Below are 72089 nucleotides of genomic sequence, written 5' to 3' on the forward strand. Positions count from 1 at the left end.
CTCTACACTGTTGTCCTTAAATGCCAGAAAGCTTTCTAGTCTAATGCTTTCTTCCCTCGGACAGCTAGACTTTGGAATTCCCTTCCTGCTGCCTGCTTCAGAAGTTTAAATGTAACAAATAACTCGTTAATCTTCCATAGACATGACACTAAATCGTAGCCCCTTACGTCCAAGTGGCGATATGCTTTGTAAGGGGTGAACATGAGTAAAAAAAATAAATAGGAACTTCATGTGATAAATTGAATACATTTTACCCTTATTCTACACAGCTGCATGAAAACACTCACGAATTAAGACAGACCTATTACTGTTCCAAGTAGAAACAAGGTGTATTTTGGTGGCAGATATTTTTTTTTAATACACACAATAAGAAAACTAATACAGAAGCGTACACTGTTCATTACACACATCTTATATTTGTCCTGAAGCAAATATAAGATCAACTAACTCTTTTTCACACATAGAATTGCCTTGGGCTCCTGTGTTAGTAACAAGACACATATCAGCTTTGTCTTTTATTGCCATGTTGTGTATTAAAGAAAGAAGATGGTGTTGCCAGGGTGTCATAAGAGTTATAATACGGTGATATATCTGATAAGTGGTATACGTCAGTGTAGAGTTCAATGTAATAAGCAAATAAGCAAGCGCTCACGTGTGTGTGCATTATGTGGTTATACGACTTACCTTCAAATGGAATCTGAGAGAGAGAGAGAGAGAGAGAGAGAGAGAGAGAGAGAGAGAAAGAAAGAAAGAAATTAAAGATGACAGCCATGAATTTATAAGGTGTAGTCTCGTAGAATCACACGAGATCTCATCGTCCACTGCACACATATGCAAATAGAATGGAGTCAATTTTCTAATAAAATGCCTGTTGGCAGAGGTGGTGGGAGAACGCGTGCTGCAAGTTGAGAGAGAAAGTTGAAAGTGGCTTTTGAAAGTGAACTTTTGCTTATTTTATTTATTTATTTATTTATTTTTGTGTTTACCAGCTAATTTAACTGCAGTCAGATAATCCAAAGTACTCAATATCCTGAATAAGGAAGGTATAGTTAAAGAAGTATCGTGATCAGGTTGCTAATATTTTCGCCCTTTTTTAACTACTAAAAAAACGATAACACAAACGCTCCACATATCTATTTTATGAATATACCATTAAATTATCTCACTCTCAAGCTTTATTAAGATTTTTAGTTTCAGACCAGTAAACACGAAGCAGAAAATTATGAGAATTATTTTATAATGATCTGGTTGAATGAACTCTTAAATAAAATTCCACCTGATATAAAGAGTAATTAAACCCTATTCTATTAGATCTGTGGATTTTGTTCGAATAAAAACTTTAAAAGACCATGAATTACGGGTTTAATTAGGATTGATATCTACTGCTGTGATTTTGGCTGGTATTTTCGCAATGTTCAAAATAGACTTCGTAGTCTAGTGGTGGATGCCCTTTCATCTTCTATGCAACCTCTTTCTCATTGCGAACATGCCTCTGCTTTATTGATATTTTCATGACAAGTGCTCATCTGAGCTTCAATCTATGCTCCCCCATCGTCAAACATTCACGAGAAACACTTATAATATCAATAATTTCTCCCACGATTTATCTGTGCCTAAACCTTAACGTAGACTTCATGAACAAAGCTTCTTTCTAAGAACTGCACATATGTGGAACTCTGTTCCGTTTTCCTGCTTTCCAGATGACTACAATATGGTCGTCTTCAAGTCCAATGTAAACAAGTTCTTGATGAGCTGTTCCTCTTACGTTATCCAATTTACCAAATTTACACTTCTAACGATTTCTATATTGTCCCATTGACTACTGTACACTGTTTAACCGTTATCCTCTAAATGGCTCTGGGCCTTGATAAGCGGAGACTTCTTTGTAAAAAATATGTCTATGTAATTGTAAGTAACGACCATCTTTGCGTTTACGTTTTGAACTTAGAAATCTTTATGTTGCACTCGGAAATTAGAGAGAATTTTTAAATGCATCCTGTATTATATCCACAGGTGTATATTATTCTTATCACATCAACCCTTACCTCTTAGAATTGTTCTTTATTTTCTTAGTGATTATCAGGATTTGATAACAACCTCAAGATGACTAAAACCTAAAACTGAACGTACTCAACACCTTCACTTCATGCACAATACGTAAATGTGTTGAATAACAATCAATTCGATGTCTTCAGAAGTTTAAAAATTGTAATCATCTCTTATAATAACTAAGAAAATATTTGTTTTCACAATAATATTATATTTAAAAGAAAGATTAAAAAAGAAATGCATTCCGGTGGATGTTTAAAAATCTTTCATTTTTGCTTTTTAATACATATTCTATTGTAAAAAATATTACATCTGAAATTATGTATAGTTGATATAACATTTTCTGTCTTATGTAAAATTATGAGCCGGTGTTCAAGGATGCTGTGTTATTTTATAAGGATTGAATGTGATTGCTACCCTCTATTTGGAATACGACTTTTTAATAAATGCAATACTATTCATAATAAATGAAAATATTTTCCTGAAACATGTATTAGAAATTAGTGTCGGTGTACAGCGAAAAAGATGTGCTTAGGAAGAGTATTTTTATTATTGTTGAATATAGAAAAAGAAAGTGCGATATTATTTTATTATATTGATGAAGAAAATCGCCAGAAAACGTTATCTAATAAGCAATAAACATATATGTTACGAGTTGTTGTTCAAAATACAAGGATAGATAAACACATGTATGGTTTCTGGTCTGCTGTAGATCTAACAGACCAGAAACCATATGCTTGTACATGGCTATGCCGGGTATGTACAAAAAGCATAATTTTAAAGGTTAAATTATTCTTTTAATATTCAATCGTGTAACATAGTTAAACGAGTCCTGCTAGATTACAGATTAATGTAAAATAAACTGTGGTACTTTTATATTTTCCCATGATATTGCATGTCATCTGATTAAGTGTTTTTTTGTCGAACTCGGGAATCTGTGCCGAAATTAATCTGAATGCTTTCTTTAATCACATGGATTAGCTGTCACTAATTCCGTCAGCCATGACTGAGTAGTAATCTTAAGTAATTAATAAAACTATATTTTGTATTGTCCACACTGAGGATTGAAAATGCAAGCTTCACAAATATGCCCTGGACAACTGAATTTTTCATTTACTCGTTTTCTTGGTAACCCTTTAAAAGGTTCATAAAAATTATTAACTAGTTCATGTATATGAATATATACCTGTATATATATATATATATATATATATATATATATATATATATATATGATGAAAATAATGGAAATAGTATTCCGACAAAATAGAGAAAATAAAAAAGGAACAAACCGTATTATGTGTTCACCAACGTTTCGTCTTTATTTCGAGACTTCCTCTGGGTGAATGAGATTAAGAAACCAAAAAATATACCAGTACAAAAACTTTTTCAAATATTTTTTGTACTGGTATATTTTTTGGTTTCTTAATCTCATTCACCCAGAGGAAGTCTCGAAATAAAGACGAAACGTTGGTGAACACATAATACGGTTTGTTCCTTTTTTATTTTCTATATATATATATATATATATATATATATATATATATATATATATATATATATATATAGTCATCCACAGACGGTACCGTTTCGCAGCTCATCAGTGCGGCAAGACAGGAAACTACCTCAAGCCAGGATTTAAACCCGACCGTCAAGGCTCCTAACCATTACGCTATTGGCGGCTGCTGAACGAGTAGTGAATTTAACGATGTTTTGACATCGCCCGAAATACCCCCGCTCGATTTGTTTATACAAAGAACGTCACTTATATGCTAATGGTAATTCGTGTATCACTTCTCAATATACTCAACTCAAGGTGAGGAAAATCATTTCCACAGTCAACCAACGTCGTAGCTTACAAGGCCCCTTGAAGCGATCAAACCAGTTTGTTGGTTGTCGTGGCTGTTATGAACTTCGCCGTTGAAATAATTATATAATCCCTCACATTCGTAAAAAATATATATCTATACTGCTATAAATTTGATTTTTTTGTGCATTGATATTCATGTTAAACACACTTTTGTCTGTTTAATTAAAACAGGAATACCACTTTGTTATATACTAGCATTTCAGTCCAGCATTACCCGGGTGTTTGGTGTATGTTAAGCAAAAAACAACAACAAAAACCAAAACGGTAAATTTTTTTAAAATTTGACCACTATTATGACTAATTAACATTTATTGTTTTAGGCTCATATCATATTATTAAGTTAGATTCAGGTCCAAGGAACCTATATCTAAAATGTCAAGTGCCTAGACCCAAAATTGTCGGAGAATTTTGGTAGATTTATCAAAGGTCAAATCGTTGAATTTTGACCTCTTAACAACCAAATATCACTCTGAAAATGGATTGCAAAGATTTTCCCAAATCTCAGTATCCTGTATATCAAATTTCGAGTCTGTAGACTGAAAATTGACAGAGTTATTGCGTTGGAACATGTACACACACAGACACACAGACACACACACAAAGACACGTTTACTTTTATAGATATATAGATGAGCCGTGGAATTGCATTCATCTGCAAAAGATCTAGCTTATTTGCATATCTATTTAATTAATCCTCTATTAGTTTTTCCGTTTTCTCATGAGATGATCGTTTTACTATTACGTACAATTATATTGATGCATATATTCTACACGATCTATACTTGCATAATATTTGCGGTTATAGTAAACGCAAAACTATTTCTATATGTATATATATATGCGTATATATATATATATATATATATATATATAGTTATATGTATGCTTAAAAATGTTACCTACCAAACTTTTCTATCGGTTTTTAGTGTACAGACATGAAACATAATATGTAGGGCATTCTAACCCATGCGAAACTTTATATTTGGGTGTTGGGCGAGGAAACTCGGTGCAAAGGTGTTAAGGTTGAGCGTCGGCATTACGAATATGCATGCGTAACGTAATAGCTAATGGTTCATGTTTTAATTTTTAGCTTTGCAGCAAACATGTCTTCATATATAAGGCATTAACCACAAAGGAAAAAGTAAATCATAAGCTAAGTCTTTTGGTTTCGATTCTCGGCGGTGGCGCACGAGTCATTTTTTTTTATATCTATGCAAATATGTAAATCCTATCCTAAACTTCTTATTCCTACATTCAATTTACATACATTTTAATTATGTTAAAATTATTTCGGTATGTTTGATCGGTGATAAATGTTCTCCTTCAGATGTCATATTTTAAGCAAGATTTCAATGCTAGAATCCCTCACTAAACATTGCATTTTACAATATTATTCCAGTTATATCCAAGCTAATACTGATTTTAATAATAAAACAACATAATTCACCGATAAAGGATCAATCATACTTGAAAACCCCAGAATCAGCAACGGCAATTATGTGTTCTCATTTTTCTCTCGTAACCATCTACTGTAAACTTTAGGCTTGACTTTTTTTTCTTTCACTAAACAATTTCTTATTATCACTACTGTTTATCCATAGTATTATTTTAAAAAGATTTCTTTTTTTTTCTTATCTTTTATTTTTCCTTTTTTTCGCGAATAAATTCAATTTCCCCACACAACGCATGTTTTTGAAAACATTTTGTTTAGTCTGTTTTGTTTGCTCACTTTTCCTGTTTGTTTCAGAAAATGTCAGATATTCACAATTATTGAAAAATGCATTTAACGTAACCGGCCAACTCCTCGTTTAATTTTTGCCTATTCATGTGTTTAATTATATTTCTTTTAGCATTTCTCACATATACAAACTCAATACATATATACATACAAACGCATACACAAACACACGCCCACACAAATATATATGTATGTGTGTATATGCATACTAACCTTTACTTATATTGAGAGTTAATAAAAAAAACGAAGCGCAAGTGATGTAAGCATACACTACTATTAAAAAACGAATATCTATTCATGTGAGAATAAATATAAATATTAGTTTATAATGGATCAACAAAAACGTTATGCTTTAAACATACGAAATTATTTTCTTTTATTATTTTTTTCGTTCTGTGTTTCATTGTTTCTCTATTGCAGTCGTCATGACAAATCATATCGCCGGATCAATCGATGACACATTTGTAATTACCCTGCCAGGGTTTTTCCATATACTACAACTAAAATAATCATTTGAGCCGGAAGTTAAATGTCTATAAAAGAATGCTTATTCCCTTTCAGTTCTTGATTAATTCTTGAAGCAGACATACCAACTTACCTTTCTCGAAATGAAAGTCTTCATGAAAATTGTTTTAGTATTATGCGTCATGTTTGCTGTGGGCCATGCATTTGGGAATTATAAACCAAGTAAGTAAATTTTCGATTTTATTCATAATTTCTGTGACATGTTTTCTCATTTTAATTGACTTATTCTTTTTATATCTGATGTTTAGAATAGATCCATTTCAGTTAGTTGATAGATAGATTCAATTATTTTTTATCATATATGTATCATTAAATTCATGTTATTAGCTTTATTTTTCAGAATATACGCTTTCTGGAACGAACGATCCGTTCTACCGTTTATTCACAAACAATAACTTTGTAGATTAACTCCAAAGCTGATTAAACCATTCTTAATATCATTTCTATTATACTTTTATATTACTATGGACAACGACAAGAAACAAGTCTTGCTGATTTTAATATACTATTTAAAAGTCCTTACACTCGTACACCAGCGAACTGTATGTTATTAACAATATATGTCTTATTTGTTATTCGTAATAGGTTTTAGCATTATTTTGACTATGACAAAAATATGGAAGCACTGTTCTTTACTCCGTGTTTTACGCCCAAAACATTACTATTATAGGTTGTTTTCGAAAAGAATTTTAATGAAAAGCACAGAAAAATACTTTTATTTTGAAAATCTGTCGTCTATTCTTAATATTATTGTTGCATGTTACACATTTTGGGCACACATTTCTCCAATGACGTTACTTCACTCTACAAGGTTACTCATTCTTGAAATGTTACACTCGGAAGCTCAGTGCCCTCATATACAACACACATGCATACATGAACAAAATTTGTTGCCTGAATTATTACTTACATTATCACATTGAATGTGTTGACTTACTTATGTTTAAGCAATCAATTTAAAAATTCGCCCACCAAAATAAACTAATAGGCACTTGAATTCGATTAAACGGTTTACAAAATAGAAAGCCAGGATGTAAGACTATAATACGAATTGAAAATAGCAAATGTAAGGAACACTTTAATATCATTTCTATATCCATGTGTGGAGATCCATTTAATTTATTTGATAGATCGATTCAATTACAGTTAAACTCCTTTAATTTGAACTTCCTCTAAAGTTGGACTTCTTCTCATTTGGACTTCCTCTCATTTGAACTTCTTCTAAACCTGGACTGTTTAAATGGTTTAGTCAGATATTGCGCTGAAATATTGGTACTATGTAATTAATGTAGATTAGCTATTGATAATACATTTACACTAACTGTATTTTTTTAGATTGCTATATTTAAAATAGTGTAAAACAAACAATCACAATGGCTTGCAACTCTAAAATCACAAAATACATCTGGTCTAGAAAAAATTCTTGAAACCACACGGTTACCGACCAACCACGCTGTTCTTAAATCACTTAATGCAAATGATGTTGAAATGTGGATGCAACAAGATGAGGCAACTACTGATCAATATCCTGATAAATTTAATAATAATAATAATAATAATAATAATAATAATAATAAAAATAATAATAATAATAATAATAATAATAATTATTATTATTATTATTATTATATTTATTATAAAATTATTATTTTTATTATTCAATTTATTATATTATTATTATTATTATTATTATTATTATTATTATTATTCAATTTATTATAAAATTATTGGTTTAATTAAAAAAAAATGAAAAATAACTGACAGCTTTCGCATGCTTTTTTTAAGAACGTTTCGTATTTTTCGGGCAAACCACTTCTACCTGTATCCTCACCTTCCATCTTTTTATAATGCCCTTTTCAGAGTTGTTAATTCATAAGTATGCAAATTAATGCATCTCAAACTACATGCCTTTTAAAATCGTGTCGCATACACGCATGCTCAGAACGTCCAGGCACAGTTAGACTACACGACACAGCTAGACACAGTTCGCTCACACTATATGCCTAGATACAGCTAACCCACCATACACAGCAAGAGATAGCTAGCACTTCCTACTCGGCTAGACATAGAGAGCACTAACTATTCGGTTGGACACAAATCATACAAACTGCTCGGCTAGACACGGATAGGACTAACTACTCGACAATGCACAGACAACATTAACTAATTCGAGTATACTACCACCGATAATACTAACAACTCAACTAGACACAGATAACACTAAATACTCGGCAAGATACAAATAGCATTTACTACTCAGTAAGGCACAGATAGTACTAACTACTCGGCTAGAAAGCTAGAACTGACCACGCGGCTAGGCAAAGATAACATTAACTATACGTCTAGACACAGATAGCACTAACTACTCAGCTGGAAAGTTAGCACTTACTACGCGTCTAGAAAGCTAGCACTGACTACTTGGCTAGAGACAGATAACTTAAACTATTTCACTAGACACAGATAGCACTAACTTCTCAGCTAGAACCTAATGGCACTAACTTCTCGGCGAGACACCAAAAACACTAAATATTCCGCTAGACACAGATAGCACTAACTATTCTCCGAATAACTTCTGGATGTCCTTTTGCCTTCGCTTTTTAAAAATGTCATTTAAGGGTTTCTAATTCATTAATATGCAAATTAATACATATCAAACTGCATTATAATGACATGATTCGCTTCCAAAGGACTTCCTATGACTATAACTGTTATGTTGAAGCATTTGTCAAAATGTTATTCTTATTCTAAGTGCTGTTGCTATAAGTGGTTGTTGGTTAATAGGATTTTATCCTAATTAATTAAGAGCCCGCTTTTTTAAAAATGTTACTTTTGTTAGTTTGAATAGATCAAGAGGCTCCTTATAGTTGGGACCCTAACAGGTACTGCCACTCCGGCTCAGAGTGGATCTGGGAGCAATGGCAATTAAAGGGTGGTTCCACAGTCCCCAAAAGCCCGCAAGCTGTGGCCTCACCATTGGATATAGTTTAAGGTCATATCCAGGACCTCTTGTAGTCGTCTAGAAACAGTCTTGTCTTGACACATTAACACATTAGGTACTATTCATAACTCTTTTAATTTCTGTGCAAGACTTAAAACGGCCCTTTAATGTCATACGCTGAATTATTCGATCTTCTCTTGACGAAGCTTTGCGGAGTCTACCGGTTTTAAAAGTACTATTTTCCAAGTATCATTGTAGGATTTAACAACCCTGCCTACAACGCTCTTGGAACGTTTCACTTTCTCTGAAATCTCTTTAATTTTTATTTTTATTTTACTTTTGTGAGTTTGAAAAGATCAAGGGGTTCCTTCCCGGGGCTAACACTTGATTCTATTATAGTTTAAATTTATATCCGAGGGCTCTTTTAAGAATAGACACTGTTCCCTTTATGGCTGCTATCTGTATTTCCTTACAGCTTGGTTTTCCGGGGATTGCTTTTAAATATTTTTGAAGCTTCTGTTTTATTAAACCAGTTGCTCCCGTCACAACCGATATAATGTTTATTTCTTTCAAAGACCATTTCGTTTTTAGATCATTTTGTAGGTCCTGATATTTTGTTATCTTTTCCCGTTCAGCTCTATTAAGGCCAAAGTCGTTTGGAACTGTGACGTCGATAATGAGTACAGTTCTTTCGGGCTTGTTCTATATTACAATATCTGATTTGATGACCTTGTCTTTTATGTATATGCCCGCCTGTATGCCGTCGTGGTAGAACACTGTCACTTTTCTGTTTGATGTTATTAGTGGTGGTTCATGTTCCCAGATGTTCGACGACCTGTCCAATTGCATCTCTCCACAGATCTTCCAATGTAAGTATCTACATACTTTGTTGTGGCGGGCAGTGTAATGACCATCGGCTAGAACGATCTTGCATCCAGACATTAGGTGGCTTGGGCTTTCAACAGCTGAGTGACAGAATCTGCATCGCTTGGTTTCTTTTAGACCAGCCATTTTCTTAAATCCATTTGTGAGTAAGTGCATAGATACTGTTTTCTACGTATATTTCACTTCATATGAATTTTGTAGTTACTAGATATTTTGTAATGTTCTTATCTAACGAAAAGAGTGCAGCATCTTTCAGCGTGTATTTTGCGATATATTTATCTTCGGAAGTATCTGTACGGCTGTTTATTTTTGTTCTACATTAACGTCTTAGTATAAAGATACACAGATATTTGAGGTTGAATTTGAATTCATGACACTGTTTCCAGTCGAAGTATTCGATAATCGGTGTACATTTTTATATTCTAGTGTTTCCCCATCACATATTAATGCTTGCATATTTGCTATTTATATTACATTCTGAACTGATCTAAACATTTTCTCTTCCTTTACTACCGTCGAATCTTTTTTTTTATTTCACGGAAACTGCTATTGTATTACTATATATATCCGTTTTTTTTTATTTGCAGAAGAATGTAAAGATTATACTCCCGAACGTTGCTGCATAAACGGTGTAAGACAAAGCCACAGCTGCTGTCAGCGTTATCTATGCCGCCGTATGTATATATTTGTGACTTGAACATAGACAAATAAGAACATAAGGCGATTAGTATGTTTTCTCACACGTGTAATGCGACGTAAAAGTTTTATAGACGTCATGTCTGATAAAACATTTTACGTAAAATTTGCACATTTTAATTAAAAAAAAAAACTCACTGACAACACGAAAATCAATCAAAACGTAATTTTAACAATTACGATTTTTCATAATTACATTTTTTAAAAGTATTTTTCATTTTGGTGATACCATTCATAAGAAGAAAATAACTTAAGATTTATAAATATATATATATTTTTAAATGTGGATACATTCATAACAGAGTAGTAAAAAAAAATCTTAAAAGATTTTTAAATTAAGATTTTGTGTCCTATATTGTAGTTTTATTCCAATTTTCACAATATGTAATACCTCTTGTCGCTTACCAGGTGCTTTTGATAAGTTTGCAGACTCTTTCGTACACGCATTTAAAATTGCCGTGAACTCTTGAAAATTCAGTATGTTATTGCTACATATGCTAGGAGGTACTTGACTATTTTTCTATGAACGCAGGTTCAAATGAACAGCTACAGCAGGAATTGGAAAACTTCCCACTGAAGTTTATTTCTCACAGCTGGTGAATTGCAAAAATAAAATCCAGACTTGAGGACACCTTAGAAGAAAGATATACAAGAAAATGATATTTCAAACTTGAGAAAATATCAGAGAAACCCATGGAATGCTTCATCTTACTTTTGGATCATCTTGCATAAAGCGAGCATCAGTTTATCAGGGCCATACGAGATTCAAGGAAAACAGGAAGCATGTGGCGGAAGTTGAGAGGTGTTAGAGGAGTAAGAAAGTCAGAACATCAGAGTTGATTGGCCATATAAAGAATTTCATGGATAAGGTGCATCGTGTGTCTATAGAGACAATAAGGGCATAGTTTGATGTCAGTGTGGAAACTGTACACACAATTATTCGCAAGGGACGAAAGATGCGGAAGATTTACGCGAAGTTTGTCCGAAAGGTGTTAAAAAATCAGATAGATATAGACGGTTTTATAACAGCAAAAAGATGGTCGAGCTGATCAATTAAGGTCCTGTAGTTCTTAATGCTCCGGTGACCTCCGATGAATGCATGGTCTACTGCTATGATCGAGAGACCAAGAGGTACCAACTGCACATTTGATATTAGTGTAGGAACTGTACACAAAATTATTCACGAGAAACTGAAAGATGCAGAATATGTTGACAAATTTCCAACAATGCAATTCTTGAAGTCTCTATCTTTGTCAGAGATTATTTAACCAAGCTAGGCATCAAGAGAGTTTCTCAGCTTTCTATTAGCCGAAAGATTGCAACCTGTTACTTTTTGTTATCTCCTTAGCTCAAGGAAAACAGACTGTCTTTATGAGACAATTGAGGGGATGACAGAAGCTGTGACGAGGCTAATTGATACGCTGACAAACGGAGGCTTCCATGGGACCTCCCAGAAGTTGTTGGAACGGTACAACAATAGCATTGCAGCCAAAGGAGATTACTTCGAAAAGTACTTCCATCTGTGTACTGTCAATAAAAGTGTCCATGCGAAAAAGTCTGAAAGATTATTGATTTTGAAAGATTATTGATTTTGAACCAGATGTATCTAGCGTCCGCACGTATCCTCTCTTTGCAACAAAAAACAACTACTTCTGAAATTGTTTGATAAAATAATAGCATTGTTAATCTCCATGCTTCCCATGCATAATCTACTTTTATTTTATTTATTTATTTGTTTTTCTTCTCAATATTTATCAGAAACTCGTCTGCTTGTTGCCATGCATTTTGATTGACTGATCCATATCTTATGTCAAATCACAGATAAACTAGAACGGATGACCATGTTCCGGGCAAATCCGAATGGATGATGAGATGGTTCCGGTTACAAATCTGCCCAAGTATTGATTTTCTAAAACGTTAAAATGTTTATTTTTCAATATGTTTTTTTTAGGGGGGGGAGGTGCAGGCAGTTAACACGATTTCTTGCAGTTTTAATGTAATTGGTGTAATATTTTGCTACTTCCATTTATCCGTTTTATTATTGTTTTAGATTGTATGTTGTCGGTAAGTCATTTTAGTTTTTAGTTTATGAATCCAAGGGTTTTAATAAAAAAAATACAGCTATTTTCTGTATAGTGTCAGGATTCATTTTGGTACTATTTTCAAAAAATCTATCTTCCAAGATTTGCAGTCTTTTGTTTATACTCCTAAAATCCTGAGTATTAATTTTACTTTTTTCATGGCTAATATTCCTTTTCTTTTTCCTAGCAAATTATGCACATGGTTTTTCCATTTCAATCTCTTTTGCCTATGGTCTTCGTGGATGGCAAAAACGACGATTTGATATTTTCTTTCCTTATTGTTAATTATCACGAATTCCAGTATTTGGCTTGAATAAGTTCACCTGTTTGTACTTTCATGTCCCAAAAGCTATTGTGGTTTATATACTAGTATTTACTCTGTGTTATCAATGGTAAGTTGTCTACATGATTGAAGTGCAGTTGTTAAAAGAGTTTGCAGGATATTACCTTTCTCCTGTGATCTGGTATCGTTTTAACTAGTATATAGCTTACTCTTATGTTATTTCCCTTTTTTTAAAACTTGATACATAGAGTATATATTGATCGTTTTCTACATTTTGTATCTATTTTATACTTATTGTAGTTAGGTTTCATCGCGATGTTCTGTGCTGGTGTAACGATAAAACTCTGTTCTTTTCTTAACGATGTTTATTCGTTCTTTTGATTCTCTTCTGGTCTCATTCTAATGAATCATCCATGTATATGCTTCTCTATTCAGTTTTCTTGTCTTCTTTTTTTTACATGGTCACTCGGGGATAAGGGTTATTGTGTGTACAGTAATCAATGGGATAGTGTAGCAATAGTATTGGAGAATTGATAAGGTGTCATTACTTAGGGGGGTGGTTCATTAGGAATTTGTTTGTGTTGGACTTGAAGACATCCAGGTTGAAGTCGGGAGGGAAACAGGCAAGCGGAACAGAGTTCCACAGGCGTGCAGTTCTAAGAAAGAAGCTTTGTTCATGGAATCTACGTTTTGATTTAGGCACAGATAAGGAGTGGGGAAAATTATTTACGGTGGTTTACGCTAGTTGGGTGTTTTTTTTTAAAGATTGGCGAGGGGGGCCAGAGAATGGAGCTCAGAACAGCATTTGCCATGGAAATAACGATAGAACCAAGACAGGCTCGCTAGGTCTCTTCTGTGGGAAAGAGGTTGCAGGTTAGAGAAAAGGGCATCCCCCACCAAACCACGAAGTCTATTTTGTACTCTGTAAAGGCAGGATAGGCTGTTTTAGCATCTCCCGCCCAGATGTGGCAGCAGTGCTCCATCTTTGGACGTACTTGGCTCTTATATAGATAGAGAATTGCATCATTAGTGAGATATCTTTTGGAGCAGTAGAAGGATCCCACCAATTTTCCCAGGGACCTTGGCCACAGACTTGAGTCTTCGTTCATTTGTTTCCTGTATTATTCATATTGACGTAATTTTTTTCTGCGTTAATCAAACTATTTGTTCACTTAAGTGTATATTTGTCTATTGTTTGTGTGTTTTCTACACAGTCCTTTCCTTGCCTTTAAATATAATCGGTCAGTATTACATAATGAATGTAGTGTATCGAGATGATCATCAGGTTTGTTTGTTTGTTTTTACAAAGGAGTCACCATTTATCAAGGTCCAGAGGCCATTCTAGGATAAAGGTTAATGAGTGTACGGTAGTCAATGGGACAATGTCGTAGTGATTGTTAGTAGTGGAAATTTGGTAAATTGAAATAATTAAGGGGAACAGCTCATCAAGAACTTGTTTATGTTGGACTTGAAGACGGCCATATTATAGTCAGCCGGAAAGCAGGCAAATGAAAAAGAATTTTACAGGTGTGCAGTTCTAAGAAAGAAGCTCTGATCATGGAATCTACGTTTAGGTTTAGACACAGATAAAGAGTGTAGAGAATTACTGATCGTGTTTTCTCGAGAAAGTTTGGCGGAGAAGGGACCATAGATTTGAGCTTAGAGGAGGACTTGCCATGAAAAAACGATAAAACAGCGACAGGCTCGCAACGCCTCTACTTTCATAAAAAATGTTGCAGTCTTCTGAATATGGTGCTTTCTTTTTCTCTCTGGTCCCACAAGTTTAAGGTCCAGAAAGTCATATCAGTGATATTGTCTAACTTGATTTTTCCTGCGTTGTTTTTCTCAGAGTTTCCCCGTTGTTTTTAAATATTCTTTTTCCAAATTCCTTTTTCGGTTCGATAATTTTGATCGTGTCTAATTCCAGGTATAAGTTGTCATGTTGATCGAGAACCTTCATAATTTTGATGGTGTCCAATTCCAGGTATCAGTAACAGTAGCAGGTGTCATGTTGACCGAGAATCTTCATGTCTTATTAATTCAGACGCTTTCATTTTTATCATAAACATTGGACACTCAAATCCGAATTCCATATGAATTCTATTGACTTCATATGTTAGTAGTTTTTATGAGTGTTTCGGTTCTTTTTTGCCGATAGCTTCATGATGTTTATAGAGGTTACGTTGTTTATTATTTTCCTAAATAGTAATTGAGTGATGCTAGTACTACGAAAAATAGCAGTGAAGACACGGGTTTCTTTGAAAATGCCTCTCATATTTCAATCCAATGTTTTTCTATGTTTACATTATTTCTTAATAATGTTAATAATATTGTCGAATAATGTGTACATTATTAGACATTCAATTATTCATGCTTTATGTAATGTATACTTTATTGTAATCAATCTATTCCATGGATATATGTTTTGACTGCTTTTTGCTGCTTCAGGATACTTTGATATATGTACAGCAAGGTCATATTTTTACTATGCCGACATCTTTATTGTTCCTGAAGCAGTAGTCGACAATTCTTAAACGAGTGGTAGATATGTGTTCTTATTTGTTCAGTTTAATGTTTTGCATAGTTAATAAACAGATCGCTGTTTCCTTTTTTGATTGAATAATTTACATTTTGAAGTCTGTCTGCATTAAAGTTCATTCATTCGGATATATCCGCTTTTCTTACGCTAAGAACGAACTGGTTATTTTTCTTTACGATTATCGTTAAAATTTCCTTACTTTTGTGTTCATGCTAAAATGTATGTTTAACAGTAGCATTTAATTGAAGACTCTTCACTTAAAGTATGTTCTACTGTATCAAGATTCAGGTTTTGCATGCTTACAGCCGCGTCTATACCCAGTTTGGTCTTGCAATCAGCCCAACAACCGAACATCGACGACAAACCTCTGGATAACGTGGACCTTACCTATTATACCTTGGAATCAACTAGTCATTCTACGCAGAGATCAAGGACGAAATCTAATATGGCCTAAAATGCGCCGAAGCCGCCTATAATTGTCTTGAACCGCACAGGTTCGAAGACAGTGACATTCGAAGAGACACCAAAATGGCTGCATGCAAAGCTGTCGACCCCCCCGATTCTTTTCTCTGCCTATGAGACCTAGACGACGCATTCGTGGATACCTCAATGCGCTGAAGAAATTTCACAAACGCATTCTGAACTGGGAAGACTATCGCATTAACCTCAGTGTTATCCAAGAGACCAACACATCCTGCATCGAAGCCATAACCATTAGAAACCAGTTGAAGTTGGTCGAGCAACGTTGTCAGGATGTCGCATTCCAGGCTGTCGAAACAACTCTTCTATATGGAACTAAAATAAGGAAAGCGCACACAAGGGGACCAAGAAAAAAAAAACGATGTAAGAATTATCTGAAAGCAAATGTGTAGAAGTGTGTCATCAATGCATACACATGGGAGACCCAGGCCAACGGAACCGAAATCTGGAACTCACGGGCGGGCATCGGGAAAGAGAAGAACGCAGAGAGAAACATGCTATTGAGCCCAATATTCAAATAGAAATTGAGCTGTCTGCCCTCAATGTGAAAGGTAGTGCAAGGCAAGGATCGGCCTTGTAAACTACCTCTGCACACTCTAAAAGCAAGAACACGACGACCATCCTCGCTGCTGATGGGTTGCTGAGAGAGTTAGGTAGAGAGAGAGAGAGAGAGAGAGAGAGGAGAAAGAGAAAGATGTTCCATATAAAACCATTAATTTTCATGTCATGTTTTTTTCAATATTAAAACTATGCTACCGTTTATATTTAATGCTAAACATGTTCTGTATTATGTTATATGAAAGGGCTGTCCCCTTCTGATGTAAGTAAGAAGACATACTGGATAAGTGAAAATGATATTAGGATGAGGCTAGAATCGAACCCTGTATACAAGAGTTAAAGATAATGGAAAATAGAATGTTAGAAGTTAAGTCCATTGTTAATTCTATTTGAAATAGCTAAATATTATTTATGTCGGAGAAAGAGTCGATTGTCCATTCTTTTAGAAATCTGGATATTAAATATGTCAGTTAAATGAATGCACGATGCGAGTTAAAATATATTCTTTAAAATAGGTTAGAATTAGAATTGAGGATTCTTTGTTTGACAAAAGTTTGTTGGACAGACATTTGTAGTAAACGTGATATATTCACGTTGGTAAACGCGCTTCTGACATCATAAACAAAAGAGTTTTTCTCAATATAGGAATCTGAGGGTTCGAAGTTAGAGAGTTGATGAAGATCAGATAATCAGAGCAGATCACACACGGTGATAGTCAGTTGGGGGGCCTCTTAGAGGCGAATGGAGAAAAGAGACCATGTAGTCTAAAAGGCTTGAGTTCCTGACATCACCTATCGGTCGATTGAAGAATAAAGAAACCAACTATGTTTGTAACTGTTGTCTCGTGTCGTCATTCCTTACAACAAAAAGGTAAATTTGCTTTTATCATCATTTTGTAACGAACATTTTACAACCTTTCCAAGTATTATGCGCCTCCTCAATCATAATAATCAACTGCCCCTCCTTCTTTATGTGTTAGAGGAACTGTTGCATCATATATCTCCCAGTCCGTATTGATATGTGTTTACAAGAATCATCCCAGTCATATATGTCTTCCCCTCAGTATTGTCATCACCATCGTTATTCGTGTATTACGAGCCCCGTTATACATGTCCCGTTAATGGGTCCCCAATATGAGCCCCCCCTGCTATTTAACAAATATAGCGTGTATTTTCTTTTTTATTCGACCTTTCGCTGTTATTACATATTCATTTTCACTTGTATACATGACATTTATTTGCTAAACATAGAATATTTAACAGGTTTTATCCACTTCCTTAGCTTTTGCACTCGAAAATTCTTATAATTTCACGGACTGTACTGTTTTAAATATTCAACAATATTATATCTCATCTCCCCCTCTCTCTCTCCCTTTCTCTCTCTCTCTTTCTCTATGCGTGTATATATATATATAGTAATTTAGTAATTTATAAAATATATATGGCGATTAAGCTACACTGAATATTCCGCGTTTCATCCACTCTAGGACTCTTCAGGCTTATGCGCATAAGCTTGAAGAGACATAGAGTGGATGGAACGCGGAATATTCAGTGTAGCTTAATCGCCATATATATTTTATAAATTACTAACTAGCTCTACCTACGTATTGAGCACTTTTGAAGTAAATACTTAAAGTTTACGCATAAATCTATACTTTCGTATATTAATTTTATGTGAGTAAATGAAGTAGTTATATATATATATATATATATATATATATATATATATATGCAGAATGACCAAAAAACAAAATACAAAAACGGGCCCCAACTCTAATTAGTTTTCTTCTTAGTGTTTTGTCCGAATGAAATGAAACTTTGGTCATAACTAGTTTATTATATTCAAAATATCACATCAAAACACAAGGGTCTTTGGCGTTTTTTTCTCCGTTCTACAGCATATGTTCTAGATGACCTCCATTTAGCTTGTGTTTTTTTTTGGTCACCCTGTATGTGTGTATATATATATATATATATATATATATATATATATATATATATATATTATCTTTTTTCTTTTTTTTACTTTCTAGTTGGAGACTGTGGAAAGGAAAAGTATGATTTGAAACATAAAGTTTGCTGTATCGACACAGTAAACCCGAAAATTCGAGGATTCCCCTGTTGCGGAAAATACATTTATAATCCCGATTATTTCAAATGTGTTAACGGAAAGACTATAAAAGAATAATGTACTCTACGAGGTTATTGTTATATATTTGCAGTAAAAACAGCGCGGAAAATGATGTAACTCAGTACCAAAAACTACGACACATTTTCGTGAAACGTAATTTGCACAATAAAATATGCTTGAAATTTATATCCATTTATTTTCAGACTTATTTTTTCTGATCATTTGATTTCTACAGTCTATTTTAAATACAATGACTGTTAACTTTCATAACGTTATAACTTCATTTATGTTTGCGAAGTCGGAAAGGAGCACATCTGTTAGTTTTATTAAACGTTGGTGTCTTTTATTTTTTTATATCCTATTCAAAATAACTAATTCATTTTCTTTCAATTTAGGGAAAAATAGAGAACTCACACTCAAAAACACAAACGAAAACACTGTATTTAGTATCTAATAAGTGACGCACTGTTTACAATACAACATCAACAAAAACGACAACAACAACAGCAACAATAATAATAATAATAATAAAAATAATAATAATTATAATAATGATAATAATAGTAACAATAATAATAATAATAATAATAATAATAATAATAATAATAATAATAATAATAATAATAATAAACTGAATCACTAATAAAAGCCGCACAAGATAACGCGATTCGAACCAACAAAAGTTGAGACTAAACACAAAAGAAAGCGAATGCAGACCTTGTCAAAAAAGGTTGGCTCGTTACGTTTTTGTTTTACGGCATATCAACACTTTTCAGGTTATTTAATGTCGAATCTAGTAATTTTGAAGAACAATTTTTCAATACAATTTTTTCCAGTCAGTTTCTATTTAACCAATAGTTGGGGCCCTAACAGGCCTGGGAGCAATGGTAATTAAGAGGTGGCTCCACACTTCCCAATGCCCACAAACTGGGGCCTCACCATTGGATATAGTTTAATTATATGTTTGTAACTGTTGGACCTGTGGCAAAAGGAACGAAACGATAAACTACATTATAAGTGAATGCTGCAAACTAATCCCATATAAGAATATAAATGGCCCGGTTGAGAAGGCAGTACACTTGTAAATATGCAAATAACATCAAATTGCATAAGTAGACGAATGGTATAAACAACCAGATAACAATACTTGAAAGCGGGAGTAATAAAATCCTGTCAGACATGAACGTATAAATAGATAAACTCCGTCCTGGCGAGAAATCAATGTCAAACGGCTGTTGCGATGGATCCAATTTATTTACAAAGATCACGAAAACGGTAAAGAATACATGAAATATGAAAAAAAACAAAAAAAAAACTTTATGCTAAACAAACTCCAGAAAACACTACGGTTTTTTTTATTTTCAGTGAGTAATTTCAAATGAAAAGGCTTCCTTCAGTCTTGACAGACTATGGATACACGCGGTAAGGGTGACTGCGCGTGACATTTTTGTGACAAGAGTTTCGCAATCACCAACCACATCTCTCCTGAACTGTTGAATACCAGTGGTAAGTGGTTCGGGACGACTGGAAATAATGCCGAGATGATCGGAAACACATACAGCGCCTAGAATTCCCAAATGGTCACCCATCTGATACTAGCCAAGCGCAACGTTGCTTTTTTATTACATTTTAACCCCAAACAAGGCACATTGGCATTGTGGTGTAGGGGGCTACTATCATGGGCAGCAACTACTGGGGCACTATGTTGGGATTTGGGCAGCAAGATGTCGGTTCACGTTAAACTTGAACTTCTGCATGTCAGTACAGTTGGGGAAGCAGGAACCTAGAATGGAACTCCAGAGTTTAGCGGCTCTGGGGAAGAAACTACTGGAGTAGAAAGATCTTCCACATCTAGGGATCTCTACTGTGTGGGGGTGGGATTTAGCTGCCTGTCGGGTTTGTCGGGGTGTCTACGTCGTGGGGGCACAAGTGTCTGCAGTTCGCCAGATCATTCATCATAAAAATACTTGCAGAACAGGTAGAGGGATGCAACGTTTCGTCGATGGGACAGAGGCTGAAGCTTAGATGACAGTTCAGGGCCTATCAGATTGGCGACTCTCTTTTGAACCTTGTATAGGAGCGAGAGACTAGCAGCAGATGCACCAGCCCAAATGTGACAGCAATACTCCATACATGGGCGAATCGTGGCCTTATAGAGGTACAGGATACTTTCTGGTGTCAGTAGTTTTCTAGCACGGTAGAGAGAGCCTACCTTCTTCGCAGCGGCCCTGGCAATGTTTTCAATATAATTGTTCCAACTCATGTTTCCTGTGAACGTTAGGCCAAGCAGTTTGAAAGATGTACTCTCAGACAGGGAGTCACTGGCCATTGCTATTGGTGGCAGAGAAGGTTTCTTGTAATTATTGAAGGAAACCAGTCCAGTCTTGGCAGCATTGAATGTGACCATCCATTTTTGTCCACTACAGATTGAAGGTCATCCTCTAGTGTTTGTGCCATTTCTTTAGTTATGTGTTCATTTGTTTTCCTGTCATGCCTGTTATAGAGTGTGGTGTCATCAGCATATATACCCATCTCAGAGGCAGTTTTGTCGGCGAGGTCATTAATAAATATTAGGAGCAACAGAGGTCCAACAACAGACCCCTGAGGCACTCCCGCATTTATATCACACTGTTCAGACGTACGACCGTCGAGGACAACCTGGGGTTTTCTCTTATCTAAGAAGGATTTAATTATGTTAAGCATTCTACCAGTGATACCGTAGGGTTTAATTTTCCTGAGGAGACCCTCATGCCATACCCTGTCAAAAGCTTAGATATATCTAGAGCTACCGCTCTACACTTCCTCGCTTTATCCAGTAAATGTTATATACGTTCAGAGATTACAGTGAGGATGTCTGCTGCGGAACGGGCTTGTCTAAATCCATATTGTTTGTCAGTCAGAAATTTAGCATCTGTAAGGTGACGGACTAGAGCATGGTTAATTATGGTCTCAAATATTTTGGCGAAAAGTGTGAGGAGGCTAATGGGACGATAATTTGATGGGTCAGTCCTTCGCCAGAATTCTTGAATACTGGTATCACAGAAGCAGTTTTCCAACAGCCCGGAAAGCATGATTCATTAAGACATTTGTTGTAGAATTTGGAGAGAACTGGAGCTATTCGGCTGAGCATTTTATTTAATAGCACAGCTGGGATGAGATCAGGTCCACATGCGTTTGAAGTGTCAAGGTTTTTTATGATAGCATGTACCTGAGCAGGGGTGATTTAAGATCGTCTAGCGTGGCGTCTGTCCGCAAAGGAAAGTTAGGGAGGGGGTGGTTGGAAGGGTCCAGTGTGGAGTTTGAGACAAACTGTCTGGCAAGCATATTAGCCTTGTCGGTTGCTGAGCAAACAACCTCGTGATTTTTGGTTAGTGGAGGAATTGTTGATTGCCTATTATTTACTACACTGTTGTAGATTTTCCAGAAGTCACGATTTCATAATTTTTGTGCTTCGATGCGTTTTTTAGTAGTTTAAGAAAATTCTCTCTTAGCTGTCGCTACTTCTTAACGTTACTTCTAGCTTCTATATACTTCTGTCTGTTTGAACTGGACTTATGTCGGTTAAATCTGCGGTATGCATGCTGCCTTTGACCAATGGCAGTTGCGCAAGTCGAAGTAAACCATTGGGGAGAGTGGGGCTTGCTATAAAATTTCCGCATGGGAACATGTGCTTCAATTGCTGTTTTGAACCATTCATTGGTATCATTAGCGAACTGTTCACCAGGAAGAGAAAAAATATTTCCCCATGAGGCATCTCTGATAAGATCTCTGATGGCTTCCCAGTCAGCCTTTTTATAATATCTCGTTGTTTTGAGCACTGGCTCTTCAGTTTTTGGTCTAGAGTTCAGGACGATTTCAACCATTATCACTGCATGATCAGCGTTCCCGAGTGGGCTGTCAGCATTTGTTATACAATCCTCGGGAACTGTGGTCAGAAACAGATCTACAAGTGATGAGCGTTGTTCTTGCTGGTCAGGGAAACGGGTTGGAAACGTAACCATTTGTGATAGGGAGTGAGCTATAGCACTAAGCGAGACTAACCTACACTCCTCCATTCCCTCTAACTACTTTAACATGCCTGTCTATCTCCCACTCTACCGTAAGGACTCTGACAGACATACACACGGACTTGGAGTCTACATTCGTAACACCCTCCCCCTGACTACAGAAACAAACCTAGAAACGGACGATCAAGCCTTTATGTGCTTTAGACTAAACATACAACATAACATTAGCTACTTTTATTTTCTCTGCCGCTCTCCCCCGACCCAGGACTGCACCATAATAAACAAAGTCTCTGACAGCATAGACCCAGCACTCTCCCTCGATACTAGAGCACAAGTACATGTATTTGGTGACTCACCACAAAAACTGGCTTGGATTCTCTACTCACAGAGATGCAGCGAGCACCACAACACATAGCTTCGCTATATCTCACTCCCTATCACAAATGGTTACGTTTCCAACTCGTTTCCCTGACCGACAAGAATAACACGCATCACTTCTAGATCTGTTTCTGACCACAGTTCCCGAGGATTGTATAACAAATGCTTAACTTCGGTGTCAACATGATTATATTCTAATTGAAGAACTGTGTGAAAAGACTTAGCGATTATATGCAAGAAAAGTAATTCTTTTTATTAGTCGAATTGCGAATACACAGAGAATTGGCAAAGAATATCGCGAGATCTACATTCCAGTCCTACATCGTTTTAATTATTTTTTCATATATTTAAAAAAAATATATAGATAAATAAGAGTTTTTACTCTTTTAAACAAAGCCAATATGCAGTAGATCGGTGATAATTGGAAAAATGGTATTTCAAGTTTTTCATGGAGAATTCGGCGTAGATGTAAATTCGAACACTAGGCTAATAAGAATTAACTGCTGTAAAAATGAAAAAAAGCAGAGAAAAGAAACAAAACTGTTCTAATTTTTGCTTTTGTTCCGGCCAGAAAATTTAATGTATACCGATTTGACGTTGCTTTCAATGAAACAAATTGCGGAGTTGTATTATGTCAACATTAAGTACATTATACTAAGCAGCAGGTTTTTAGATTATAATTTTCTTTTAAAAATGACATATTTGATATTTAGGAGGGTTTATGAGCTGACCCTTGTCCCTATATATAATAAAAGAAGCGCAGAAATTGCCCTCTGGACCAAATTACCGTAGGTTTGCAAGAACAGATTCCACTTATGTCTAAACTATTATCAGCCGTCTTCTCTAACTTTTGACCGCCGTCATAGAGACATTTATTCGTTAGATTAAAACCCTATATTGCATCCTATGAGAGGCATCATGATAGCTGCTATCATTTAGAGATGAAGTAGTTTTAATTTTCTCTCTTTTCTACAATCCTCTTACTGCCACTAGTCGACACCTGTAAATATATACATATTCTTACTATGCCGTCGAGTCACACTTCTTAACTGGATTATAAAATTCAATACAAAGCATTAACATTTCATTTCCCTTACACAAAATAATGATTTCTCCCTACACATTTTCATCTCATCTCAATGGTTACTACCTCTGAACCCGTTATTAAAGAATAGCAACCTTATTGAATAATTGAACAGGTTAGCAGCTAAAAACATAACCAATAAACAGCCGATATCCTTTTCTGTTTCGTTTTCCTTTTCTCCAGAATATTAATTAACTTCTTCTACTGTTGTCATTTAAACTTAGTTTTTATGCAAATTAAAACAAAGACCTAAAATCACGCTATTCGAGGTTTGCGATATTAGCGGGCAAACAACACAGTTCCTAAACATATACGCACGGACACATCAGCATACACAAAGTAAGACAGACTTATAGGAAGTCATGCTGAGAGGCAAATACACTAGGTGTTTCAGAAACTAATCTTAAGAATGTGTGAAATATATTGAATAATTCGACCCCCTGTCTTTCCGAGGTTATAACTACTCGAAAAATGTAATTCAAACCCTAATTTTGTTTCAATTAAAGGAGCAAGGACCAAGGTTTCATTAAAAAAACCCTAAAAAACAACACGTGGTTTACAAGTAAAATTCTAAAAAAACATTACTTTTTTGTTTTAAATTTGAAAATATTATTTTTGATCTTTTATCTTCAATTTGTGATATATAAACCTTGGGTAAGTAAATTAATAATTTACTTTTTAATAGCCATTTCAAAATGGAGCGTGAATTAATTCGACTCTCTGTCTTTCGAAGCTTATAACTATTCGAAAAATGTAATTCAAACTCTATTGTTTTATTCAATTAAAGGAACAAGGACCAAGGTGGCATTCAAAAATAATATAAAAAAGCGTGTTTAAAACAACAAAAAAAAAGGTTTTAAACTTCGGACCTTACAGGTAAATTTATAAAAAACACTACTTTTTGTTTTAAATTTGAATATATTTTGAATATATTGATCTTTTATCTTCACTTTGTGGTATATAAAAGTTTGGTGAGTAAATTAATTATTTACTTTTTAATAGACCTTTCGAAATGGGAGGCGTGAATTGAAAAAAAGTTTGTCTAAAATATTATATTACGTTTACTGGAAAGAGCATAAAATTTCATATTGACCCTGAAAATATGGTAAAAATTGAATCAATAGAAAAATTTTAATAGATTTTTAAAGTTTAAAAATTAAAAATACTTAGCTCGTAAAATTTAATTGAATTCATTACTGTTTTTTAAAAAATAAAAGAATAATATTTCTATGACTTTTTATACAATTTTAATTGTATATTTTGGAAGTATAATGCATAAAGAATATAAACAACCCACTTTTAAAAGAGAAATTACGATTTTTTTAAAAATTTTATTCGCAGTTTCGTGTTAGGGGTGTCAAAAATTCCCCCAAAAATCTGATACACCTACAGATACACTGATACCTTAATATGTACAGAGACAGAGATAGAGACAGAGAGCGAGAAAAGTGTAGAGAGCGAGAGAGAGAAAGAGAGAGAGAAAGAGAGAGAGATAGAGAGCAAGAGAGAGAAATACCTTTTGGAAAAAAATCCTGTCTCTATTTTAGGCCGATCATTTTCTTTGCTTTTAAACAATGCGCATAGATGTTTATAGACCATTCCTATACTTCAAAATAATAGGAACAGATCCTTTGTTTGGTATTTTTAGTTTTGAATCTTACATATCGTTACTATACATTTAATGCAACGAACTTTTTAAAATCTTTGATAGGGAAATAGTATGATTACAACAAAGTCCGCATTGCACTGATCCGACAATAAATAAGTAGTTTTTCGGGTAATAATCAATATAATTGTTTCTTTAGCATTATTAGTACTTTTAAGACTATTTTATACAAAAATGGCCGGGTGGGGGATCTACGTGCATAAACACAAAACTATTTCATAGAAAATACAGTTGCGAAATTATTTATTCAAACAAAGATTTTTGTTTATCTACGATAAACACACATTTACTTTATAGAAAACTAGCATTTCAGCCGGGCGTTGCCCGGCTGTTTGGAGGTGTGTGTTGAGCAATATATATATATATATATATATATATACATATATATATATATATATATATATATACATATATATCGTTTACCTAGGTTATTAGTGACATACTTGCGTTTTTACAAAGAATATCACATATAAATTGTCCCAAATAAGTTATATTGCGAATAAAATAAAACATTATCGCTTACCTACGTTATTTCTTACCTATTTACGTTTAAATAATGAAAAAAATAGCGCATTCTCATTGTACGTACTTTTTCGAATATTAACAGATATTCCGAGGTTTTTTTACTAAGATTTCTGGTAAAAAATACCATTGGGTTAAATCTACGTGATTAAGCACAAACTTATTTTATAGAAACTACAGTTGCGAAATTATTTTAAAAATTGATTTACCTACTTATTTGTGAGCTATTTGCGTTATAAAAAGATTAATATTTATTATAAATTTTCGGTCAATGTTGTAACCGACTTTCAATTTCCTTTCTTTTTTATTACAAAAGGATCACCACTTATCAAGTCCCAGAAGCAACTTTAGGATAGGGCTTAAAGAATGCACTGTAGTCTCGTGAATGTTTGGCGAGGTGGGATCATAGATTAGAGCTCAGAGGAGCAATTGCTATGCAAATAATGATAAAGCAGAAACATGCTCACAGCATCTCTTCTGTGGAAAAACACCCTGCCGGTAAGAGAAATCGGCGTCCCCTACGAAGCTTCGAAGTCTATACTGAACTTTGTCAAGGCAGGATAAGTTCCTTCTAGCAGCTCCTGCCTAGATGTGAAAACAATACTCCATCCTTGGACGTACGTGGGTCGTACATAGGTAGAGAATTGCATTGGCAGGAAGATATCTACTAGACTGATAGAAGGATCCCACCATTTTCCCAGCGACCTTAAGCAACGGATTTGATGTACGTGTTCCATTTCAGATCAAAAGTAAACGTCCAGCACAGAAGCTTGTCAAAACATAGAGGTTCCCCAAGACGAAAGCCATTCATTTCAATTGATGCCAGATGGGGATTAGGGCCTAGATAATGTAAAAATAGAAGCTTGGTTTAGATGTATTAAAAGTAACCAGCCACTTTTCCCCATTGTACTACATGCTCAAGATCAGAGGAGAGAAAATCAGAGAGAACGTGGTCGTTTACGGCTTTTGATGCACTGCCATAGATGGTAGGGTCGTCAGCATAAATATCTATAAATTATATCAGAATGTGATTTGGAAGATCATTGATGTAGGAAAAGAGTTGCACCCAGGGTGGACCTCTGAGGAACTCCAGCATTAATACTGTGAGCTTCTGATTTCTGCCCATCTAGCACTACTCTTATAAAACTATCAGAGATAAATGATTTAATAATTGAAAAGACATTTTCAACTATGGTATAGCTGGAGATTTTATGAATATGTCAAGATCAATTGCCCTATAAAGGAAGCCTCCATCGAGAGATTCGCTTATTCTATGAGATATAACCGTAAGCATATCTGCTGTAGATCTAGCAGAACGGAAACGATACTGCTTGTCACTAAAAAGGTTATTTTTTTACTGTTGTATTTTTCTTGAAGGACGCACCCTCAATAACTAAACGGGGATCTTAAAGGTCAACACGGTTATCTCACTTGATGCAAGCATACGTTTTTTTCTACATTTCGGCATAAACAATTCGTCTACATTATAAAGGCTTCACAAACTTCATGCAAGGAAAATTTGATAACGTTATTATTGAACATGTAATCATGTGATTATTAAATTTTAGGGAGGAAGCACAGATTATTTGCAAAACACACTCCTGTAACATGTTCAGAATGGCTTTGAAAATAATAATAATATTATTATTATTATTTCAGCACACTAACAAAAATACATAAGTACCCAACATTTATATTTTTTCCGACCGACACTGCACACCCAAAATTTCAAGGTTCGTTCATAGTATTTGCCCGTATAACAAAGATTAAATTTGAGGCAGATATTTTGACATCTCGTCCCCCACCAAATCGGTTCTCTATTCCGAAAACCGTTCTTAACAGGGATAAGTTGAGGGTGTCCATTCCGAAAGCCATTCTTACCATGAGGCTGATGGGAGTATCTATTCCAAAAGCTGTTCTTAACATGATGATGCTGAGGGTTTGGAACTGGGGGTTAAGCAATAACACAAGCAGCTATACTTACACGTTTTAGGAGGGGGAATGCATGCTTCCACCGGGCAACGCCGGTTAACCGGTCCTGCTAGTTTACTATATTATTTCAACGTTAAAGTACTACATACAAGGTTCCTGCAATAAATTTCATAATCAGAGCCTCTACTGTTTTTTTCTGAAGTTTAGAAAATAACTGAAAGTCACAGAGAGAAATATATGGACTACAGTAAATGTGTGTCTTTCTACTGCTAACCATAAGCCCGAGTGCTAATACAAAAACATAAAGCGACTGATTATGATTAATTACTTTACCGTTTGGACTCAGGGTTGGTGGTAAAAATAAAGTTTACTGCTCTAAAATTTACATGGCCGGAAATGGGGAATATTTTACGTAAAATGTATAGGCGAGACAATTTCGTAGTCTAATAAAAAAATCCCGTCCTGAGATCACAGTAGGTACGAAAGTCAGGATTTATCAGTCGCTTGTTTGGACGATCATTCTCTCCGGTAGGAAGGCCTAAACGATGATGGCTGCGGATCTCAAAAGGCTGGGAGTGTTTTACTTATATTGCTTCTGCTGAATTCTGCAGGTTCATTGGCACTGTGTTGTCTCCAAGACGTAAATCTGGATGCGATGCAGAAGCATCCATCTTAACCCAGCGCTTTTAAAGATAATAATTCGTTGGTTTGGTCACGCTGCGCAGTACAACACAGAAAGGTTCATTGGGATCTAATATCACTCCAGGATTAACGAAGACAACCACGAGGCCAGCTGAAAAGATGATTACAGACTATCAAAGCCGATATGTACCTATACCCAGTCTACAGATCTACGATGTTCACTGTTGGTTCAAGGATTTAGCGCCCGTAACTATTTTGGCCGCTGCAGACCGTTGTACGTGGTCTGCATCCCTCCCGGATACCGTTTGTTCTATGGAAGAATCCGGCTCAATAAATCCTAGGTGAATGTCAACAAGTAAAGCTAATATGACACAAAAAATGATAACGATTTTCACATATTAACAATCCTTTATATTTGCGATAAGATGTATCATATTAAAAAGATCATTGTAGAATTCGTTGCAAATAAAGTACAATTTAAAATTACGCAACACATCTATATTTAATTCTACACCCGTCAAATTAAAACCTATATATGCTCTATAAGATATTCAATTTTATTAGGATTTAAATAACACAATTAAAATAATACGCGAAGGATTAAACAGAAGAAAATGAGCAAAAGAGAATGTAGATTGGTATATAAGACTTAAGACTTTTATAGAACCTTTTTTTAACCTTTTCATTTGGTGCTCTCGACTTCGACATTATGCTTGAGGTTTTTGAGTTTGTTACGTGTTTTCAGTGATTATGATGGATAGTAGTATTAAACTTGATGTTTCATATACGCTTATTTAAGTTTTTCTGTTCTTATTGGAGCTCCAATTGTTTTATATAAGATTACTTTATGATTTTAGTAGTCATTGTGAATCGACAGACGATCGAACTCATGGACGCTATTGTTGAAATATAAACTATTTTATTAAGCAAAAACAATATTATAAAACATATTTGAAACAATAACAGAAAAACATTGGAATTTAGTTTAATGTCTATTAAATATTTACAATTAACTATAAACAATAAGATTAAGCTGATAACATAATATGCTTAACATAAAAAAACGGTTATCATACATTCACGTAGACAGACGGAAATGTCAGTTTAGACTGCAGTTTTATCGGAGTTTGGAAGCGTTATTTTTGTGTCTATGGAAGGCTGTTTCAAAATATTGCCAACCCGGATATCTTCATAACATACACGTAAGTTCATTGGAAACATAACCAGTTTATACAAAAATGAAACTTTAAAAACTTGCATTACTTAAATTCCAGAGTGTACAACTTGCAACAGCAAAAACTCTTGAAGGAAATAAAGGACAAATATATTTTCGGTGTTCCATGTTGTTAAATTCCGGAAGATAGGACCTCCTCATTTTCCCTATGTTGATACTTTTAACAAAGGAAGATAAACTGATAAACAAACAGATAGTGATAGACAAGTAAGAAGTTAAATACCGAAACTCCATGTAAGTTATGTAAAAGTAGTGAGGCATTAATTCGGATCTATGTAAATGATTGAACTTTTAAACTCTATTTTAAGAAAACAACTGGGAATGTTCAAATTTTCATCGAATAAAATTCAAAATTAAATTTTGCATGAAACATATTTTTACTTATTTAAAAATCCTCACTTTATATGATACTGAAAATTAAAGAAAATCTTTATATATTTTCACAAGTTTTATTCTAATGCCTTTTATAAATAATATTGTTTCTGTATACTTTAATATACATGTTTTGCGTTATGATTGATATGTACAGAAATTTTAATCATTATGCCGAGTTTTGCTTATGCATATTATCTTAGTCCAATGTAATATAATATTTTTATTAATTCAATAGATATTATAAACAATTGATTTTTATTGATTAAATATATATTATAAACAATTGATATTTATAAAACTCAATTGATGAGTTTCTTTTTTCGGAAAATAGATATATTTTCCATTTCCAAAGAGTTATTTGATATATTTGGCTTACATTCGAATAAAACCTTTTTTATTTTGTCTGTTTCTATGTATTAGTTTTTATAGGAGATTTATAAAAATGTTACTTTTAGTTAATACAAAATATTGTCAGGTGTTTTAATACTTAAAATTATGACAGTCTTCCGAAATATTCATAATTAAAAGACAGTTTATTTCATAGGAACATTTTTATTCATTAAATATTAGGGAAATATTTCTTTTTTCATTTGAAGATTTTCATTGAATGTTCTTTCACTAAGATATAAATACATAATTTTCCCTGATTTTCCTCTGCGAACAGACGCCACACTAGACGATTTGAAAATCACCCCTTCTCAGGTACATGCTATTATAAAAAACCTAGACACCTCAAAAGCATGTGGACCAGATCTCATCCCGGCTGTGCTATTAAAAAAATGTTCTGCTGAGGTTGCTCCAGTTCTGCCCAAACTTTACAATAAATGCCTTAACGAATCTTGTTTTCCCGACTGCTGGAAAACCGCCTTTGTGGTACCAGTCTTCAAGAATTCTGGTGAAAGAACTGACCCACTAAATTATCGCCCCATTAGCCTCCTCCCGCTTTTCGCCAAAATATTTGAGTCCTTAGTTAATCAAGCGCTAGTCCAGCATCTAACAGCTGCTAAACTCCTAACTGACGAACAATATGGATTCAGGCAAGCCCGTTCAACAGCAGATATCTTAACTGTAGTGTCTGAACGTATATACCGTTCATTGGATAAAACAGGGGAGGGTAGAGCGCTGACCCTTGATATATCTAAGGCTTTTGACAGGGTATGGCACGATGGTCTTCTAAGGAAAATTAGATCATATGGAATCACTGGAAGAATTCATAATGTAATTAAATCCTTCTTAAGTAATAGAAAAATCAAAGTTGTCCTCGACGGTCGTACATCCAAACAATATGACATAAATGCGGGAGTACCTCAGGGGTCTATCCTTGGACCTCTATTATTCCTGATATTCATAAATGACCTCCCTGATAAAATTGTTTCGGAGATGGGTATATTTGCCGATGACACCACTCTCTATAACAGATATGAGGGGAAAACAAATGAACACATATCCAAGGAAATGGCAGAAACACTAGAGGATGACCTCCAATCCGTAGTGGAATGGGGACAAAAATGGTTGGTCACATTCAATGCTACTAAGACTAAGCTTGTTTCCTTCAATAACTACAAGAAACTTCTCTACCACCAATAGCGATGGCCAAGAACACATTGCCTGAAAGTACTTCTTTTAAACTCCTCGGCCTAACGTTTACAGGGAATATGAACTGGAATAGATACATTGAGAGCATTCCCAAGGCTGCTGCAGGGAAGGTTGGCTCCCTCTACCGTGCTAGAAAACTACTTACGCCTGACAGTATCCTATACCTCTATAAGACAACCATTCGCCCATGTATGGAGTACTGTTGTCACATCTGGGCTGGTGCATCTGCTGCTTGTCTCTCGCTCCTGGACAGGGTTCAAAAGAGAGTCGCCAACCTGATAGGTCCTGAACTGTCATCTAGGCTTCAGCCTCTGTCCCATCGACGAGATGTTGCATCCCTCTGCCTGTTCTACAAATACTTTAATGGTGAATGCTCTGACGAACTGCAAACACTTGTACCTCCCCGACGTAACTACCCCCGACAAACCCGACAAGCTACTAAGTCTCATCCCTTTACAGTAGAGATCCTTAGGTGCAAGAAAGCCTTTTACTCCAATAGTTTCTTCCCCAGAACTGCGAGTCTTTGGAACTCCCTTCCGGGATTCTGCTTTCCCAACTGCAATGATATGCAGAAGTTCAAGTGTAATGTTAACAAACATCTTTCTACTCATCTCCCTTCATAATGACCCCGCTAATTAAGTCCCTGATAGTAACCCCCTGCTTCAAAGTGGCACTGTGCCTTGTTTGGGGTGAAAATTGAAAAAAAAATTTTTTTTTCCAGAATAAAAAAAATATCAGATATGCTACGATTGTAATCTATGAAAAATGAAATAATAAAGCAACGTTCTCTGCTATAATTTATAAGTTTGATTGGATTGTTTTTATCTCTTCTTCTCTTTCTCTTCTATCTTCTTCTTCTATCTTCTATTCTATTCTATCTATCTTCTTCTTCTTCTTCTTCTTCTTCTTCTATCTATCTATCTTCTATTCTTCTTCTTCTATCTTTTCTTCTATTCTATCTTCTTCATCTTCTATCTTCTTCTTTATTTCTTCATTATAAATAAAATGAACTCATTTTTCCCCGTATGATTTTGACATTAATAGGATTAAAAATCAAGTTATTTCATGCAAATATAATATGCACAAACGGCAGAACAATATCTGCGGTGTGTTATAGGCTTATTATTTCTCAAATTTCTCGATAATCTTAGATTTCTTTACTTTTTCTGCTGAGAAGTCACGGCCAGAATCGGTTAAGATCAATGGAAGTGGTAAAATATTTTCTCTCTAATAAATTCCTTCTCCCCCTGCCACCACTTAACACTGTTTGGGGATCGTTCACAAGGAACAGTTGAGAAGAGAACACCGGTTTGGCTTCGTAGTTCTTTCATGTGAAGTTATTTAAAATCACTAAACTAAGCTGCAGTGCTCTGTGGCGTAGTGGTTAGCGTGCTGGACAATTCACATTATATTTTCACGTTCGCGCCGACCTACCGTAGTCGTTTTTTTTTTTTTTTTTTTTTTTTCCTAAACAACTGGAATGGACTTTTCTTGGTGGCCGAACTGTTAACGTTGCAGATGTTTTTTTTTTTTTTTTCACTTTTTTTTCCTACTTTTACTCATGACTCCGGGTTTGATCCTTCCTACTTACCTACCATAACATTTTTAAAACTCACCCCCGTCCCGGAAACAAACACTCGGGCAACGCCGGGTACCCCCGCTAGTTCAAAATAAAAGAAATTCGTTTTAATTCGTTAGTCATTATTGATAAAATGTGTTTGTGATATTAAACAAATTTTAACCATTGTGTTTCTTTGTAGTTGTTTCAATTTTTATGTCTAACAATATCAGTGTCAAGTTTAGTATAATCTATTTGCTGTAAAGTCTATAGTTGGATTTCAGTCATTTAAGGAGGTAGTTAAAAATATTTTAAACACCTGAAGAAATAATTGCCTTTACAACATCTAGCTACAAGGGTGCCCGCGAGGCGAGTACCCGAGGGTCCAGCAAATAGCTAGTATTTATCTTTAACATTTCCTGTTCAACATAAACAATTCACATGCACTTATCGACGTACCTGCATATGTTTATTGAGATTGGAAGACTGACTGAAACTCTTGCCGCAAACTGCACACTTGTGAGGACGGTGTCAACTTTGAGATAATCTACTTGCTTTCATGATTGGATTTCAGTCACTTCAAGAGGTAGTTCCAAAATTTTGAACATATTAAGCATTAGTTGCTCTTACAAGAATGCCCACGAAGCAGGTGCCCGAGTTTAGAGCAAAATCCCGCGCGGGGCGCGAGTATCTTTGCTAGTGAAATGATAAATCAATATTCTCTGCTACAATTTATAAGTTTGATTGGATTGTTTTTATTCAAAATAAAAGAAGTCTGTTTTCCTTTCTTAATCATTATTCAAAATATTGATGTAATGCATTTTAAAAGTCAACGTGCCAGATCTTTGCAGTTAATTCGTCACTGTTTACAATATTCAGAGTTGATATCCCTCTTTGCATGAGTAATTCCAATCCTGAATACTGTCCAATATTCTGAAGAATAACAATTCTGCAAATCAGATAAAAAATACGAGCTTCATTTTATTACTAGAAGGACACGTAAACCGGCGTTAGTCGGTGGAAGTCTCCCCACAGCAAAAAAGTAAACTACGGTTGTTGTTGTTGTTTTTGGTGGTGGTGGTGGTGGTGGTGGTGGTGTTTGTTGTTACTGACGTCCCTGAACAAATGTGAACACTATCGGCCATGGAAGAAATTAAATAATCCGACTTTCACTAGCGAGTAGAGATGGTTTTGGTCGATAACATGCAGGTTCTTTTTAGATGTACAAAAGCAATGAAGGAAATGTGTAAATCAGTATGAGTTAATAAAAGCACGAAAACTGGTCAATCAGAATAATAATTGAACAGAAGGGAATCTTTTTTTTCTTGTTTTAGGGAATGTTTAGAATGATCAAAATCAGTAGTAGCAGAACTATTTTTGTTTGCTGTTAAAGTCTTCATCTTTTTTCAGATCTTCCACATATCGTAGTAAATTAAATTCCAGTTTCATGTAGTGATTGTAACGTTTAAAACTAAAGAATTACGACTTTTTCACTGAACTCCTTGAGTTTTTTCATAATAGACACCTCTTACATCCTTATTTAAAGGACAGTGTTTGGAATGGATATTTCCTTTTTGTGAGGAAGGGTAATTCCCCCTAATGTAACCGTGATAATCGTTGTAATCAGAAAAAAAAACTCGCAAATGCTAAAAAAAAGGAGAAAATTTGGGGATGGCATAGTCTGTAGTAGAGAAGTAGTTTTGTTTATCGCGCGTGTGTACAAACCTGGAAGTCAGTGAATTACAGTGCATAATACATGTCTTTATATCTCTATAAGTTCTTCTCTGCACAAAATTTGAATGCGATTTTCTTAATCAGCATTGTGAAAAACACTCAAAAGGCAATGTAAATATTTATTATGTATTAAACTATTAAATGCCATTTTCTGTGACTTTAGAACGTCGTTTCAGACACATTTATTCGTTATGATAAAATACTAGATTTCATCTTAGGAGAAACATCATCACGATCACAAATCTCTTTAGAGGAAGTAGTTCGTATATTTCCCTCTATATCTACAGTCCTAATACCACCTCCAGTCAACACCGGTAAGATATATACATATAAACATGTTTACAAGGCACACTATTACTTTCCGTTTTCTGCTCCAAATATAATAATTCCGGAAATTCTCATCGACTAAGTTATGCATTTTCTCATATAACGGAATTCTATGGAAAATATCTAAACAATTGTAAAGAAATACGATTATAAAATAACAAATCAATTGTAACGCCTCCTCGAGAAGATGGTTAAGGACTCTTATTTCTCTGGATTCTCGGCACGTGTCGTCTAAACTCCTTGGAGGTTGTTACATGAATCTGGTATGCTGAAAGCGAATATCGAAGCGGCAGGCAGGAAGAAAGAAAAACAACAATTGTAGTCTATCTACAGAAGCTTAATTCTCGCAAAATAATGTACAAAATGTTTTACAATTCTCATTCAGATGTTGTAAGTTCTTTTCAAAGTCTCAACTCTCTTCACAGACAGCGACAGACGGATGGATGAGGTAGGTGGAGCGGGTCTCTCTCCAGGGGACGGCGGTTTTATACGACATGTTCTCCCCGAATTAAACAAGCAATCTGTTTAATTTTAGAGCGCATCGACCCAATGTGGGTTGGGTGGAAGTCTCCCTAGCCAATCAAATCACGCCAAGCCCCAACGATCTGAGACCCCATACGAGACTAAAAATCACATAACCTCGAGGTCATCAACATTTCTCAGCTAGTACAATATGTTCGTCTAATATCCTCGCATTTCCTTTTGTTGAGTGTTTCCCAAATAACAAAATATATCAGGTCTTCCACCCTAAAAAAAAACAAATATATCCATTATCTTCTCTATCTTAAATCATTGGGTTATCTGGCATCATCCGGGAATACAGAGCTACCTCAGCGTAGTTCTAACGCTCCTCAACGGGGGATTACGTTACAGAATATATGACATAAGTAGAGAGAAAGATAAAGAAATTAATTATATGCTAAAATATACAATAAAACATTAGTGGATGAAAAACAATACATTTTTTTATATGATAAAAGTTATGCAAATAAAAAACATAATATATCAAATATGAATGTCAATAAATTAGTTATTTGCAAAGATTCGCGATAAAAAGCTAAAAAATTAACGGATGGAAAGTTAACGTATGGTTATAATTTTTTTTTATTTCAAGTGTGTTACAAAAAAGTAAACATAAAATCTAGTTAATTATAAAACTAGTTTAACGTTTGAAAAATGTAGATATTTGATAGATAAGATATATATATATATATATATGTATATGTGTACACACACATATATAAAGAGAGAGACAGAGACAGACAGACAGACAAACAGATAGACAGACAAAGAAAGAGATGAATAAAAGTAAGATTATATACAGCGAGAGAATATATATATACATATATATATATATATATATATATAGAGAGAGAGAGAGAGAGATAAAGAGAGCGAGAGCAAAAGAGAAAGAGATTATAAAGAGCTGGAGAATTTACAAGAAGTGATTATCAAAACGTATCACTGTAACTTCACCTGAATTAATCCATTCAAAGCCGAAAAAAGAATTGGATCGCAACCTAAAAATGAATAGTATAAAGCGCAAAGTATTGGAAAAAGATTACACAGTGTTATGAGATAATAGGTCACGTAATGTTGATGTTAGAATCCCGGTAAACACCCGTTCGTCCTAATAGTCCAATGTTTGAAACAACTGATTAAGTTCACTATAAAACTAGTTTAACGTTTTGATAAAACTAGTTTAACGTTTTGAAAGATATATATATATATATATATATATATATATATATATATACGAGCCAACAGTTAATAAAACATGTTAAAAACATTTTGAAATGAGATAAAAACATAATTAAAGTGAAAAGGAAATACTAGATAAGTGGGTAGTCCTTAATCCGCGGAGTTTCGAAGAAGTACTTTCCTTCTCATCAGAGGGTACGAATTAGCAAAATGCGGGATGGGATTTTGCATGCAAAAGTATTCGATGAAACAACAAGTAAGTCAAAGATCTTACTTGATAACAAGAAAGTGAAGCAGAGGAAATATGGTGAAGAAAAAGGTGATTACACGTGAATGGATAGTCTGGTGGAAGATAAATAATCCAGTGACGGTAAAAACCAAATATAGATCTTCAAAAAAGTAAATTGAATTTCCATTTTTACAAGTAAAATCCAAGGAAATCCCTTAATTGGAAGATGGTCCAAAATAATCCAAAGGCAGAAATCCATGGAATAATTAACAAAAATGTGTACAACGGGAAAAGGGAAAAAATTCCAATAATATTAATAAAAGAAAAATAAGATATGCTTTTTACTCTACTGTCGAGACATAAATATAAATAAGAAAGATCAGAAAAGAAAACGAGGAGAGAAAAAAAGGAAAAATTAAATGGTGATAGAGTTAAATATAAAATAGAGAAACAAAAGTCAAAATGACCCAGACAGGAAATGTTGCAGGCGCGAAAAAATATATAGGGCAAAATAATATAGGTCAACTAAAATGTACAGGTCATCACTTAAAAAAAAAATCTGCAAGACTTGTTAGAAGACACTAAATTGACAATAAATAAATAAATTAATAAGTAAATAGAAAATAAATAATAAATAGACAATAGATAAATAAATAAAACATAAAAAAATTGAATTAAAAATAAAAATTATTTATATATATATATATATATATATATATATATATACGGTGGTCACCACTTAACAAGGCCCGGAAGCCACTCAGGAATAAGGGTTATTGCAAGTACAGTACGGTAGTGTGGAGATTTAACGAAGTGCTTACTTAAGGGGGCGGTTCATTAGGAATTTGTTAACGTTGGACTTGAAGACATCCAGGTTGTAGTCAGGTGGGAAGAAGGCAGACGGAGCAGAGTTCCACAGGCGTGCGGTTCTAAGAAAGAATATTTGTTCATGGAATCTTCGTTTTGATTTAGGCAAAGATAAAGAGTGGGGAAATTTTTTCAAAGTGGATCCAGCTAGGCAGGTGTTTTTCGTGAAAGATTGGCGAGGGGGAGCAGAGATTGGAGTTCAGACGAGCACATGCCATGGAAATAACGATAAAACAAAGACAGGCTCGCAACGTCTCTTCTGTGGGAGAGAGGTTGCAGGGTAGAAAAAGGGCATCCCCCACTAAGCCACGAACTCTATTTTGTACTCTGTCAAGGCAAGATTGGCTGTTTTTAGAAGCTCCAGTCCAGATATAGCAGCAGTATTCCATCCTTGGACGTACTTGGCTTTTATATAGATAGAGAACTGCATCAGTAGTGAGATATCTGGAGCGGTAGAAGGATCCCACCATCTTTCCAGCGACCTTAGCAACAGCCTTGATGTATGTGTTCCATTTCAGATCAGGACTAAAGGACAAACCCAGAAGCTTGTAAAAACATGGGGCTTCTCTTAGACGAGAGCCATCCATTTCAATTGATGCAAGATGGGGGTCAGAGACTTGATGATGTCAAGATAGGAGTTTGGTTTTGGATGCATTAAAGGTAACCAGCCACGTCTTTCCCCACTGAACCACGCGCTCGCGATCAGAGGAAAGAGAATCAGAGAGAACGTTGTCATTTACAGCCTTTGATGTGTTGCCGTAGATGGCCGTGTCATCAGCATAGACGTCAACGAAAGATTTATGTATGTGTTTTGGAAGATCATTGATGTAGATCAGGAAGAGAGTTGGGCCCAGGATTGACCCTTGAGGGACTCCAGCATTAATGCTGCAGGCCTCTGATTTTTGTCCATCGACCACTACTCTTATGAGCCTATCGGAGAGAAATGATTTAATGATTGAGAAAACATTTCCAGTTATACCGTATCTGGAAATCTTTTGAAGTAGGCCCTTATGCCATGCCTTATTGAAGGCCTTTGATATATCAAGAGCAATTGCCCTAGAAAGGAAGCCTTTGTCAAGAGATGCGCTAATCCTGTGAGATATAACCGTTATCACATCTCCGGGAGATCTTGCAGAACGGAAACCATATTGTGTGTCACTAAGAAGGTTCATTCTGCTGAGGTGTTTACTATTTCTCTATTTAATATGGATTCCAGCAACTACTCATAACACACAGGAGACTTATTGGTCTGTACTGAGAGGGAGATTCTTAAATTCTTAAATACAGGCCATACTGATGAGGGTTTCCAGGGAGTCGGAAAGCACTTCTCCTTAAGGCAACGCTTAAACAGTTTCGGAAGTATGGGAGCAAGTTCTGGTTGAAGCTTTTTTAACACTATAATTGGGATGCCGTCAGGGCCAGTGGCTTTACTAGAATCAAGGTTCTTGATTAGCTTGGCGACCTCATGCACAGATATTTATATGTTACCTAGCTTGTTCTGTGTTATAGGAGGAAATATGGGGAGTTGATGGCCTTCGTCGCATAGGGTAGAATTAGCTGCAAACTTCTTTGTAATTAGTTTGACCGTGTCGGATGCTGACGAGATGACCTCTGGTGCATTGATAATGGTTGAGATAGAACGCACATTTCTGTTTAGGATCCTATTTGTTATTTGCCAAAACTGGAGGGAACGAAGCTGCTGATCAGCTACTTTGGATTTAACAGACTGGGCATATAGCTCTCTTGCATTTTTTATTACTCTTTTACAGTGGTTGCTGGCGTTCCTGAAAGCAGCTTTAGTCTCAGTGCATCTATTACGTTGGGAGTTATGGAAAAAGTGATTTTTGTGCGCGATGGCAGCAGCACATTCAGGGGAGAACCATAGCTGGTTGTTGGGTTTTTGTTGGAATTTTTTAGATGGTATGGATTGGTTTATGCCTAAAATTAACCATTCGGTCAGATCTGATACTATAGAGGACACCTCCTTTTTAAAAATGGAATGCAGAGGTATATCAGATGTACGGAAGCTATCCCAGTCAGCCATAGAGTATCGGTAATCAGTACGGTGGAGGGGTACGTCTGGGGACTTATTACATTTTATTTTTATCTTAACTGATACGACGGAGTGGTCGGATGATCCTAGAGGAGAATGAACGGAACATGAACATAGCTCAGGGGAATTTGAAAGAAAAAGCTCTAGGAGGCGTGTATATTGACCGGTAGTATCGGGCACACGGGTGGGTTCGCGAACAATCTGAGTGAGCTCATAAGCAATGGTTAAATCATGACAAAATCTCCCCTCATCGTCTGTTTTATTTGAGTGGGTCAGCTATTCCACGTTATGGACGTTGAAGTCACCACATATGTGGATGTTAGCCGAGGGATGTGCAGACAGGATGTGGTCTATTTTCTCAGATATACTCTTAAAGATAGTAACTCCGCTGTTATGGGGCCGATATAGGGCAGATATAAATGCAATGGTGTAAGCAAGTGCAATCCAGAAGCACATATAGGGTAAATTAGGAACTTCTCTAGAGATATCCCTGCCAGACGGGAAGCCATCTTTAATGTAGGCACATAATCTATGCCCATGGCGATCTGAGGGGGGTGATTTAGCTGTTACGTTAGAGTATCCGTTAATTATGAACTCATCTAGGGAAGTGGTCGGCCTATTCCAGTGTCGCTTAGAAAGAATATGTCCGGTTTCGTCTCCTGTAATTGGGTTTCAACCTCTGGAAGGTTGGAACATAGACCACTGATGTTGGAGAAGGAGACCTGGTAGTAGTGGTCTATGTACACACACACACATATATATATATAAAGAGAGAGAGACAGAAACAGACAGACAGAGAGAGAAACAGATGAACAAGAGAGAGAGAGAGAGTACGAGAAAAAGAGATTATATACAGCGGGAGAATTCAGTAGCTTAGGTAGCCGGAACGTTTACTTTTGAATCAGCGACGATCGTGATAGAAATCATGTAAACACGGAAAGTGTGTATTGTATTTACGAACGCATGGTTGAGTGAACATAAGAATAGAAGTATAAGTTGCGCGTTTTTTTCCTTCGTAAAAGCTGGTCTGTCAAGTGTTTATAAACCGGAAATATTATTTGTCTTTGTTGCAATAGTTATAAGAATAGATGTTATGTTTAATGTTTCATGACCATCGCCCTGCCAAATAATGTTTATTAGCAGCACCGTTTTTTCTGAATTGTAAGAATTGTTTGTTTATATATAGAGGAATAGAATTCCGTTATATGAGAATATGCGTAGCTTAACCAACGAGAATTTCCGGAGGGACTCATTATTATTATACTTGGAGCAGGAAACTGAAAGATAATAGTAAAGAGGAGTTCCTTGTAAACATATTTATAATATGTATATATCTTACCGGTGTTGACTGGAGGCGGTATGAGGACTGTAAATATAGAGGGAAATATACGAACTACTTCCTCTAAAGAGATTGGTGATCGTGATGAAGTATCTCCTAAGATAAAATGTAGTATTATATCATAACGAATAAATATGTCTAAAACGACGTTCTAAAGTCACAGAAGATGGTGTATAATAGTTTAGTAGATAATAAATTTGTATGTTGCATCTGATGTTGCAATCTTACGGTAATATGATCCAGAGGGGAATTTCTGCAATCAAAATATTATATACAGGATTTGTAACGTGCATCCAGGAGATAAGCGCCCGCGTGTTTGCGTGTTGTGTGGGTACGTGGGAGAGATGGATGAGGGGAAAAAGACTTACCTCGAGACCAGCTCAGCGTTACCGACCAAAAATAGAAAAGAAAAACCAAGATGGCGGCCGCCGTCTTTTGTACAGTATGATGTCTCGCAAAGTCACACGAATTCTCGGAATATGCAAATATAGCCGGCCTAGAACGACGATAAAAGCGGGTGGGGGGAAAGAAGTGGGCAGTGACGATTGAGTTGGCTGGGGAATCGTGTGGCTGTTGCTTCTTGTGCCGTGTTGAGGATATCTTACCGTGTTAAAGAGAGAGTCGGGCGCCATCTTGAATTTTTCCTTACACTTTTTCGTTACAAGCTATTCCGGCCATTTAGCCTCTAGGACTATGACCGAGTCGAAATTTGACTTAAAGCTCACACCCGAGTTTGACGGGTCCACGTCCATCGTCGACTGGGTTGAAAGGGTCGAGCTGATGTGCGACCTTTGTGAGGTGAAAAGGGTACACACTGTGATTCCCCTGAGATTGGCTGGGGGTGCCTTGAGTGTATATCAGCAACTCAGTGCTGCCGAAAAGGGAGATGTCACCGCAATTAAAGCTGCGCTGTACAATGCATTCGCCATGGATACTTGTACGGCCTATGAAAAATTTGCTTCCCGAAAACTTCTACCGGAGGAACGCGTGGACGTTTTCTTCGCTGAGTTAAAGAAACTCGCAGTTCTGTTCGGTGGAGGGGTGTCGGAGCGGACGCTCGCGTACGCGTTTGTGGCGGGCCTTCCCACTCGGGTGAAGCAGCTACTGAGAGCCTCAACCAGCGTTTCAACAACGACCATGGAACACTTGATGTAACGTGCTCGAGCCATCATCAAAGATGAGGAGGACCTGGGGGAACCAGTTGTGATGGCGACACAGAGAGGCCAGATTGGCGCTCGGGAGATTCCGAATCAGAACCCTGCAAGCAATGGGAAATGTTTTCGCTGCGGCCGACGCGGACATTTTGCTAGGAATTGCAACAACAGGGGGCGTGTGCGCTGTTTTAAGTGTGGCGGTTTGGGGTCTAGCCCAAAACTGTGCGGGAAACGTATCAGGGGAGAGGACGTCAGCGCCGCCCTGCTCCCCGAGCAAAATTTGAACAAGTCGCAACCAGTAATGACCGTCTACGTAAACAGGATACCCTGCTCAGCACTTCTCGACTCAGGCTATTCGCATACTATAGTGAGCACCAGGCTGTGTCCAAGTTGGACAAAGAGGAAGATCAAAGTCACCACGATAGGAGGCGAGACACAGACATGCTGTGGAGCTGGAACTGTCAAGATCTACACGGACACCGGTGCAGCCACTAAGATCAATGTGCTCGTGACCCAAGGAAATCTCCTGGGGTTTGACCTGTTGCTCGGATACGATGCCATCAAGGCGCTGGGGGGAGTCGCAATTCATCGGGATGGAAAGGTGCGATTCTTAGAGGCCCCAGTGTGTGCAGCGCTCCATATCGATCGGCCGGATTTTACAGTGGATTACGACTCGCGCAAGAGGGCCTGGATTGCATCTTGGAAGTGGACCGAGGGAATGGCACCGACTAAACTCAAGAATGGGGTTGCAGAGTACCCTATACCCAGTGAGGCCCGAGCAGAATACGAAAGGGAACTAAAGGCGTGGATCCAAAATGGCTGGTTAATCCCCTACCCTGAGGACAAGCTTGGGCCTCCCAAGGGTCTAGTACCCTTGATGGCAGTAGTCCAGCATAACAAGTCGAAAGTACGGCCCGTGCTGGACTATAGGGAGCTTAACAAGCATATTGAAGCCTACACTGCCGATGCTGACGTATGCGCCAGTAAGTTGAGGGAATGGCGTCAGAAAGGCACTAATGTCTCGATATTGGATTTGCGAAAAGCCTATTTACAGGTGCGAGTTGATGAGACGTTGTGGCCGTTCCAGACAGTTTGGTTCCAGGGGCAGAGGTACTACCTTACACGCCTTGGCTTTGGCCTAAATGTGGCACCACAGATCATGAAGACGATTGTCAACACAGTATTGTCCCAAGAAAAGCCCATGAGGGACTCAACGTCAGCTTACATCGATGACGTATACGTCAATGAAGATGAATGTTTGCGTCGTGTGTCAAAGAAAAGTTGGCTCAGTTTGGTCTGGAATGCAAGAATCCCGAACGTTTAAGGGAAGGAGCACGTGTATTGGGATTGGATGTTTATGAAGAAGATGGCACCTTACAATGGAGGCGTGGCAGTGAAATTCCAAGCATCCCCAACCTCGTTACAAGGCGGACCGTTTTATCTTGGCGTGGAAAACTTGTTGGTCACTTACCGGTCTGTGGCTGGCTCCGCGCAGCTGTTGGTGTGATTAAACGCAGAGCAAATTTAACAACCACGGGTTGGGATGACATATCCGATGATGTCCTACTAACTCTGATGATTAAAGAGACACTGGAGAGAGTGAACAAGAAGGACCCTGCCTGTGGGCGGTGGTGTGTTAACGGAGACAAGGTAGGTGTGTGGGTTGATGCCAGTTCTTTGACATTGGGAGTATCGTTGGAGCAAGGAGGAAACGTGTTCGAGGATGCGTGTTGGCTGCGGCCCGTAACAGATTCTCAGCATATCAACCTGGCAGAGCTGGACGCTGTTGTAAAGGGGGTAAATCTGGCCCTGCAGTGGTAGTCTAAGAAGTTGACCTTGTACACAGATTCTCTCTGTGTCTACCACTGGGTGTCTGACACACTTCCAGGACGGACACGAATCCGTACCAAGGCAGCAAGCGAAATGTTAATACGGAGAAGGCTAGACACGCTAAAAAACCTGGTATCTGAGTATGGGCTACTACTGAGCGTCACTCTGGTGCCATCACATTGTAATCGTTCTGACCAACTGAACCGTGTACCTCACAAATGGTATGAAGCCGCGAAGATGGGAATGGAGATTACTGCTCGATCTTTTGCAGTTGCAATCGACCCATGTCAAATACAAAAAAAGTAATGCACAGAGCGGACATCCGGGTATCAAGAGGACCCTTTATTTTGTGAGGCGTGCATACCCAGCAGTGACCAAGATGGATGTCAGACAGATCGTCAGAAATTGTGAGGCTTGCCAGTCTATTGATCCTGCACCAGTGCAATGGCAGAAGGGTCGCTTGGAAGTTGAGGGTGTGTGGCAGCGGCTGGCCATGGATATTACCCATTACAGTGGCAAGCCCTTTCTAACTCTCATTGATTGCGGGCCTACGAGATTTGCGGTGTGGCGGCAGATGACCAGACAGGATTCAGCAAATGTTGTTCGCCACCTATCATCCATTTTTCTTGAGCGAGGTTCGCCGGAAGAGCTCCTGACTGACAATGATACAGCGTTTTGTAGCCAGCAAGTTCGGCAGTTGTTAGATGAGTGGGGCGTCCGACTACGGTTGCGATGTGCGCATGTGCCGTCAGGAAATGGCATTGCTGAAAGAAGCCATCGCAGCATCAAGAGAATTGCTGCCAGGAAGCGATGTACTATTGCGGAAGCAACATATTGGTACAACATTACGCCAAAGGACGGGACGTCCCCTTCAACCGCACCTGCGAATGCTATTTACACGTACCGAGTCGGAGTGAAGGGAATCAACACTACGCAGCCAACCGACAAGGGAACATATAACATATATGAAGTGGGAGATCCAGTGTGGGTGCGGCTTCCAGGAAATCGGTGCACCGACAAGTTTAAGTAGGACAAATATCTGGAGTGATTAGCCAGCAGTCTGTTTTGGTCGATGGAACCCCACGACATGTGCGAGATCTTCGCCCAGCTACCGAGGTGCGTCACACAACTACAGAAGAAGGCAATGAAGCATCTAGCGATGAGCTGCCGATGCACGGATTCAGTGAGCCCCTTCCAGAGACTGATAGCGATACTTCATCTGATGAGGCGGAACCAGATCCAGAGCCCGAATCTGAAACAGTGAATGTACCTCTTCGCAGAAGCACACGCACTAAAAGCCCCCCCCAGTGCTCTCTATGTGATCATCAGATCAGGGGGGAGTGTAACGTGCATCCAGGAGATAAGCGCCCGCGTGTTTGCGTGTTGTGTGGGTACGTGGGAGAGATGGATGAGGGGAAAAAGACTTACCTCGAGACCAGCTCAGCGTTACCGACCAAAAATAGAAAAGAAAGACCAAGATGGCGGCCGCCGTCTTTTGTACAGTATGATGTCTCGCAAAGTCACACGAATTCTCGGAATATGCAAATTTAGCCGGCCTAGAACGACGATAAAAGCGGGTGGGGGGGAAGATGTGGGCAGTGACGATTGAGTTGGCTGGGGAATCGTGTGGCTGTTGCTTCTTGTGCCGTGTTGAGGATATCTTACCGTGTTAAAGAGAGAGTCGGGCGCCATCTTGAATTTTTCCTTGCACGTTTTCGTTACAGGATTATCTGAGAAAATCAACTTTTAAATAACATTACACTTGTTGTAAAGTGTAATTAATCCTTATTCATTAGATCTGTTGTTTTTATTCAAATAAAAAGTTTAAAAGACCATGGATTATGGATTTGTTTAAATGAGAATCGATACTTACTACTGTAATTTTGGCTGAAAATTTTGCAATGTCTCAGCACATGTAAGTAACGCCTTTTTCTGTGTGAACCTTTTAAACTTTGAAATCCTCATACTACACACAGTGCAACTTAGAGAGACATTCAAAATGAATGCTGTATTACATCCATAAGTGTATATTATTCTGATCACAGTAACACTTTCTTCTTAGAATTATTCAGCAAATCTTCTTTGTTTCCCTAGTTATTAGCCCTTGTAATCAGAACTAGATAACTATAACTCAGCTGATCTGTTCGTTGCACAACACGTAAATGTGTGTAATAACAATCAGGTTTATGCCTTCTGGGGTTTGACATTTCAATCGTCACTGATAATAATAAAGAAAATCCGTGCTTTTTAAAATGAAATTATATGTAGAATATAGATAAAAAAGAAATGCATTTTAGTAGATGTATACAAATCTTTTCATTTTTTATTTAAATACTTATTCCATTAATAGTAAAATAGAAAAAATTATACAAGTGAAGAATGAAGAGTTGGTATAGCATTTTTGTATCATATAAATTATGGGCCCGTGTTCAATAATGCTGTGTTATTTTATAAGGATGGAATGTAAATTCTACCGTATATGTGGAATATGGATTTTTTAAAAATAAATACGATAATATTCATAATAAATAAAAAATGCTAAAGTATTTTCCTGAAACCTGTATTATAAATTAGTGTTGGTGTAGAGTGACGAAGGTGTGTTCATAAAGTGTTCTTTTTTTATTATTGCTGTTTTTTCAAAGGAAAATGCGAGATTATTTTATCATACAAATAAAAATTGTCAGTAAACGTTATCTAATAAGCAATAAACATACATGTTGTTCAAAATACAAGGAAAGATAAACACACATAATTGTCTTCTTTTTCTCGTTTAAACGTTTCTGGTACCGATGTTGCCTCCTTTATTATGTTTTTACTTTGTCGTAAAAGTTAACAAACGACGTAATACGGATGTGAATATATTTTATGTAAAGTGTGTAGGATTTAAAATACAGGCGTGCCTTAATTTGAGTCGAAAGTCAAATCTATAAACTATGATTAAAATCATTAAAGACAACGTTTATTGCTATAGGATAATCGACACAAATCATATATTGACCCAATTAAGACTTTGCAAATATAAATCGATTGGAGAAATGTGGAGCAAAAGTTGCAAACTTAATTTTTTTTTTGTAATTTTTAACTATTGTAGTAAGATTTATCGGCATTTTTCGGGGTTACAATTTCATAATGCTATTTTCACATTCGGATGAGAATATTATCTGCAGGGTAAATATAATTTTTTTTATCAAGTTGTGTCATAGCTGTTCCGCATTATACTTGCATAAACAGGTTCAAGTTTGTCAGCGGATATGAATATATTTTATGTAAAGTGCGTAGAATTTAATATACAGGGGCACCTTATTTCGAACGGAAAGTCAAACCCATAAACTATGACCGATCGATTTAAATCACTAAAAACAACACATTGTTATACGTAATTAAAAACAAATTATATACTGACCCAATTAAGACTTTACCAACATCGAATGGTTGGAGAAATATTGAGTAATAGATGAAGACTTTTATAAGTTTTTTTTAAATCTATTGTAGTATGATTTACCAACATTTCTGAGGAATGAAGTTTCATAGTTATATATTCACACTCGGATGAAAATATTATCTGCAGGGTGAATCTAAACATTTTATATAAAGTTTCGCATGATTCTTGCATTAAGAGGTTCCAGTTTATAAGCTCGTGTTAAATAATGTAATAGTTTTGTTTTATTTTTCCATTAAATACTTTAGCATTTTTAATTTATTATGAATATTATCGTATTTATTTTAAAAAACCATATTCCACATATACGGTAGAATTTACATTCCATCCTTATAAAATAACACAACATTATTGAACACGGGCTCATAGTTTTACACGAGACAAAAATTCTATTTCAACTCTTCATTCTACACTTGTATAATTTTTCTATTTTACTATTTTTAGTCTAAGTTTTAACGGGTTTATATTGATACAGAAATTACTAAGTTGATAAACAAAACAAAATTTGTAGTTATAGATCCTTTTACACTAATATCGTAGGTTATGCACTCGCGACAGACATTCCTGAAAACAAATAAGCCTTCATTCTACAGGGATTAATGGAATAGAAATAATCAACATGATTTTGGGGCAAAATATTAAAAGTACTTTCTGGAAATTCATTATATAATTTTATGATGTTAAATAAACGAAATAAACGAGAAGTGATTATCAAAACGTATCACTGTAACTTCACCGGAATTAATCCATTCGAAGCCGAGAAACATATTGGACCGCAACCTAAAAATGAATAGTATTAAACGCAAAGCATTGGAAAAAGATTACACAGTGTTATGAGATAATAGGTCACGTAATGTTGATGTTACAATCCCGGTAAACACCCGTTCGTCCTAATAGCCCCATGTTTGAAACAACTGATTAAGTTCAAATAATCTAGATGAAAATAATTTAACTCAGTGTTAACTGACCAGTTAAAACAAAATCCCAATTCTATTTTATAGTGTTAGATAAATTACTAGACGACACATTAGAGAAAGCACATACGAATTCGGGAATATAAGACAAGGGACTAATCCATATATATATAAAAGCGAAAATGTATGTATGTATGTTTGTGTGGCTGCTAAAAACCTTTGACTGACGGAACAAAAATTCACAAACTTGGTCTCATATTAAAGCCCCACCCTCCGGACGACAAATATAGAAAAATTAGCCCAAAAGGACCATCAGAAATGCGTCAACCGATCGATTTTCTGCAGGGGGCCCCCAAAAGTGATATTTTAATGTTAAACATTACATATTTTTAAATCGATTTATAACTGCCCCCCAAAATACGGGCGCCAACTCTTCTACATAAAGTATACACGGGGCCGTGTATTTTGGGTCAACTTGTATTTAAAACCCGCTGAGTCATGTCACGTGATTTTGACGTCCGCAAGCTCTAATGTCAGTCTGAATTTAAAATTTAAAAATGTTGTTAAACAACGTCGCAGATCACAAGAGCCATGACAGCCAACGAACCCGAAGTCCAAGACCCGAGTTTCGCCTTTATTTGGGCTCATCGGTCAGACATATCCGACCCCGGGATTTGAAACCCAAATCGCTTGCATGCGAGGCAAACACTATTGAGTAAACGCCCTGCACACAAGAAATTCTATTAACTAACACAGATTAATAGTCATCGGAATTTTCTTTTTTATTCGACCTTTCTAATCCCCGTAAACCATTTCGCCCTTAATTCCCGTAAACCATTTCGCCCTTAATTCCCGTAAACCATTTCGCCCTTCTAAGATGGGCATAGGGAGCTTCGGCGCATTCATTTTCTCCTGTATATTATTATTATATTTATTATTTGTTTATTTACTAATCATTGAATATCTAATCTACTTCTTTGCTTTTTGTACATGAAAAATTTCACCTACAGTACTGTTTTAAATATTCAACAATATTATATCCCTTTCTACATATATATATACATATATATATATATATATATATATATATATATATATATATATATATATATACTATATCTTTTCTTTTCTTTTCTTTCTAGTTCGCAAATGTGGAAAAAAATTTTACCTAAGAAGAATAAAAGTTTGCTGTATACCCGAGAATACCAGGAAAGTACTGTTGCGGAAATAGGATGTATGATATAAACTATGAAATATGTGTTGACGGCGTAATTAAAAGGAAATACTGATTATTGTCAGATTTTCTGTGGTAAAAACATCGTGGAAAATGATGTAATTCAGTACCGTTGAATGAAACTTCGACACGTTTTCGTGAAATGTAATTTGCACAATAAAATATTCTTGAAATTTATATCCATTTTTCAGACTTATTTTTTGGGGACCATTATAGATTCCATGACTTTTCTTTAAATACAATAACTGTTCGCTCTCATAAGCTTATTAACTAATAACACCATTAATGTTTACGAAGTCATAAAGGATAACTTTCGTTAGATTTGTTTATCATTGATGTCTTTTAATTTTTATGTTTTATTGAAAATAACTAATTAATTTTCTTTAAATTTAGAGAAAACAAATAACTCAAGCACGAAAACACATGTACTCTTAATATAACACAAAACACTGTATTTATTATCTAATAATTGACGCAATGTTTACAATAATAATAATAAACCCTCGTCAAAAAAAAAAGAGCGAGACCAAATAACCAAGTAGAGTCAAGGAGGAAGAAAATACCGATGAATTGACCAGACCTCAGCCGAATAAGTGCGAAGAGAATGGGACCCTGGGGAGGCTTAGTGCCACTCAAATGCCAGCAAAGACCAATAGCTGCTGTCAACGAGAAATCAATGGCACGCAGGTGTTGCGATAATGCAAGTTTATTTGTAAATGTTATCGAAAGAGGTGGAGAGTACTGGGAATATGGGAAGACTTGTTGTCACTCAGCTTCGTGAAGACCATACTGTTTTCAGGGAAAGATCTCTGAAGACTTGTGTGAAAGCTACTTGTGGGCCAATAATAATAATAATAATAATAATAATAATAATAATAATAATGATAATGATAATGATAATAATAATAATAATAATAATAATAATAATAAGATTAATAATAATAATAATAATAAGATTAATAATAATAATAATAATAATAATAATAACAACAACAACAACAACAACAATAATAATAATAATAATAATAATAATAATAATAATAATAATAATAATAATAATCATCTCGGGTAGGACAGCCAAAATCGAAGTCAGCGACCTCTGACTTTGAATTTTGCTTCCCAAATGTATTTCAGTTTGAAATTTCTTTGTTACTATATGCGTCTAGGTTTTTGCTTGTCTCTTTACAGGGTTATTCAAAAATCAAGAGACTTTATTCAAAAATATAAATACTTTATTCAAAAATCAAGAGACTTTATTAAAAAATCAAGAGACTTTATTAAAAAATATAAAGACTTTTTCAGATATAAAAAAAAATATTTTAAAATTTTACCCTTAATGGTAGAATCAAACCAAGGTATGGAGAACAATATGAACTCGGAAGGTTCTGCCAACAAGAAACCCAGAGTAATGATGAATGAATCTCTTTTTGAGTTAATAACAAGGCTTGTTGGGCAAAATGTACCTGCAACGGAAATTATGCAGATGACAGGACAGAGCACGTCTACTGTGTATAAAGCAGTTTCGAAGATAAGAGAAAATCCAGATTCCTCTTATTCAGAGAATTATGGAAAATCAGGGCGACCTACAACACAGCATCCTGACTTGGTAAACAAGGTTAAAAATATTATTAATGAAGACCAGTCGTTAACTCAAAAAGGGATTCAAACAAAGTTTGTAGAAAAATTTGGATTTACCCCGAATCAAACCTCCGTTTGCAGACTTTTGAAGGAAGCGGGGCTAACGAGAAAAAGGCTGAAGAGGAAGGCAGCTGTCGTTAACACGAATAATCACCGTGAAAAAAAATGAGAGAATACGTCAGGGCTTTTGTGGGATATCGAAATCACGAAGTTTGTTTCTGGATGAAACAGGCTTTACTGTAATTTGCACTCATCCAAAAATTATGGATATTCGCAAATTGGTGTAAGCCCAGTTACTTATTTACCCCCTTCTAAAGGACAAAACCTATCAGCCTGCTGTATTATTTCACAGTTCAGCTTATCCTATTACAAACTGATTGATAGATCGTTTAATGGGGAGAGGTTTCTTGGGTTTCTCGTCGGGGCTGTTAATGAGGATGTTTTAAGGAGAAATGTAGTCTTAGTAATGGATAACGCCCCAATCCACAAGACAATTGTTGTTAAAGAGTTTTTAGAATCTCACCAGATTGAAGTTGTATATCTTCCCCCCTACAGCCCCGACCTTAACCCTATAGAATTTTTTTTTAGTATGGTTAAGTCTAGATACTCGGCCATAAGACCTCGTGCTGTTACTAGGGAAGAATTAAAAATTAATGTTGGTAATGTTTTGAAAAACTTAAATGGGGAGGATGTGCAAATTTTTGAAAATCTCATAAGAAAAATGTGGGACCTAATCTACCAAGTAATAACAGGTGTTAAATAAATGAAATTATAAAGTCTCTTGATTTTTGAATAAAGTCTCTTAGTTTTTGAATAAAGTCTTTATATTTTTGAATAAAGTCTCTTGGTTTTTGAATAAAGTCTTTATATTTTTTAATAAAGTCTCTTGGTTTTTGAATAAAGTCTCTTGATTTTTGAATAACCCTGTAAATTGTACTAGCATTCAGAACGCTCTCTAAAAACACGTAAATACCTGACGGGACGACTGGTATTTAATTTCTGATTTTTGAAAATAAAAAATAAAAAAGAGAGAGAGAGAGAGAGTAGTCCATTTTTAGCAAAGTCGTTGCTGTGGTTTAGTGAAAAAAAAAAAAAAACATGCTGAGGGTTAGGTAAACGCCCCCCCCCTCCTGAAATCGACACATGACACCTGATTTTTCTTTTAGCAGGTTAATCTCATGGATTGCAAACGTCAAACTCAGGGGTTTAAAAAAAAAAAGAAAGAAAGTTATATTTTTATGATTTTTACGTCGAGTTTAATGGGGTTTTTTTTGGGGGGGGGGGTAAATGTGACAGCGGGAATACACTGTCCCAATCACCGACAAAAATACTTCTCGCTCATCAAACTTAAAATTCGATCATTTATTATTATTATTATTATTGTTGTTGTTGTTGTTGTTGTTTTGGTGTTTTTGCTGCACTTTTCTGTATTTAGGGACGCATTTCCCAGGAAAGAACGAATTACTATTTCGTTATCCTTCTTACTATTATAAAATTGTTATTTCTAGTATTTTCCCACGCGTCCCTGCTCGAATTACTATTTCGGATTCTCTCGACCTTTGCGTCTGCATATTATAGTCTTCTAAATTTTAATCACGTGATTATGTTGTTACGACAATAAAATAAACCATTCATTTAATTGTTGCTTGTTATGGATTTAGCGGAATACGATATTAAAAATCACTTAATTGATACTTATGCACTTATGTTACCGAGATGGCGGGTGTTTTGTAACTATTCTGTAGTTTCACCAAATAATTTAATAAACAAACAAAAAAAAAAGTTTCGTAAAACTTTAATTTATATATAGGGATATTCATTTAATTATAACATTTTTTTTGTAACACTTGCAGAGGATGCTTTGTTTTATGGTTATTCTAAAACTGGAACGGAAATTTAAATGTCATTTCGTTTTAATCTTTATTTTATTATTGTGCTCCCCCAAAACGAAAGTAATAAAAAAATAACATTCAACAATCGTTTTATATATACACTTGTGCCCGATATTATTCATACCCCCCTTGAAAATTGAGTTTATTAGGTGTAACTTTTGTAAGAATTTATTGTTTACGTCCATATTGATACATATTCTTAATAAACCTCTTCTGATCATTTTCGTCATTTTAAAATCTCGGGATACTTGTAATAAAAGAAATATACAGCTATTTATAAAATCTGCAATGTTCAAAAATAATCATACCCCCTTATTTTTTCAGTATTAATCGAGTTTCTGACTGTTTGTTTTCTGTTTGATTCTTATTTTGAATGCTTTTATACAACCTTTGATTAATTTCATTTCGTTTTTTGCATTTTTCAGAAATTAAAATGATATCAACTGAAAACCAATAAAAGAATAAAAATTATTAGAATGAGGAAGAAAAAAGAGCTTAGTAATGATCTTAGGACTAAAATTGTGAATTCACATAAGGATGGTTTAGGTTACAAGTCAATTTCCAAGAAATTTGAGGTCCCTACAGCAACAGTACAGAGCATCATCAAAAAATTCCAGAGCCACCACACAACAAACAACTTGATTGGTAGAGGAAGGAAAAGGAAACTGTCTGCTAGAGCCACCAGGAATATTGTAAGAAGTGTTAATGCAAATCCAACCACCACTAATAAGGACATTTTAGGAAATCTGGAGTCTTCTGGCATAAAAATATCAAGGCAAACATTGCAAAGGACTCTGCATGAAAATGGTCTGAAAGGAAGAAGACCAAGAAGGACTCCATTGCACACCGGAAAACACCTTGCAGCACGTCTAAAGTTTGCTAGGACCCATGTGAATTCTCCAGAGTCCGTTTTCTCAAGTATTTTGTGGACTGACGAAACAAAAATTGAATTGTTTGGCCATATGGATGCTTCTTACGTTTGAAGGAAGAAAGGAGAAGCTTACAACTCAAAGAACACCATACCCACGGTGAAACATGGTGGTGGTAGCCTAATGTTTTGGGGCTCCTTTTCGGCTAGTGGTCCAGGTAGTTTGGTCAAGATAGATGGAACCATGAAGAAGGAGCAATATTTGGAGATACTCCAGAAAAACATTAGACAGGATGCGGAGAAGCTCCATTTAGGACCAAACTGGGTCCTTCAACAGGATAATGATCCAAAACATACTGCCAAAATAGTCAAGAAATGGTTTGAGGATAATCAAATTAATGTTTTGGAATGGCCTAGCCAGAGTCCCGACCTGAACCCTATCGAAAACCTCTGGCACATATTGAAAACTGAGGTTAAAAAGCGGAAACCTAGAAATTTGAGGGATTTGGAGAACTACTGCATTGAAAGATGGTCAAAAATCAGTGTTGATGCTTGTAAAAACCTTGTTGATAAATATCCCAAACGGTTACAGGCAGTTATTAAGAATAAAGGGCATGCTATTGACTATTAGTAAGAGAGGTATGAATAATTTTGAACTAGTGCCATTATTGTTTTTCTTTGTATAATGTTTCAAACTTGCATAATTTATTTATTTGTTGAGTTTAAATTAAATGCTTATGCTTGATTTATTGTTTGAAATCCCTTTAATATTGTCTACCTTCTTGTTTGAGCAATATTCTTATAGAAATCTCAAAGATCCGAGGGGTATGAATAATATCGGGCACAAGTGTGTATATATATATATATATATATATATATATATATATATATATATATATATATATATATATATATAGGGTGACAAAAAACAAACAAAAGCTAAATGGAGGCCATCTAGAACATATGCTGTAGAACGGAGAAAAAAAGGCAAAAGACCTTAGTGTTTTGATGTGATGTTTTGAATATAGTAAACTAGTCATGATCAAAGTTTCATTTCATTCAGACAAAGCACTAAGAAACAGTGCCTAATTAGAGTTGGGGCCCGTTTGTTTGAGTCACCCTGTATATACATATTAATATATATTTATATATATATTTTTATTTATTCATTATTTTTAAACAGTAATCTAAGTACACGCGTGTTTCGAGGTAACTATCTCTCATCAGCGTAGCTCGACTGTTTCTAGAGATCGAACTTCAGACCATGTTTACCACCGTCGATCCCTAGAAACAGTTGAGCTACGCTGATAAGAGGTAGTTCCCTCGAAACACGCGTGCACGTAGATTACTGTTTTAAAAATAATAAATGAAAAAAATGTTATATAACGTCCAAACAAATTATGGGCAACTTTTGAAGTAAATAAAAAAAAAATGAAGCCACTATGAACCGTATTTATCGTGTAAAAAAATCAACAACAAATATATATATATATATATATATATATATATATATATATATATATATATATATATATAGCTACTTCATTTACTCACATAAAATTAATATACGAAAGTATAGATTTATGCGTAAACTTTAAGTATTTACTTCAAAAGTGCTCAATACATAGGTAGAGCCAGTTAGTAATTTATAAAATATATATGGCGATTAAACTACACTGAATATTAAGCGTTTCATACACTCTAGGATTCGCCAGGCTTGTGCGCGAATTCTGTGGTTGTTTATCGTTTTTATATGGTCCTCTTCTGTTAAGGATTTTAGTTAGCCAATCAGCTTTCTACTATCCACCGCGCCCCTTTCTATCAGCCAATGGGCATGCATTTTATCGAACAAAGGATCTGTTTTAAAACTAGGTTAGTGGTCTAAGGCAGACATTTTATTTTTTATACATATAAATATACATATGTGTACATACATACATGCACATATGTATATATACATATTCATATACATACATCTATGTGTGATCGTTTATGTATATTCATGTTTATTTAATTTATTTATTTGTTTATTTTCTATTGTTTTTCTTAGTTTTAAAACTATTTTGTATCGCCATCCTAGAGTAAAATTTATTTTGTGAACACAGTTATTTGCTATTTCTCTTCTACAGTTTAATAGATTTTGGGGTTCTTTAAAGAACCCCAAAATCTATTAAACTGTAGAAACTAACTTTTAAACGGAAAAAGTCAAATACTAATACCTTTTGGTATTTTTTTTTTAACACAATTTCAACTCGCCGTTCAAATGTGAAATGTCGACTTTTATAGGTTTTCGGGTCTGCATTCAACCTCTACATGTTAAGAACGGCTTTCTGAAAAGAGACCTCGAACTTTGTCAGCATACGCGAAACCTTTAAAAGTTTACATGTCGAATGATGAGTTGGACACAATGTAAAAATGTACCGAATTTAAAACGGAAAGAAATTTTAATTTCCGTTACATTTTTACAACAACCGTAAAACAGCATTCTCTACAAGTTTTTACCAAAAATTATTTTATTTTCAGTTATTTTGCACTTTCACCTAATAATTTAAACAAAACGACCCTGGTGTCTAACTCTGTCCCGTGGGGAGGCATAGTAAATAGGAACAATTTAATGAACAAAAACATATTATAAAACTTGAATTTAACGTGAAAATGCTGCACGCTAATATAAGTGCATAAGCACCACTTAATTTGACATATTTATATTCCAGACGACTGTTTCAATAAGTTTTTTAGTTGCGTTTGTGCTGTTATTCTGCAATTAAGAATAATTTCATAATTATGAATGAATTCGCGTTTATTTAAAAAAAAAATAGTATTTCGTCAGTTTCGCTTTATTTTATTGTTTTATTTACTACCGTCTTCGAAACAGTAAATATAATAATAAGTTGTTTTTTCGGGCCAAGGGTGAAAGTGTATTTTGTGATTTCATTTTGCACGTTCATGGTAACATAACGAATACATATGTACAAAGAAAACACACACACTCACACGCATATACACATACTTAAAGCAAACACACACGCACGCAAGAAAAAAAAAACAAGCAACAACAACAAAAAAAAACACGCACGCACCAGCACATGTGTAGAAACACCAATACACGCGTGCCCAATATTACGCGGCTTAATAGTTTTATGGCACACACACATGCACGCACAAACACAGGAAAACATTCGCGCACACGCACGTATACAAACACAGACGCACTAAGCAAACAAAAACACACGCACACACATGTGCACATGTATGTGTAGAAGCATAAACATGCTTGTGCAAGTTTTTGCAGCCTGTTAATTTAATAGCAGACACACACATGCACAAACCGCATCTATATAATAAACTGAATCACTAAGCATATGCGCACCAGATGACGAGATTCGAACCAACTACCATAAACCTGATATCCGCAAAACACAAAAATACAACAAATGCAGACCCGTGGGCAAAAGGAACGAAACGACAAACTACATTAAAAGTGAACGCTTTAAACTACCCTAAAACAATATAAGAATAGAAATGACCAGGCTGAGAAGGCAGTATAATTGAAAATATGGAAACACCAGCTTATTGAACACCTTATATTGGAAAGGTACAACAAAAAAAGATAAAAAACGGATTAATAAAATTCCTGTCACACATGGACGTATTAACAGATAAACACACCCTTGCGTAAAATCTATGGCAAACGGCTGTTTCGATGATGCAAATTCATTTACAAAGGTAGTGAAAAAGGTAAATGAAATCTGAAATCTGGAGAGATTGATGCTACCCAGACTCTAGGGAACACTACATTTTTTTTTCAGGGAGAAATTTCTGATAAAGAAATGTGTATGACAACACCTAACGATTAAATATGAGAAAAATGGTTTCATTTGCTATGTTTAATTCGAATAGGGAAAACTGTGATATACAGATAATATATATTTTATGACTAAATCTTTCTAATCATTTTTCCAATTTTTTTAAAATTACATTTTTACCCCAAACAAGGGACATTGCTACTTTGTTGTAGGGGGCTACTATCAGAGAGATAAGCATTAGGGGTACTGTGTAGGGAGTTGGGCAGCAAGATGTCGGTTCACCTTACACTTGAACTTCTGCATGTCACTACAGTTGGGCTAGCAGGGACCTGGAAGGGAATTCCAAAGTCTAACTGGTCTGGGGAAGAAACTACTGGAGTAGAAAGCTCTCCACCGCGAAGGGGTGGGATTAAGTTGCTTGTCGGGCCCGTCGGGCTCGCCGAGGGGGCACAAGTGCCCGCAGTTTGTCAGAGCATTTTTCGTTAAAGTACTTGTTTCTTCAGTAATTAATTACAATATTTAGATAAATAACAGTTGCTAGTCTTTTAAACAAAGCCAATATGCATTAGATCGTCGATAATTAGAAAAATGTTATTTGAGGTTGTTTGTGGAGAATTCAACATAGTCGATGTAAACTTTTTTTGTATACTTTCAAGCACTAGACTGATAAGAGTAAAATGCTGTGAAGATTAAAAAAAACAGAGAAAAGAAACGTTAAACTGTTTTAATTTTTGTTTTTGTCCCGGTTGAAAATTATAAGGTATACCGATTTGACGTTGCTTCAATGAAACAACTTGGGGAGTTATATTATGTCATCATTAAGCGCCTTATATTAAGCAGCAGGTTTTTTAATTTTTTTTTTTCAAAAATTACCTGTTTGATATTAAGGAGGGATCACGGGCTGAATTACTATATTTTTAAACGTAAAATTACTACATACGAGGTGCCTTCAATAAATTTCCAGACTTTTTTCGCACGAACACTTTTATCGATAGTACGCACACGAAACTTTCGAAGTAATTTCCTCCGGCTACTTGTTTCACATTCCAACAACTTCTGGAAGGCCCCATGGATGTCCTAGTTTGATCCATGTCTAATTAACCTACATTTACAATTTCATGTGTCGGAGAAGTTTGATAGAGTTTTCAAAGGTCAAATCGTTAAACGTTGACCCCTTGACAGCCAAATTTCTGGCCGAAAACCGATTAAAGATATTTTCCCAAATCTCAATATTCTTTATGACAAATCTATTGTCTCTAGACAGTAAATTGACAGAGTAATTTGGTAGGGAATGTACACAGAAACACAGACGGATATTTTCACTTTTATAGATATACTAGCATCACGCTCAGCGTTTCACGGGCCCTACTTACTGTTAATATCTTTATATGCATATGTATATATATATATATATATATATATATATATATATATATATATATACATATGCATATAAAGATATTAACAGTAAATAGGGCCCGTGCAACCCTGGGCGTGATGCTAGTATATATATATATATATATATATATATATATATATATATATATATATATATATATATATATATATATTTAAAAATTTGTACTCATGTCCAGGTAACCTACATCTAAAATTTTCAGTGTTTAGACAAACATTGGCGGAGGAGTTTGGTAGAGTTTTCAAAGCTAAAATAGTTAAACTTTGTTCGCGTTCATCCGTAATAATAACATCCTATATTTTTAGGAGAATCACAAACCAAACTAGATATTCATTAATGGAGGTAGCACAATTCTTTTTCCTTAATCATTTTCCTCTCACACTCCCCGATTCGTAATCGGTAAGCTCTGTACGTTTGCCGCATATTTTAATTCGACATTGTTCATATTTCTGTTATCTACACGTACACTTCGCATTAGCTTCTTCGTTTTTCGATAGTGAAATATTAAACTATCCCTCTCAAAAGTCTGTTCACTCCCATTGGCTGTTAGCTTACGTTTCTCAGATTAAGCGAATACCGGTTTCCTGTATTTTCCGAACGGTTACAACCAGCACAAAATGGGGTCAGTCACACTGCCGTACGAAACGCGCTATTTCTTTCTTCTTCTTTCTGTTCTCTTCTTCGTTGTATTTGTAAAAAAAACAAAAACATAGAGCTATAACCATAAACGTCTGGTAATGACCAGCATACATGTCAACGCCCGTACGTAAACAAACGTGCTGTTTTTAAATGACTGCCATATCACTACTTCTTCCTCATCATTTCCTTATTCTTAGTTTTCTTTTTGGAAGTAACATTAAAATAATGGTTTCGAAGTACATTATTGATTGAATTCAGTTTTTTTTTCTCAAGTATAACTTTCGATTCGCCAATTAAAATACTTTAAAACACATTCTGTAAAGCCGCTCTAGCTTGCACAGAGGTTCACTATCGTTAACTGAACATAAGTGGACTTATTTAGATCATCGAATTTGATACCAGAAGAGGAGGGTGTTTTATAACTATTCTATACTTTCACTTAACAATTTTTATAAACAAAAAATATCGTACATATTAAATATTACTCGTGCCCAAAACAACTTGCTTATTCAATCCATCGGCAAAAATAATCCCAATATGAAGCGCCTCAGGAGATAAAATAATTCTGCTTTTTTTCGGAGGAGATAAGGCCTTGGAAAATAGCTCTGTGAACCAATTAATATAATCGTTGTTTGAAGACCAAAGAAATTCTGCCACTGTGTTATACGACTTAAGCAGAATACGGAACATGCCATTAAAAAAGGATTTTAAAATCAAATTCAATTTTTCAGATACCTCTTATTTATTGAATTTGAAATTTTATTTATTAAATTTTAAAAGTATTGAATAGTTGCAAAATTCCTCGTTCTCCATTGTAAAATGGGTTTCTAAATAATAAGTAAATTATTGTTGAAAATATATTTTAAATATTTTTCTCAGTATCTACCCCCTCACAAAGGATGTATAGAGCAAAATATACCGAATCTAATGTGGGGTATAGCCAGTTTCTATTCACATCATTACCCGAGCGAAGAGGAGATTCTACGGACAGTACTATTTTTTTAGATAAAATTTTCAATATATTATAATTGGAATTCATTGAGATGAGTATTATTTATTAATTTTATTTATCGTGGGCAATTATCCTCATCTTTTATTCGTTGTTTCTCGACGTTTCGGCCAATTATTCCTCTGGCCTTCGTCAGGTGGTAACCGCGACGGATAGGAACTCTGAATCTCCTAACTGCATAATAATAATAATAATAATAATAATAATAATAATAATAATAATAATAATAATAATAATAATAATAATAATAATAAATAATAATAATAATAAATAATAATAATAACAATAATAATAATAATGATAAAATAATAACAATAATAATAACAATAATAATAATAATAACAATAATAAATAATAATAATAAATAATAATAACAATAAATAATAAATAATAAATAATAATAATAATAATGATAATAACAATAATAATAATAATCAATAATAATAACAATAATAATAATCAATAATAATAATAATAATAATAATAATAATAATAATAACAATAACAATAATAATAACAATAATAATAATAATAATAATAATAATAATAATAATAATAATAATAATAATAATAATAAACACCTCCACCCCTATTCCCCCATTACCACATCACTATCCCCTCCTACAAAAGAGAACAAACAACCAAGTAGAGCCAAGGAGGAAGGAGATTACATTGACCAGATTTCCGCTGGATCAGTGCGAAGAGAACTGGGATTTTGGGCAATCTTATTGCCACTCAAATTTCAGTGAAGACTAACAGCTGTCGCCAACGAGAAATCAATGGCAAGCAGCTGTTGTGATAATGTAAATTTCTTTTTCAAATACTATCGAAAGAGGTCGAGAGTGCTGGAGGTCTAGGGACACTTGTTGTCACTCAGTTTCCAAGGAACATCACAGGCTGTTTTACAGGAAAGATCTTTGATGTCCTATGTGAAACGTCATTGTGAGCCAATAATAACAACAACAACAACAACAACAACAACAATAATAATAATAATAATAATAATAATAATAATAATAATAATAATTCTGATTTCGTTTATCAACGTCTCTCTGGAAAGGGATGGATTCATTTCCAGAGGATTTCCCTTCATCCCAGCTTCAAACCAGGAACTTCAAAGATCAAGAGTTTTCCTAAGGATGTTGGTCGTACCTATAATTGCAGAGGTCTGAAGGCCACCTAAAACATCGGGGATTTGAACTGTTTTAAACTGTCGTTCCAGACGACTTGATACTACTCCTAGTGTACCAACTACGCTCGGGATTATTTGTGTTTTAACCCCGTGTATGCGCCTTATCTCCAAGGCTAATGGGAATAATTGCTCCACTTCTCATTCTCCTTCTCTCTCACATTCCTGTCCCAGGGTACTGAAAAGTCTACAATCTGCCAGTTTTTTTAGACCTTGTCAATGATGACCAAATCTGGACGATTATGTTCTAATTGCTAGGTCGTTATGACAATTTTGCCCCACCGTACCTCTACTTTGCCATCCTCACTTGTTCTCACTTCATCAGGCACCTCCTCAAACCATTTTTCAGCACACTTTAGCACACCCTCTTACACACCTCCCAATATATCCGGAGTCCCATGCGATCGTGTCTTTTGCGCTACTCTCTCTGGGCCAGTCCACCACACCCTGCTTCAAGGTCCGCAATTGACTCTGATGTCTTACCACAAATCCGGTATTCTGCAGAAACTTCATCTCTTAGAACCACTTCTTTGAACAATCGTGTTCCTAATGCCTGTTCTTTTGCTGCACAAACAACAGCTTCAGTACTCTTAGCCAGATATCCAGCTCTAATCCATTGCCATGAACTTTCATCAGCCCCATCTGCTATATCCCAGAAGAACTTTCAATGCATTTTCTTCCTAGTCAGTTCTTCTGCCCGTTCTCTATCCATACGTTTCACATAATCAGCCATGGTCTCACATACTTCCACTTCATTAGCCACAACCGTAAGCATCCACTCCTCACTTCTAACCACATTCTCCTACAACGACATCTCCTCGGTTCTAACACAATCTTTTACACTTTTCAATCTTCTCCCACCATCTTTCCTCTTTTGATACAGCCTCGCCACGCTACTTCGAATGTGAAATATACCAAACATTGCTAAAACTTTTCTTGGTTTGATATCCATAGCATGCAAATCCTTGTCAGACCATTCTAAAAATCCCGCACTGTATCTCAAAACACTGACTGCCCATGCATTCACTGTTTTCCTTAGGTTTCCTCCACACAGTTTCGACTTTGCAATTAGTTTCACTCTTCTAAGATACCCCTTCCTGATTTTCTTCTTCATTTCTATGTTCATGATGCCTACGATCTCCAACACTTCCAAATACTTATATCCTGTATCTTCTGTTTCTTTCATGATTTCTCCATTTGGCAGCACTATTCCATTCGAATGAACATTTACTCCTCTTTTCATCACCAGCACCGCACATTTACTAATCCCAAACTCCATCCCAATGTCTTCTGAGTATGTCCCCACAAGTTTAACCAGCTTTTCTATTTTCTTTTCATTTCTACGGAGTATTTTCAAATCATCCGTAAACAGTAGATGGTTGAGGCGTCTGTCACTAGATCCAAAGTTATACCCCAGTTTTTCTCTCTTCAAGAGGATGCTCAGTGGTATCAGTGTCATTACAAAAAGAAGTGACGATAACGAATCTCCTTGAAATATTCCACGTTTAATTCCAACCTGCCCCATCTCCTCTCTGTTTGCTGTCAACAGCATTTTCCATTGAACCATACTTGTCTTCAAAAGACCTACCACATTCTCAGCAACCTTCATCATCAATAATGTTTCACGTATCCATGAATGAGAAACCATATCATATGCCTTTCTGTAATCGATCCATGCTACGCTCAGATTCCTCTTCTTTTTCTTCGCATCCTGCATTATTGTTTTATCAATTAGTAGTTGCCCTTTTATACCTCTCGAGCCTTTCCGGCACCCCTTTTGTTCGTCAGGAAAGCACCATTACTCTCAAGATGTTCATAAATTTTCTTCGCAAATATTCCAGTCAGTAGTTCCTACATCAATGACAGACATGTAATTGGTCTATAATTATTGGCATCTGTTTTTTTTGCAGAATCTTTCCTAGTCAGTGTTGTTCCTCCCTTCTGAAGCCAATTAGGGACATCTCCCGACTCTACAACCCTTTGCAGGACAGCAGCTATAGGTGGACAAAGGCATGGAAACTGTTTAAACCAGAAGCCCATCACTCCATCTAGACTAGGTTCCTTCCAGTTTGTCATCCTTCGTATGCCAGCCTTAACGTCATCGATGGTTATCTCCACGTTCTTCATCTGCTGCATTTCTTATAGCCTTTCTCTGACCTCTCCCAATCAGCTAGCCTTCTCATTATATCGCCCTTCGACAGACCAAATCCCACTCCAAAACTTCTTTGCATCTTTTGTATTTGGAGTGTTGTTATATATTATTATTATTATTATTAATAATAATAATAATAATAATAATAATAATACGTACCGTACACTGTATAAACACATTTTCTAACATGTGGCACGGTCTATATTCTGCATAGTTACAAACGCATACTGCGATATAACATCTACCCCGTCGTAGTAAACTCTACCTCAGTCATTTCAGCCATTGGCTAACTTTTGGCAACAGTGCCAAGGAGTTTCTACTGACAATGCCTCCTCACGGGGCAGAGTTAGACACCAGCGTCGATTTTTTTTAACGTGGAGAAAAGGAACACAAATTAAAAATTGTCTCAGTCGTAAAGCGTTTCTTCTCCACCGAAAGAAAACAAGAAATTGAAGTACAGCATCTGGAAACAGATACTACACTTTGATCTTGGTCAGAAAAAGAGTTTTTAAGGCATTCTTTCAGCAAAACAACAGCGTCGTTTGGTTGGATGATACACACGTCTTTTGGAAAGAAGCCCTCAATCTCCTAGGGCGAAATCAACCAACTGCAGAAATGATATATAGAGACTTATCGAGAGTATGTAAGAGACGTGTTCAATTTGCTGGGCATGTGAACGTGCACCAGGTGAACCTGTTTCATCATTTGTATTGTGGCGGCACCCATCATCTAACAATCGATCACGGAATTTTCCAGATAGGATACAACGAGATATCTTCATCTCCAACGAAGTTTTTTATGTGCTACGACAGATAAGGAATGCTGGAAGAGTCTGGTGAGTTTTATATCGGCTGATGTCGCAGGATGATGATGAAGGGAGTCAATGTCCACAAGTAACCGTATTTTTTTTTAAACCTTGCATACGATTATCCTCACGAATAATTCATTTATTGAAAGTGTGATACACGAAGAAGATTTGAACTTGCATAACTATTTACGAACACAGAATACAGATTGTAGATTCCATGAACAAAGTTTCTTTCTTAGAACTGCACGCCCGTCGAACACTATTTCCCTTCTTTCCAGCTGACTACGTTGTGGTCGTGTTCAAGCCCAACATACACAATTTCTTGAGTCCTCCAATTTACCAAATTTCCACTACTAAAGATTACTACGACATTGTCGCATTGACTACTGCATACTTATTACCTCTTATCCTCGAGTAGGCTCCAGGTCTTGAGAAATGGCGACTCCTTTCTAATAAAAAAAACTCTTGTTATTTGTTTCTAATTCATTGTAAAAGATGCAAGTAAATGTGCTCATTAGACGTTCGTATTTTATATTAATTTATTATGATTGCTTAAATGTTCGTATAATTTCAAAATTCTTACGAGAAAAGTCATTAAATAGTGATTTAAATAAAAGAAATTTATTAGGAACTTGAAATATATTTAATAAACGTTTAATAAACTTACAAGAAACAAACATGGAATTGATTATTCAAAGTTATATAAGTTGTGAAATTTAAGTTCGTGTCAATTGAAACTGATTACGAGATGGTGTAATGCAGTACACATGTTATTTATTATTATTTTTTTAAACAATAATCACCACTTATCAAGACCCGGGGGCTACTCGAGGATAAGGGTTAATGGGTATACATTAGTCAATGTGATTATAGCGAAGTAAACATAAGTAGTAGGAATTTTATAAATTGAATTACTTGGGGCGGACGGTTCATCAAGAACTTGTTTACATTGGACTTGGAGACAATCAGATTGTAGTCAGCCGGAAAGCAGGAAAACGGAAGAGAGTTCCACAGGCGTGCAGTTCTAAGAAAGAAACTTTGTTCATGGAATCTACCTTTAGGCTTAGGCACAGATAAAGAGTGGGGGAAATTATTGATAGTGTTTTCGGCCAGACGAGTGTCTTTCGTGAAAGTCTGGCGAGGGGAGGGCATAGATTGAAGCTCAGCTGAGCACTTGCAATAAAAATAACGATAAAGCAGAGACAGGCTAGCAACGTCTCTTCTGTGGGAAAGAGGACTCACGATCACGATCCTCGGTCTGGTCACACCTTCTTGCTTTTATAACCTTTTTCGTTCTTCCTTGCCGTGACGTTAACTCGCACACGGTTCGGTAATTTGCATACAGATGTCATACGCGCGCCCGCTCTCTGTTAACATGATTTATCCATAGAATTTAATTTATTAAAACGTTTAAATGATAAACATTTAAATGTTCGTGTCATCATAAAAAAACTGATGCCTATTATTATGCATAAAATAAAAAATAATTGTAAATACGCGATATGATATTTTAACTTCATTCATCCTGATGAGTGAAGTTAAAATGAATATTAAAAATGACAAAAATTAATGAAATAAATGTTTGTGCTATGACAAAAAATTAGAACAAGCAGTCAGATTAATTAATTATGAAAACTGCAATTAATTATTAACAATTAATGTTCGTGTAGTTTTAAAGGTGGGAACAAGAATACGAACGAATAGAAAGTAAGCAATCATTAACGGTTACTAATAAGGAATATGGACAACTTCGTATAATTTTCTAACTGATCACTTTCGAAAGAATCATAATTATACAAATGCGTTTAATTATAAACATTGACACATTTATAACTTTTCTCATTTTATTTAAAGAATCCTCATCAATAAAATAAAAAAAAACAACAAAAAAAAAACAAACAAACACGAAACTAATTATGATAACGCATATTTTTTCACAATTTCCTAATTATAGAAGCATTCATCCAGATTAGGTCAATAAAATAAATTAAAAATTATTAATTTTGATTATTAAAATTTTCGAGGAGTAATGGCCTTTTTAGAAACACCCTCCTTAATAAAATGGAAAGACATGTTAAAACAGCAATCATTTACGGACACACTCTTGAATAAAATCTAATACATAAACGGCTATATATCTGACTGTCTGTCGATCAGTCTAGCTGTTTGTAAGTCTGTCTTTCTGTCTGTGTGTCTGTCTTTCCATATTTTCAAACACTATCTCCTATCCCCAGCGAAACTAAAAAATCAAGGAGCGGCGCTAGGGGCCTCAAATGATTGGATTTTTATGGACCGTTCTTTTATGGTCATTACCCTGTTAAAGTTTTTTTTAAGATATCAAAAATGAGACAAAATTTAAATAACCGTTAAACATTTTGTACATGTATCATAGTTTACTTTAATTTTTAATCAGTTTATATGCGTCTCATGTTGGTACAGTTGTAATGTCACCAGCTTCTAATGCTTCGATAAATATAATCATCTTACGACGGTTCAAATGGTTGCTTATCTTCAGGCGAATCGGGCCAAGATCAAAGTGTAGTAGCTGCTCTTCAGATGCTGCACTCTAATTTCTTAGTGGAGAAGAAATTCTTCAAGACTGAGACAATTTTTTATTTTTGTACCTTTTCGCCACGTTAAAAAACGGCCCTGGTGTCTAACTCTGTTCCGTGGGAATTGTAAATAGGAACTCCAGGCGAATGTACTATTAAAGAATTAAAGAATTCGAAAAGTGTCTTTTGAGACAAATGAAATGATTAAAAATATTTTATTCATAAGAATATCTATAACGAATTGCATTTTAACAGAACCTTCTTACTTTGTAATCAGTTATAACATTACAAGAAAATTTCAATCTTAACCATTTTTAATATCCCTTTGCAATTTTCCGCATAGCGAGTGTAAACTTGGCGTGGTTATGGGACTTGCGTGTCTGGCTGGAGATTCGTCTCCTAGTAGTGTCACCCAAGCCAGACATGTTGAATGGTAAGGATCAGGGTATGAGCACTCACTGGCCCTCAAGGTTGGGGGTTAGAATAGGCCAACAACCCAATTCTGTAATAGAAAGTTACAGAAACGGTAACGACATCACCTGTGGACTTCTTGCCCCGGGAAGGATCCTCTCTAGTAGAGTTCATGACGCGAATGGGTGAAAGCCTCCGGGAAACCAGTGCGACAACTCCCCTTCTGAAAATTAGTCGCCCGAAGCAGACATGGAAAAGAAGCATTGAGGCTGAAACCAGGGCTGCCGGAAGTACATGAGCCAAATTGAAGACACAGAACCTAGTCCGTTGAAGGAGCGTCATTGTGGCCGTATGCTCCCCAAGGAATCAAGAGGCCTAAACTAAAACTTACATTTTTACTCAGAATCCTTAGATTAGGTTTTGAAGTCACAAGGACGTTTATCGTTTTAACCATTTCTAATTTATGAAACGATCGTTTATGATATGTAAGTATTTTTTCACAAGGGTGCATATATAAAATTAAATTTATGATGATATCTCGCAGGAAAACCTGACGTGGCCACGGATTGAATGATGTTTCACACTCCCTTATTTTTATTGTTATCAAAATATGTGAAATAGAACCTTTTTCAATCAAATGTACACAATAAAGTTAGTTTTTAATACTTCTTTACAATTTAATGATGAATATTCTTGAAGTCAATTTTTTAAATCATATGTACGTTTAAACAATCATAATTGAAGTCGTTTTTTTTTAAATATTGATTTTCTTTCTATTTCCGGTGATGTTTGGATTACTCGGGTAATGCGTTCAGATGCTCATAATTAATTATGTTTATTATAATTATTGACATTATATTAATGATGAGAATTCTATACAGTTCTAAAGTCATAGATATTTTTTTACAAAGGCATTTCCACTTATGAAGGCCAAGAGGCCACTCGAGGATAAGGGTTAAAGAGTGTACAGTAAACAATTGGACAATAGAGTAAATGTTTAATTGCTTATGATAAATAGCGTTATATTAAATTAACATTTTTGCAAGCATGCACCAACAAGTTTTGAAATCATTCGTCTGTTCTGTTATATATGATTACTTATAATGTAATAATAATTTTATAAAACGTATAATCCGTAATCAATCATAAACACTTACTACCGGTATACTATTTTATTTCTAATAATTTTTTTTACATTTATTCACGTGAACGCTCGTCATCAGTTAGAAATTCTATGAACATTTAAATTGCGTTTTTAACTTTTTTTAAATATTTAATTCAAGAATGTGCCTGTAATTAATTCCGGATTTTATAATCATTTTTATTTTATTAATGCGTGTGTTACGTATAAGGTACCTTACACTTCGTAGGTTTAAATGTTCCGGATTATTATTTTTAATCATGCGTACTATTATTAATGATTAATTGATAATGTAACAATAATTGACATTTTATAAACGGGATGATTCGAAATCAACCATAAACACTTACTACTGGTATAATATGCGTCTGTAATTCGATTTTTTGTAATATTTTACATTTATTCGCGTAGACGCTCACTATCAGTGATAAACTCCTATGAAATTCAAATTGCGCTTGTAATTTTTCAAAATATTTTATTCAAGAATGTGTCCGTAGTTCATTGTGGATGATATCATTAATTTTATTTAATTAATGAACGTGTTCCTTATAAGGTACATTACTCTTCGAAGATTTAAATGTTATAAATTAATGTTTTTTTTATAGTATTTACATTACCTTAATAAATATTCCTATAATCAATTAGAGAATTCTTAAAAATATTTACATTCTAATAATTAGCTGAGTGTTCAAGTGGCTTCCAGACCTTGATAAGTGAAAAAACGTGTTTTAAATAACTCCTCATCAATATCATTATTGATGAGGAGTTATTTAATAAGTTAAAACACGTCTTTTCACTTATCAAGGTCTGGAAGCCACTGGAGGATAAGGGTTAATGAGCCTACAGTGGTCATGGAGAACATACCATAGTCATCGTTAGTTGTGGAAATTTGGTAAATTGGATTACTTAAGGGGATGGTTCATCCAGATTATGCTCACCTATAACTTGAAGACGACCATATTGTAGTCAGTTTGAAAGCAAGAAAGCAGAACAGAGTTTCACAGGCGTGCAGTTCTAAAAAAGAAGCTCCGTTCATGGAATCTACGTTTAGGTTTAGGCACAGATAAAAATTGGGGAACATCATTGATAGTGGTTGCAATCAGACGAGTGTTTTTTGTGAAAGTCGGGATAGGGGTGAGGCATAGACTTTAACTCAGACGAGCACTTGCCATGAAAATAAAGAGAAAGCAGAGAGAGGCTCGCAAATCTCTTCTGTGGGAAAGAGGTTGCGGGGAAGGAAAAATGGTATCCCCCACAAATCTACGAAGTGTAGTTTGAACTCTGTCAAGGCAAGATAAACTACTTCTAGCAACTCTCGCTCAGATGAAGTTATAAATGTTTCAATGTTTACAATAACGTTATTTTCATAATAATTACTCTTTATTAATTGAGCTCGTGATCAGTTAGAAAATAATACGAAGTTTTCAATATTCCTAATTAGTTACGGTTTAATAATTGTTTACTTTTTTCCTGCGTATTCTTGTTCTCCATTTTATTATTATATGAATACTATTCTTTAAGAATTCATTGCGGTTTCAATAATTAATTAATGTGACAGCTCGTTCTAATTTTTTCGTCACTGCACAAACATATATTTTATTAATTTTTGCATTTTGGTCCCCCGACCAAAGGTAGGTGGACCTGTAAATTCACACTTATCCGTTCGTTCATTCGTCTTACCGCAATTTTTTTCAAAATCTACGCCTTGAAATTTTTGGAAATTTTGCACAAACATTAAACATGAGTAAAAAATTAACCGGGAAAACTTCAGTTACCCCCCTAGGGGTGCCTTTTGGGTTAAAATGGCTAAAATTGAGACATTTGTTCTGATTAAAAAAATGATGCCTTGGATTTTTATAAAACTTTCTGAAAAGTTGTAACTAACTGATTACTATATAATTTTGTTTGTCTATACTTCGCGATAACTCTTGGATGTGTCCCAGGGGCTCTTTAGGGCAAATAAAAACACTCCATTTTTGT

At 35.4% G+C, this 72089-nt stretch overlaps 1 protein-coding gene and 1 long non-coding RNA gene across 2 annotated transcripts; both read left to right on the forward strand.

Annotated features, from left to right (window-relative positions):
- The first annotated feature begins 6199 nt into the window (after window positions 1-6199).
- Window positions 6200-18958, forward strand: LOC145276607 (uncharacterized). The gene is made up of 3 exons (XM_080127801.1): window positions 6200-6344; window positions 10593-10679; window positions 18675-18958. Exons 1-3 carry the CDS (start codon window positions 6266-6268, stop codon window positions 18827-18829), a joined length of 321 nt encoding a protein of 106 aa, XP_079983927.1. The 5' UTR covers window positions 6200-6265; the 3' UTR covers window positions 18830-18958.
- A 28863-nt stretch (window positions 18959-47821) lies between these two features.
- Window positions 47822-50764, forward strand: LOC145283607 (uncharacterized). The gene is made up of 2 exons (XR_013868644.1): window positions 47822-48168; window positions 50496-50764. It is a non-coding gene; the product is annotated as an uncharacterized LOC145283607 (long non-coding RNA).
- The last annotated feature ends 21325 nt before the right edge of the window (window positions 50765-72089 follow it).

The sequence above is a fragment of the Euprymna scolopes genome, chromosome 1 (assembly GCF_053919585.1).
Source record: "Euprymna scolopes isolate OS-2025 chromosome 1, ASM5391958v1, whole genome shotgun sequence".
Taxonomy (NCBI): domain Eukaryota; kingdom Metazoa; phylum Mollusca; class Cephalopoda; order Sepiida; family Sepiolidae; genus Euprymna; species Euprymna scolopes.

Coding starts and splice junctions, on each gene's coding strand:
- LOC145276607 (XM_080127801.1), top strand. CDS start 6,266: ATGAAAGTCTTCATGAAAATTGTTTTAGTATTATGCGTCATGTTTGCT. Junction 6,345..10,592: donor ATTTGGGAATTATAAACCAA/GTAAGTAAATTT, acceptor TTTTATTTGCAG/AAGAATGTAAAGATTATACT. Junction 10,680..18,674: donor TCAGCGTTATCTATGCCGCC/GTATGTATATAT, acceptor TTTACTTTCTAG/TTGGAGACTGTGGAAAGGAA.